At 42.4% G+C, this 72,089-nt stretch overlaps 3 protein-coding genes across 3 annotated transcripts; all 3 read left to right on the top strand.

The window, feature by feature from the left end:
• Positions 1 to 23,607: 23,607 nt before the first annotated feature.
• On the top strand, positions 23,608 to 27,943 carry LOC119822355 (interferon-induced protein with tetratricopeptide repeats 1-like). The gene is made up of 2 exons (XM_038341530.1): positions 23,608 to 23,614; positions 25,970 to 27,943. The coding sequence occupies exons 1-2, from the start codon at positions 23,610 to 23,612 to the stop codon at positions 27,339 to 27,341; spliced, it is 1,377 nt and encodes a 458-aa protein (XP_038197458.1). The 5' UTR covers positions 23,608 to 23,609; the 3' UTR covers positions 27,342 to 27,943.
• A 6,272-nt stretch (positions 27,944 to 34,215) lies between these two features.
• Positions 34,216 to 45,390, top strand: LOC119806240 (interferon-induced protein with tetratricopeptide repeats 1-like). The gene is made up of 4 exons (XM_042054468.1): positions 34,216 to 34,335; positions 36,177 to 36,447; positions 40,970 to 41,063; positions 44,004 to 45,390. The coding sequence occupies exons 1-4, from the start codon at positions 34,216 to 34,218 to the stop codon at positions 45,388 to 45,390; spliced, it is 1,872 nt and encodes a 623-aa protein (XP_041910402.1).
• A 383-nt stretch (positions 45,391 to 45,773) lies between these two features.
• On the top strand, positions 45,774 to 60,609 carry LOC119806233 (interferon-induced protein with tetratricopeptide repeats 1-like). The gene is made up of 4 exons (XM_042054467.1): positions 45,774 to 45,860; positions 50,552 to 50,839; positions 52,072 to 52,187; positions 59,223 to 60,609. Exons 1-4 carry the CDS (start codon positions 45,774 to 45,776, stop codon positions 60,607 to 60,609), a joined length of 1,878 nt encoding a protein of 625 aa, XP_041910401.1.
• Positions 60,610 to 72,089: the final 11,480 nt, after the last annotated feature.

Raw genomic sequence — 72,089 nt, 5'->3', positions numbered from 1 at the left:
ATTGGCAGAGCCCTCATGACGGTTTCATCCACTCACGGATTAATCGGTTGTGAGTTAAAAAGGAATGGGCTATTTATCAGGAAAACGAGCCCATTGCAAAAGCCAGGTACACCACCTCACCATGCCATGCTATGCACTGCCAGTAACCCCAGCACTGGAGAGGGAAAGACAGGCAGATCATGGAAGCTGCTGACTCAGCAATCTAGCTGAACAAGTGACCTTGACAGTTCAGTGAGACTTTGTCTTAAAATAATAAGGTGGATAGCCAGTAGGATGGATTGGTGGGTAAAGCAGCCTGCCAAGCAAGGAGAAAACACACTACGCAAAGTTGTCCTCCCATATTCTGAAAGGCACTATAGTTCTGCCCACAGCATACACAATGTGCATACAGCACACACACACACACACACACACACACACACACACGCACACATAAACACACATGATGGTGATGGTGATGATGATGAGGAATTTTTTATTTTTGACTTTCTTTTTATTTTATTTTATTGAACTCTTCATTTTTCTCATTTTTCTCTGCTTCCCTCCCTGCCTCTCTCCTCCCCTCTCCTTCAACCCTCTCCCATGGTCCCCATGTTCCCAATTTACTCAGGAGATCTTGTCTTTTTCTACTTCCCATGTAGACTAGATCAATGTATGTCTCTCTTAGGGTCATCATTGTTGTCTAGGTTCTCTGGAATTATGATTTGTAGGTTGGTTTTCTTTGCTTTATGTTTAAAAACCACTTATGAGTGAGTAATATGATAATTGTCTTTCAGGGTCTGGGTTACCTCACTCAACATGTTGTTTTTTCTAGCTCCATCCATTTGCCTGCAAATTTCAAGATGTTATTTTTTTTCTGCTGTGTAGTACTCCATTGTGTAAATGCACCACATTTTCCTTATTCATTCTTCAGTTGAGGGGCATTTAGGTTGTTTTCAGGTTCTGGCTATGACAAACAATGTTGCTATGAACATAGTTGAGGACATGTCCTTGTGGCACAATTGAGCATTCTTTGGGTATATACCCAAAAGTGGTATTGCTGGGTCTTGAGGAGGGTTGTTTCCTAATTTTCTGATGCCACACTGACATCCAAAGGGGTTGTACCAGTGTGCATTCCCACCAGCAGTGCAGAGTGTTCCCTTTACCCCACAATCTCTACAGCATAAGTTGTCATCAGTGTTTTTGATCTTGGCCATTCTTTACAGGTGTAACATGGAATCTCAGAGTTGTTTTGATTGAATTTCTCCAATGACTAAGGATGTTGAACATTTCCTTAAGTTGCTTTCAGCCATTTGAGATTCCTCTATTGAGAGTTTTTTGTTTAGGTCTATACTCCATTTTAAATTGGATTATTTGTTCTTTGGATAACCAATTTCTTGAGTTCTTTGTGTATTTTGGAGATCAGACTTCTGTCTGATGTGGGGTTGGTAAGATCTTTTCCCATTCTGTAGGCTGTCATTTTGTCTTGTTGACTATGTCCTTTGCTTTACAGAAGCTTTTCAGTTTTAGGAAGTCCCAATTGTTAATTGTTTCTCTCAGTATCTGTGCTTCTGGAGTTATATTTAGGAAGTGGTCTCCTGTGCCAATGCATTCAAGCATCTGAGGAGGAAGTTTTTGAGGAAGTCACCTGACATTTGTCAGTGGCCTCCACACACATGAATATACACCCCCAGAGAAATGTTTGGGAAAATCAGGGAGGTATATGAAAACTTGCCACGCACCGCACCCCCGTGTCTGCGTTCGATGCGCTTGAACCCAGTTCACAAGATTCAGGCAAGGGGCTGGAGGTTAAAATACACAGACAGAAAGACAGCGACACGGGTCATCCTTGAATTCCCCAAGAATGCCCCTTTATTGTGTTCAGGGGCAGATTATATAGAGATAGCCACGCCCCAGCCAAACCCACCAGAAACCACTCTCCTGCCATCAGGAACTCCTGAAGGTCTCGTGCTCAGAGCAGCTGTAGGCACTCAGATCAGGAGATTACAAGAAATTCAAGATCTGAGGTCTCATTGTTCCCAACAAAAACTCCTTAGTCTCCATGTATCATGAACTGGCCAAATCATAAAGCTAAACAACTAAGAGTGCTTTTCACTAGGGAGAATAAATTAAAGTAAAAAACTATTTTATCTTTACCAGGAGGCATTCATAGGCAACTGACATAGGCAAGGAGTTGGAGAATCAGATCAGAATAATATGAGAAACAGTTGGAATTTTCCAGTTTTCTAACCACAGGTATCTGCTGTGGAATAATCCTTCTGTACATTGTGAATATGTATTATTTCATTGGTTAATAAAAAGCTGACAGGCCAGTAGCCAGACAGGAAGTATAGGAGGGATAGGCAGAGACAGAGAATGATGGGATAAAGAGGAACAGAGTCAGGAGAGAGGGCAGCCATCCACCAAGTAAACTAGACAGGTAGAAAATGAGGCATGTGACCAAATATAGAAATAAGGGTTATTTTAAATCTAAAAAATCTAAAGCTAGCAATAAATCTGAGCTGTTGGTTGAACATTTATGAATAATACTAAGTCTCAGTGTGTTTATTTGGGAGTTGTTGGTGGGACATAAAGTTCTGCCTACATATGGCACCCAATATAAGGTATGAATTTACACATAAAGCCTGAGAAAGCTTAAAAGAAAAAAATTCTAAACACACAAAAATGGAGTTAAACTTGGCTTCTTGATAACTACTTTTTTCCTTGTGGGCTCTGTTTGTTGGAGGTGAGCAGAGGCATGGCACTTTTAAGAGACAGCTTTCTGGCTTAGTGCTAAGAACAAAAACTGTCTCTTTTAAGAGGCCCTGCTATCAAATGCTTAAATGGGGTTCATGAGCCTCAAGTGGTTATACTATTTTGTAGCTGCAAGAACCCAAAAACTTTCCAGAATTGGGCTGCTGAGAGCACTGAATCCTAACCCCTAGACCACCAAGGAAAGCATAAGAGTTGGGGGTGATGAATGTGGCACTCATGCTGGTACCTCTGTTATGAAGCTAGGTGCTTGGGGAATAAAGAACCTGGGCAGAGTCAGCCACCAAAGCCACCACTTTGGTCCTAGCCATACTGCTCAGCAGTTAAAGACTCATGTGGTCAGAAAAATATAAAGATATGCGAAAAGAATGATTCAGACAAAAAATTAAAAAAACTCTAAAAGATTTACAGTGTATTCGAAAATATACATAGGCTTGGGAGAGAGAAGAAAAAGAACATACACAGTCTTAGATTAAAAATATAGTTTTAGAATAAAGTCTTTAAAAGAGAGTAATAAAAATATGAAAACATATGTAAAGATAAGAAATACATGGAGAGTTTGGATCCCATATGCTATATTGTCTTTAGATTTTTGACTGTTAATGAACAAATGATAACTGGTAAAAAGACACTGGATTATGAAAACTGGTAGGTTAAATGAACCCACATATTTTAAATGTGTCTTGACCTCAAAATTTAAGTTGAAAGGTGTGTTACTTTGGGATAGAAGTTATGCTTTTGTTTCCATAGGAAATGAGAGGCCGTGGATTCATTCCTGGTTAAGAAAAATCAAGTTTGATCAATCTGAAAAATCTTTGATGGGAGTGGGTGGCCCAGATGATCCAACATCTCAGAGTGCCTCTGTTGCAGTTGCCTCTGAGTTCTACATTCAGAACAGCTTCAAGGCAACTACCTCACATGAGCCAGTCTCCCAGAATATGCTGGTCAGGACATGACCATAATCCTAAATTTTCTCAGGATCCCCCAAAGATTATCAGTGCCCCCAATTAACAGGAAGTAGTCTAGAGAACTTCACCTATATTCCCCCAAATGAATTATGGATGTTTATTATCACGTAATGGAAGGTTGGATGCAAGTTGTTATTAGTAATGGTCAGGAAACATGCTTATAAGGGAGATTAGATTCAAGGATCTCTTTCTAAAAAGAAAAAGGGGGATAATAGAAATGATAGAATAAAGGGGTAGATTATTAAATCTACTTTAATCCAAAAACAGTTATTAATCTTAAATATTTTACATTGGTATGAATTTTAGTTTATTGATACAAATTTAATGTTATTTCAGCTATGCTGTATGTGTGTTTCTACTTTTGTTTGGGATATTATGCTTATACAACTCATTTAAAATATAATGTATAATTTAAAAATGCAGGTTTTAGTTAGTCATCTGTTAGGGGCTGCAGACCCCTGGCCCCTTGACTTTCTTTGCCTGCCTCAGACCCTTTGCCTGCTAGAGTGAACTGAGCAAAAAACACTTATGCCTACAGTTCCTCTGAGCATGAAACCTTGATGACAGGGGAGTGGGTTCTGATGAGGTCTGCAGCTGAAAGATCCCAAGAGCTGGATGTGGTTATCAGTTAAGGATTCCTATATAAGCTTTCCTGGAGCACAATAAACTTGGCACTCTTTTATCAAGGATGACCCGTGTCTCTGTGTCTTTGTCTGTCTCTCTATGCATATGTTTTTTAAACTTCCAGCTTAGTTCCTGGCTTGCATACCCTCCTGTAGTGCAGGCGCCACAGTCATCTATAATAGTCAAACTTAAAGTTACATTAAGTGTATTTTAAGGTCATACACAGATATATTTAGATAGATAGTCTTCAAAATTTTCAAAAAACTACAGAATGTGACATTTAATACAGTTAGTAACCTAAAACTTTCCATGACAGTGAGACAGATACATCTGTACTTGGCAGCACAAATCTACTACAGAAAAAAATAATGGACATTAAAAAAAACTCCATAGGGAGTCTGTTTTTATTTTATGGCAAAAGCTATTCATGGGTGGCAAAGAAACTACTCTTGCCTTAATTGCTGACACTATAAAATGGAGCATCAAGATACAGAAAACTACCAAATTCTGCCAAGAGAAAGTAGGATAGTCCTTCAAAAGTTTTTGCTTCTGAGAAAAGTCTGTCAGATGTACTAGGCCTATGGGCCAATGAATGCTCCAACATTACAGAATAACTTTGGATGACTGTCCAGGCAACCTGATGTCCTTGTCATTAGTTAACATTCCATTCTTTTGGGTCTTTGGTGAAGTTAAAGAAAAGATAGGTATAGTTTTCCTTAGTGATGATAAAAGGTAAGTTAAGTATAAAACTTTAGAGTCACAAAGATAAGATAAACAGTAAAATACCTTCTCTAATTTTGTCAAATAGACTGAATATTCTAACTAATTCTTATTTAATAATTATTCTGTTATATATAGTTTTACTATGTTAAAAACATTCTTTTTCAATTAGACAAAAAGGAGGAAATGTTGTGGAGTAATCTTTCTGTACATGGTGAATATGTATTATTCTTATTGGTTAATAAAACCTTATAGGCCGAATCCAGACAGAAAGTATAGGTGGGACAGGCAGAGACAGAGAGAATGCTGGGATGAAGAGGGGTGGAGAGATGCCAGCCAGCTTCCAAGCAATCAGGATATGCAGAAAATGAGATAGCAAGCCATGACCTACATGGCCAAACATGGATAGAAATATGAGTTAATTTAAGTATAAGAATTAGCTAGTAATAAGTCTGAGCTATTGGACAAGCATTTATAAGTAATATTAAGTTTCTGGGTGTTTATTTGGGAGTTGCTGGTGGGACAGAAACTTCCACATATAGGCATTAGTGAGCCAGGTGCTGTGTCCTGTGGCCGTGTCCAAACTGGTATGAGTAACCTGTGTCTATAAATCCCACTACTTCCTCTAATGAAGAGAAACTAAGAAATTGGAAAGGAAAAACAGGTTTATTTATTTACAGTTTGGCTAAATCAGGAAGAGAAAGGCTTCTACATTCTCCGCCCCTTCCCAGGAGCAAAGTTATGAATTTATAGAAAAAAAGAAACAAAAGCCTGGACATATGCTTGTGTAAATTTAAGTGGGAACTAAACTGCGAGAATTGTGGGAAATCTTTTCCTCAGAGGTAAATGCCTCTTCTGATGTTACAGTACTGAGGCTCTTTAATCTTTCTCTCCTTCAACCAATGAGTTTTTGCATCTATTGTTTTAGGATTTTTATATCAATAGTATAGTAACCAAAAAGGGACTTAATGGTCTCCCCTCTGGCCAGGGTGTAGTATAATGTTCTGCTGGCCTGGCAACAGATGCAAGTAACCTCCACTAGTCATGAAACCCTGCTGGGTTAGATTGGACTGGCTCTGGAGTTTTCATACAGTCCCTAGTCCTTCTTTTGTGTTATAAATACCTTGTGCTGTCCTATGTGAATTTTGACTGAGAGTTTCCCATGGATACAAAACCTATGCAAAACTTGGTTTAGAGGAAACCTGGAAAACCTTGGTACCTCATGAATCAGGTATTTGTACCTGGCATTGTATTATAAGAAGCTTCAATCAGTTTGCTTTGAGATATGGAAATCTCCTAGCTAAAGTGTAAGTATAGAAAAAAATAAAAATGACAAGAAGCAAAGGGTAAGGCTTCAGTTTACCAAGACTGAGCTCCCTGCAGGCACAGATACTAAGTTCATTCTCATTGTGTTTCTGAGTCTTCATTTCATAAACTCATGTGAACCCATACACCCATGTCAAGTTACACACAACATCAGAGTATTACTACTCTGATATCTGCTTAAACATTCAATTTGCCTTTCATTGTAAGTATTAAGGTTAGTGTGTTTGGGATGGACAGATGGCTCAGTGATTAAGAGTCTTCCTGCTTTTGCAGAGAACCTGGCTCAGTTCCTAGCACCCATATGACAGCTCACAACCATCTATATCACTAGTATAATGGCCTGCCCTGTCTCTTTAGGAGATAAGCCATGCCCACTGCCTTCCCCATCCACGGAGGCAGGTAGATCTTCCTTCCTGCTTACAGTCTGAGTCTTTTATGTTTCCCTCTGTAAGAGGCACCTTCTGCATATCCCCACTTCTTTCCTTCCCCTGTCTGTCTGTTTGTCTGTCTGTCTCTCTCTCTCTCTCTCTCTCTCTCTCTCTCTCTCTCTCTCCCCTCTCTTTTTCCCTTCTCCCTTTCGCATCCATAACCCACTAAATAAATATCCAACCTCACCCTGCATGGTGTGCCTATCCATGTCTCTGTCTCTTGCCTGCCACCCAGGACCATCCGCCTTCAGAGACCTGCGGCATGGTCTTGTGCACCATCCCTGCCTGGGATTGGCTGCTCTGAAGCCTGCTGCCTGCTCCCACTCAGGGACTTGTGACATGGTCTCATGGCCAGCTGCCCACTGTAGCCACTAGAAATCCACAGCATTTTTTTTTATTTAATTCATTACATTGGTGCCATGAGAATTATGAGGCTCTCCCACCCTGAGCCCCTCTTCCGGGGTCAGGATCTGGAACCAGGTATTTTTTTCCACAACAACCACGTGTTCCATATGTGTAAGCATGATTTCTACAGCATGATTTCTATGCACATCACCAGCTTCAATTGGCGATTTCCCCCTATTCTGGTCAGCTTAACCATTTCTTTAAAACAAGGAATTGACTGGTGAGCTCCCGGCCATCTTCTGCTGTTCCAAGAAATGGGGAGGCAACCCCCAATCATGAATGGTTGAGTCCTCCACTGACATTCATCCCTGGATTGCTTCCCTTAGCTAAAATTGTGTTTGGAACAGCCCTGGGGCCAATCCACCCACAACTGGGGGGCCAGGGTCCCTCAGATTCTTCTTTCTCTTTTTTCCTTTTCTTTCTTTTCTTTTCCCCCCTCACTGTAAAAGGCCACTCAGAGTGGCCTCTGGCCTCTCTGTCTTCCGAGTCGCTCTGATTTGATCCAACCAGGCCATAACATCCCACTCACGGGTGGGTATGATCTCCCACAGGCCCTGTAATGTTCACATGCAGATTCACACCCCACCCACAGCAGAGAGACGTCTCGCTGTGCACCTTGTGGTGGTGCCATTTTTTATTGGTTTTCGCAGTTTCAGCTATAGATAGAAAGCCGTCCATGTCCATTCCTTCTGGGATGAAATACCCTACTTCTTCAGCTCCTACCCTCACTCAGCCAGTGTCCCGCTGGCTCCACTTTTATGGGCACTTTCTAACTACTGTCAGTGGGAGCTTTCTAACTACTGTCAGAGCACAGGCAAATGGAAAGAGTTTCCTCAAACTGTCTCTGCCAGTGCTACTGCTGCCAACAAGACTGGTTGATCCACAAAGCAGCTTTTTTCAATTCCTGCCTTTTGTTCCCTGCTGCGGCTTGTAGCCTGGCAGCTCAGACACAGAGTGGATCATGCCTCTAGGTCTCTCATATTATTAAGCATAAAAATCTCTGCAGCTCAAAAATTGTGACTTATCCATACAACATGTGACCACTGCCAGTTTGACTGAGGTCAGGTGACCTTACCGCCATCTTAACTGATAGCCAGGTCAGATAACCAAGACCCTCCATCTTTATTGAATTATATCCTGCCCAGTTTACTTATGTTTTTGTCTCTAAATTCCTCTTGCTGACTCTGGTGCATGTGTGTTTTGCACAGTGGCATGCCTTTGGTAGGGTCCACCAAGAGCATCCACTTCACCCAATTACTGTTCTTTCTGTATGTATGTTCATACATGTAACTTAAATGCACCTATGTTTACTGTTAAATGTTATAATTGTTAATTGGTCTAATAAAGAGCTGAATGGCCAATTGCTATGCAAGAGAGAGGGATGGGTGGAACTGTCAGGCAGAGAGAATAAATAAAAGAAGGGGAGGAGCAAAAAAAGAGAAGGAAAGATGGATGCCAGGGGCTTACAGAAACAAAAGGAAGCAGTTTCTTGTGAAGTAATGGGAAGAATCTACACTGCCTGTCACTCATTTCCAGTGCTGGTCTACTGTTATACAACTTTTCTGTGTTCATAGAAAGACTTATCTATTTACCCCACATGAAGACACTGACAGACAGTAGAAATTCCATGTAAGTACAGCGTGGTGAGTCAATCAATTTATTGGAGCTACTTACAGAAATGCAAGTGAACTGGGGCAGCTGCATCACCAAAAAAGCCCAACCTACAGCTCAAAGGGGGGCAGCCTTAAAGCAAAGGAAAAGCCAGTTTTGAGTTAAATGCCTTAATAAGTGGGTCCCACTCAATTACACTTCAAAAAATTCATTTTTAGTGTTAATTCCACCAGGTGAGAATAAGACCACTACCAAAATGTGAGCCAAATTTGGAGTAAGTTTGATTTCATTGGGGGTGCACCCAAGAGCTGGATAATGGCTCCCTTCTGAATTGTGTTAAACAGAGCAGTACTGAATCCATTTATAGGCCCCCTTTAAGGACTAAAATCAGTAGCTTGCAAAGTAGGTTTACAGAAGAGAGACAACGGACAATAAGGAAATCCAGAAAAATCTCAAGAAACATTGTGATTACCACGTGATTAGGGAAGATGACTAAGGCGAGTCCAGGAGGGCAAAAGGATTCTCGAAAACAAGTCGAGGTCATGGGTTAAGGCACGTCAGGATCCAGAAAAGAAACTTAAAAACAGTGACTCAGCTTTTATAGTAAATGGAAACTGATTTTTAACAATACAGCATGCTGGGTCCTGTCTTCAAAATCGAGTTGGGCATGTTCCTCATTTCCTCCTTGACTTATGTTTCCCTGTCAAATCTTTGATGGGAGGCATCTTTGCTGGTGGCCATGTCAGAGGAGCAACAGAAGGCAATTGAAGTTCAAAGTGTCAACCCAACCAGGAGGAAACTCTCTGACAGGTCAATCTCTGACAGATTAGACCCAGAGACCACAGACCCTGGAACGTCTTTGGCTTCTGCTGTGCCCTCACATGATTGCTGCTGCTATGGTTCTCTGGTATCTGACATGATGTGATTGTGTGTGGGGACTTTCCCACTGCCTGTAATGCAGCGTGTTTCTCTCATGGAAACATCCCATTCTACTGGGCATTTTTACCTACAGATTATTATGAAGATGATTTCTTCCTAAGCTATACTGTCTAAATAATAATAATAATAATAATAATAATAATAATAATGAATAATAATGTCAATTTATATAGAATTTTTGTGGTTAAAAATATAAACAAGGAAGTGTCACACTGTTAAAACATATAAGTTTCTATTGGGGAGCCATATAGACTGTGACTTCATGATTAAGAAAAAGTTTTAATTTTTGAGTCCCAGTTAGTCCAATGAGCTCAATTTCTTTTAAGCTTAATATTGAGATATGTGGTCATAGGTTTCAGTGTGCCCCACAGCTGAAACAGAACATTGAAAAGAACTTACAGTTAGACTAAGATGTTTTTGTCAAATATCTTTGAGATGAAAAACCCAAGAAGACATTCTAAAGTTTTAGAAAGGCATGTAGTTGAATAAGAAACTCTTTGAGGTCCAGGAATAAGAACAAAGCAGCCCATTTTTTACTAGCTGAGGCATTTTTCTTGCTAGGAGTGTTTGATGACAAAAAGTGATGACTGTATCCATTTTGGCCCTCAATCTCCTGATATAAAAAACTATTGAGTAGTTATGTACTCTAAAGATTTAAAGTAGAGCTGGCTGATTCTTTTTCATATGTAAAGCTTTAGATATGTGATTCCTTTAAGATTCATTATAAGCTTACCTTTCAAGATAAGTAAAAAAGTAATTGGCCCTGTTAACATCAATTTCAAGAGTATATTTAGTTGAAATCTCTTTTACAGTTCTATTCATCCTCTCTATCTTCCTGAGCTCTGAGGACGATACATACAATGAAGTTTCTAATTTATGTCAAGGCAAGAGCCTTAAAGAGCAACTGGGACAGTTAGTCATGAAGGCTGGGCCATTGTTAGAACCCAGAGACATAGGAAGGCCAAATCTGGGAATAATTTCCATTATTAATTTCTTAGCTACCACTTGGGCTATTTCCACTTGGGACTGAAAGGCCTCTACCCAGACTGTGATGGTATCAGCAAAGACCAGGAAACATTTGTAGCCATGCTATCTACCTTGACTTCAGTGAAGTCCAATTCCCAAAATTCACCAGTATTGTACCTTGACTCCATTGGCCTGGGAGAACCATATCCGTCTTGGCATCTACCTGGGCACAGGTCAGCTAGCAATCAGAAATGCTCTGAAGTGTTTCTCAGTGTCCAGGTTTCCAGACATGAAGGGAGATGAGTTCTGAGATCTTCTTAGGTGACAAGTGCATGGAGCAATGCAAGGCAATTGGCAAGTTTTGGCCCAGTACCTTTAGCATGCATATTCTTCTGCCAGGTTAGATTCATCATCTGTTGTGGCTCTCCTGAGCCCCCATGTCAGAATATGGTGTAGGAAGTCCTTCTGTCTATGTGTTGCTTTCTTTGCTTAATAAAGGAACTACTTTGGGCCTATAGCAGAGCTATAGGAGAACAGAGCTTGGTGGGGAAAACTAAGGAATGCTGGGAAGAAGAGGCTGAAAGAGAAGCCATGGATCTTTCATCTGAGACAGATGCCAGTTAGAATCTTGCTGGTAAGCCACAGCTACATGGCGATACACAGGTTAATGGAGATGGGTTAAATTAAGATATAAGAATTAGCCAATAATAAGTTAGAGCTAATGGGTCAAGCAGTGTTTTAATGAACATGGTTTCTATGTGATTATTTCAGTTCTGGACAGCTGGGACAAACAAGCAGCCATCCTGTTACAAGAATATGACTTGATATCTCCTGAACTGATTCAGGAAGATCTTTATCAAAGCACAGTCACGGCTCAGGGACAACAGATAGTTCCAGAACAGTCTGGGGTTCGGATTCTTGGGGATCATCCTCTTTAGCAACTTAATTTACCTGGTTGTTACCCTGAGTTTGGGGGCTTTGTACTTTTGGTGTCCTGGTCAGTGAATTATAGGCAATTCACTTGGCACCTCATGGCCTCTAGCAACTGGACATTTTATACTTATTTTTAATAATCTTTCCCTTTGAGGTGACTAAGTCCCTCTGTTTATATATCTGTTTATGAACATGAACCATGGCAAAAGCATATTGGCTGTCTGTGTCGATGTTCACTGTTTTTCTTTAGCCCGTTTTTGTTGTTGTTGTTCTGGTTTTTTGAGACAGAGTTTCTCTGTAGCTTTGGAGCCTGTCCTAAAACTAGTTCTTGTAGACCAGGCTGGCCTCGAACTCACAGAGATCCACCTGCCTCTGCCTCCTAAGTGTTGGGATTAAAGGCTTGTGCCACCACTGCCTGGCCATTCAGCCCATCTTAAAGCCTGTTTCAGGACAGTTAAGTTTGTTCTCTGGACCTTTCTGGCCTGTGACCAATCGTGCCTCCACATACCTGGTTACTTCCTGAACAAAATTGCTGCCAATCATGTGGAAATCTGCATCTCTGGTGGTTGGGGGCATCTATCAGGTCAGGTTGCCTACCTTGAATGATGTCCAGCATCTCCAGGCAGTCTTGTTTGGACTCCTCAGGGTTACTGTCAGGCATTAGACCAAGGATTGATCAAAGGTCAGTCTGTGCTTATCTAAAAGAAGGCCTCAATACTGAGTCAGACGGCATTAGACACACACTGGCTGGAGGTATCACTCAGCTGGGCTTCCACAGCATGGAACTGTGACCATTAGAGCCCATCCCAAAGAGAGCTTGTCAGTTTCTTTTTTCAAGAATGGTAGTGGCTACGATGGCTCTTACACAAGAGGGCTGTCTTAGGGTTTCTCTTGCTGCGATGAAATACCATGAAGAAAAAGCAAGTTGGGGAGGAAAGAGTTTATTTGGCTTGTACTGGAGCATTGCTGTTTACCACTGAAAGAAGTAAGGACAGGAACTCAAATAGGACAGGTTCCCAGAGAAGGAGCTGATGTAGAAGCCATGGAGGCAGTTATTTATTGACTTGCTTCCCATGATTGCTCAACCCAAATTCTTATAAAACCTAGGACCAGCACCCCAGGGATGGCACCACTCACAATGGGCTGGGCCCTCCTCCACTGATCACTAAATGAGAAAAATGACTTACAGCTGAATCTCAAGGAGACCTTTCATTAGCTGATTTCCCCTAATGATTCCAGCTTGTATCAAGTTGCACACAAAACCAGTCAGTACAACTGACTCCTTATCAACTTCTGTTAAGCCACAACACTTCCTTTCTTATTGATCCTCAAGATCTTAAACACTTTAAAAGTTTCACAGTTTTTACAAATTCAAACACATTAAAATATCAGTTCTTTTAAAATAGCCAATTTCTTTGCAAATACAGTTTTTTAAAAGTCAAGTCTCTCAACTGTGGGCTCCAGTAAAATACTTTCTTACATAAAGAGGGAAATATCTGGGCACAGGCACAATCAAGTCAAAGCAATATAAAATTTCAACCATCCAATTATCTGGGATCCACTCACAATATTCTGGAATCCTGCAAAGGGCTTAGGTCACTTTTCTCCCTTTTCCCTCTGCAGCACACACAGCTTGTTTTCTAGGCTCTAGCTGGCTCCACTCCCCAGCTGCTGCTGTTCTTGGTGGCCATCCTGTGGTACTGGAATCTTCAAAATGCTGGGGTCCTTTTCTGCAACTGGGTTCTACTTTCACAGCCTCTCATGCTATTTTCAAAGTGACAAGCCTCAACTTCTTTGCATGACCCCTTCTGTTTTGAGCCGTCAACTGCCTCTGAAGCTGCACCTTCACCAAATGGCCTTTCTTGGCTTCTCATAGTACCAAACCTTAGCTGCTCTCCATGACCTCTTCATGCCTTCAAAACCTGTCTATAAAAGACTGTATCATTTCTCAAATTTCCCATTCTTGACTGTGTTATCAAACCACTTCTTTAAGGACATAAAAATGAAGAACAAAATCAATCGCCACTGTGACCACAGAAATATATGTACCAGGTAGGTAATATAGCTCTTGCAGAAATGCATCCATAGTAGAAACAAAAAGGTTGTTAAATTTTGGATGGTGATTTTGTCTGCAATTATCTTGGGGTTGGTTTACAATTTTCAAATTTATTTATTTATTTATTAACCAATCAATCTAATATTTAGCTAGCAAATTAACTTACCTCCATTATAGTTTTCAGAAAATTGTTGTAGCTATAATAATTCTTGGCTCTGTTATTAGACTATTTTCTCAGGGATATAATATGAAAAACAAAGCTAAGTCCCAATATCAAATGAATTAATGTGTCTGTAAAAACATATAAGCCTTGCCAAATACCATCCATAGTATAAGCAAAAAGGTTATTAAATTCCTGGATGGTGATATTCTCTGCAATTATATAACTTTCAAATCTATTTATTTATTAATCAAATAAAGTTACCTCCATTATGAGAGTCCAGTAAATTGTTGTAGGTGTAATAATCTTTATTGGCCAGCAGGTGTCATGGTTACAGCCACGTAGTGGAGAGACATGACCAGTGGTGGCATGACAGTCCTGCTCCGTTCTGCATTGGTGTCTATTTAAATGCTGACAAATATGGTTTGCTTGACTGTAGTAGGAGGCTGCTTGTTCATTCCCTGGCCACCCAGACCCCTGAAATAACCACACAGAAACTCATTAATTAAACAACTGCTTGACCAATGACTGTAGCATATTCCTAGCAAGACCTTACATAATAAATTAACCCATTTGTATTATTTCATATTTTATCATGAGGCTCGTGGCCTACTGGAAAGTTTCCAGATGGCGGCTCACATCTTTCCCCTCTGGCACCTACGTGGCATCTCTAAACTCTGCCTTTCTTCTCCCAAAATTCAGTTTAGTTTTCCTTGCCTAGCTCTCCTCTTTTGCCCTATAAGAGGGCAAGACAGTTCCTTTATTAACCAATGGTATTCATAACATACAGTGGGGAATCCCACATCACTTGACAAATTAAGAGCAATTAAATTAATTCTGTACACAGAGTTTTTTTGTGTTCAGACTATCTAGGAATCCATAGCTCATGACCCAAGAACCCAAACTGGAAGCTGTGCAAGTCACTGCATGTCAGAGAAAACAGTAGGGGGGAAGTGTTCATGAGCTTTGGAAATCGCCAAATCACTGTGTCAGGCCTACCAAAGGGGTAGCTCTGTTTCTGTAAGGTTTTGGCAAAACAAAACTGCATAGTAGGTGAAATTCATCCAGGCAGGTGAGGGTGAGAAAACTTCTGAGCCACAGACATTAGGACCTTTTGGTGTTGTTCCTGGTAGGCATTGAATTGGAATTGATGTGGGGTGTCACATGTAGATGGACACTATGAATTCATCCCACACTAGCTCAGAATTGAGTATAATAATGGGTTCTTTATTTAGTGGTAGACTCACAGATTACAGTCTTCTGCATGAGTGGGGAACAGGAACTGAATTCAGATTGAGAGAGAGATAGAGAGAGAGAAAGAGAGACAGAGAGAGAAAGCGTGCACAAGCTTCACTTCAGGATTTATAGTATAAGACACTGCACCCAAGTGGGCTGGTATCTTAAAGGTTGTTGGCTTAAGGAGTTCCCACAGTACTGAAGTTTCTCAGACAAGTCATTGCTCAGCATAAAGAGGTGCCACTACTGGTCACTTGACTGTGGACTGGAACCAGCTGCCAGCATCATCTGCCTGTTCCATTTGCTAAGTTGAGCCATGCCAGTACCTGGCATGGCAGTTTAAGATTTGTCTCACATGGTCAGAGAATGCTGCAGTTTCTTAGAAAAGTCAGGTTCAGAAAGATAAAACCTCTAAAAAGGCAAAATATGCTTTAAAATGTGTATAGGTAAAAAATAAAATAAAATAGTTTATAAATAATAAGATAAATTTTGTGATAAAGGTATTCAAGAAATTAGGGATACAAAGATCGTATCTAAATATAATAAAAGTAATATGCACCAAGCCGACAGCTAACATCAAATTTAATGGAGAGAAACTCAAAGCTATTCCACTAAAATCAGGAACAAGACAAGGCTGTCCACTCTCTCAATATCTCTTCAATATAGTGCTTGAAGTTCTAGCAATAGCAATAAGACAACATAAGGAGATCAAGGGAATTTGAATTGGAAAGAAATAAGATAAATTCTTTAAAGAGAGAATATAGTAATATAAAAAGGATAAGCCATGTTGATAAAGGAGAGTCATCTGTCTATGTGTTACTTTCATTGGTTAATAAAGAAACTGCCTTGGCCCTTTAATAGGACAGAAAATTAGGTAGGCGGAGTAGACAGAACAGAATTCTGGGAGAGAGAAGGCAGACGCTTCAGGCAGTCGCCATAGTCAGTCGCCATGCCTCTCCTCTTTGAGTAGGATGCAGGTTAAGATCTCTTCTGGTAAGCAACCACTTCGTGGTGCTACACAGATTACTAAATATGGGTTAGTCAAGATGTGAAAATTAGCCAATAAGAGGCTAAAACTAATGGGCCAGGCAGTGTTTAAAAGAATACAATTTCCGTGTAATTATTTTGGGTGTAAAGCTAGCCAGGTGGCGGGATGCAGCCCCGCTGCTCCATCTACACCATGTAAAGATAGAAAATACACAGATAGTGTAGATTCTATATGTTGTCTTAATTGACATTGAATTTTTAGATTACTGATGAACAATGGCAGGTGCTGGGAGACATGGGATTATAAGAGAGGCTGCTGAATTAAATCAGCCTAGATACTCTAGGAATGCCTTAACTTTAAAATGGAAGTCATAAAATGCATTGCTTTGGGGAAGAGGTTATGCTTTTGTTTCCACATAAAATGAATGCTGTGGATTCTTTCAAGACTGAGAGTGATCCTGTTTGATAATGGATGAACCCCTGAAAATCCTGGCTACAGACATGAAAAAACCCAGAGAATCTACAAGAGAGGTGACGTGTATTTCACCTGATCAAACTAAAACAGAAAAAAAACAACCATCTTTGGCTGGTTTGTGTACAATGCACAGTTCATACTTGTGTTAATGCAGAAAGAGGGATGGAGAAGAATGCATCTTTTAAGCCGAACACAGTGTAATCTTTTTGATCTGGTGGTAATAAACTGAACAATCTCTAGGCATTTGGAACAGCTGGATAAATAGATTATATCCTTTTGTTCACTTTCCTCAAGTCAAACACCTTCTGGGCTATTTCTCATAGTTCAGGTGGCTGGGCTTACTGAGGTTGTCATTTATCACTGCACAGGCTAACTGAGAATCGAGAGTACCCTGAGAGGGCCAGTCAGCATAAGTATGGGCTATTCAGTTTCACAGAATTTTTGGAGGTGACCCTTGGTGATAGGATAATCATAATCCTCCTTAATGATAGGGGATAAAATGTGTCAAATATCTTTACAACACAAGTGAGAGAGCTGTTCATTCAGCTGCCCCAATGCTGGGAAACCTCCTTCAGCTAATGGCCTTTGAAAGGTTGGACTAGGTTTAGCGTGGACTTTTGTATCAAAAAGGTGTAAGCACACACCTCTCTCTTTCTCCTCTCTTGCCTGGATGCTGGATTCAGTTCCTGTTTCCTGTTTGTGCAGAGGACTGTGATATGTGAATTCCCCCTTAAATAAAGAACGTTTTATTATATTTACTTCTGAGTTAGTATGGGATTAGTCTCCTCACATTCTCCTACATCCCTAACATGGATACCACCAGCCTGCACTTACCAGAACTAATTTCCTGTAACTGCCTCCTACCCACAGCACACTGCTGCACCCTCTTCAGCTTCCTGAGTTTTTTTCACTCTGATGTCATATTGAGAATCTGTGATGTCATATTGGTCGGCTGGATACAACCCATTTGCAGCTTGTGACTGAGAGCAAGTTTTGGATTTCTTGATATTCTGGCCACGAAAAAACTCTCTCTGTATACAGAATTGCTTTAATTGCCATTAATAACTGCTCTTAACATGTCAAGAAAAGCATATTTATCAGTATTTAAGCAGGAACCAAAGTAGGACTATTCATGCCACAGCTGGTCACACACATCTCTCTACCGCAGGTCACATCTCTTTACCATGCAGCTACAACTGTGACACCTGCTGGCTAATAAAGATTATTATTACCACAATTTACTGAAATTTCCTAACAGAGCTAAGTAAATTTGAAAGTTAGACAATGGCTAAAAGTATTACCATTCAAGAATTCAATAACTACTTTGCTTATACTATTGATGGTATTCTGAAAGGCTTATTTGATTTTTGCTTATACATCCATTTATTTGATCTTGGGAAGTAGCTTTATTTTTTTCATATTATATCCTTAATGCTTTGAGAACAAAGCCAAGAATGAGGCACTTTTATAGATGATACAGTCGTTACAGAATAGTAATCAACAGCTAGTTGAAAAATTAATATTATTAAAAAGGATAACATTAATTTGACAGACCAAATTCAATCCATGTCAAACAGTGCTGAGAAATTATCTGGAAGAATTTATACTGCTCAATTTAACAATCGCAGTCTGTTAAAAAGTTATGATAGGTTAACAGACAGGGTATTTCTCCAGGAAGGCAATCTGCACACCATCCAAATAATGTTTAAGAATGAGACATTAGCTTTACCGGAAAAAATTTTATACTTTGGAATCATATGTACAGAATAAGGAGCAGAGGCTAGGTGCCTCAGTCAAAGCACTAGAACTATATGCAGGTTAAAAAACTCAGACTTTACAAAAGTTAGTGCTAAAAAGATTTGAAACAATTGAGGAAAATATCAGCACTGATGATCAGGGAGAGAAGGTACAAACACAGGATTTAGTCTCACTAGTACATGTCAGAGTCAGGGATGACTTACCCAGGGTTTTAGTTACATCCCTGTAATCTCTGATGAGTCACTCAATACTAAACACCCCAAAGGATTCAAAGAATGTAAATGGCAATCTATAAGTATGAACGATCTAAAGGAAATTAAGCAAGCAATAGTATCTTGTGTCTTGTACCCACCATTTGTTAGGGAAATGGTAAAAACTTGGGCTTCCAGCAATAAGGCTATCCTACACAAATGACTTCAATTAGTTCCAATAGTTATTTAAGATGAACCCATAATTCTATACTGATGCAAATAAATTGGGAAAAGCAGGTTACAAATCAGAAGATTTAAGTAAGGTGGAACAAAGCCCTTATAATTCTGACCAAAAACCAGAATTATATGCTATTCTCATGGTACTAAGGAATTTTAAAGAACCTCTCAATAATTATTGATTCCCAAAATGTAGAAATATGCACTGACAAAGTGCATGATACCTGGACTTGACAAGCAGGATACAAGAAAAAAGACTGCCAAACCTTGCACATACAGGCTAAGATGGTTTTGAAAATTTTTGTGCCTCTGAAAATGATCTGTCCGTTACTATAGGCCTTATCCAAAGTTGGTTACTACAATGTTGCAAACGAGACTTTGGGTGATTACCTAGGTAGCCAGTTGTCTCTGTCATTTATTGCACATTTTGGAAGCTGCTTGATTGTAATTCCTGCCTACTTCAATAATATTTTCTTCCTTGTCATGTCTTCGATTGGGTAAGACTAGATAACCATTGTTACTTTCTTCTTATGATTTAGACAAGCCATTTCTAATACAAGACAGACTCCTTAGGATAGAATGATTATTGAAACATTTAGCATATATTCCTTGCTTAATATTGTTTATGCTGGTTGTAATTCTAATTTTTATACTTGATTTCTGTTCTTATTGCATATAGTTTTGTGTTGAGTTTGGAACTCTCTTATTTAGACAAAAGGGGGAGGTGCTGGGAAACATCCTTCAGCCAATGGCCTTTGAGAGGCTGAACCAGATTGGGCATGGCCTTGGATACCAAAAAGGTGAGTGCTCATATACCCTCTCTCTTTCCTCTCTTGCCTGGATGCTGTATTCAGTTCCTGTCCCCTGTTCACATAGAGGATTGTGATCTGTGAGTTTCCCTTAAATAAAGAACCCCTTATTATACTTAATTCTGAGTTAATGTGGAATTCATTTATTCACACTCTCCTACACCCCAAGTTCAAGATGAACCAATTGACACAAAAAGTACAAAAGACTGAAAGAGAAGAGTAAATGAAACCAAAGACATAAAAAGTCAAACAAACAGGATATAAAGCCAGACAAAGAACCTCAGACAGGGAGCATAAAATCTTACATTTTTCCCTGGAATGGAGAATACTGGCACCCTGATGAGACCCCCTAGATGTCCCAGATAGGGATCCCATGAAGCAGAACTAGACTGACTCACCAGAAGGCCTCCTTAGACACTTGCTGCTTTTCTCAGCATAGGGGTTTGGTGTGGGAGGTCTTTCTGTGTATGTGTTGCTTTTATTGGTTAATGAATAAAGCTGTTTTAGCTATTGGCTTAGCAGAATAGAGCTAGGTAGAAAAACTAAACTGAATGCTGGGAGAAAAAAATTCGGAGTGAGGGAGAAGATATGTAGTTGTTGTCATAGAAGACAGATGCCAGAACTTTGCTGGTAGGCCACAACCTCATGATGATGAATAGATTAATAGAAATGGGTTGATTTAAGATGTAAGGGCTAGTTAGAAATATGCTTAAGCTATTGGCAAAACAGTATTGCAACTTGATGTGGGAGAATCTTCTGTTTGAGTTGATTTCATTGGTTGATAAATAAACTGCCTGGCCCATTTAATGGGCCAGCCCTTAGGTAGGCTGAAGAAGGAAGTGAGGTGGATGGCTCAGTCAGATGCCACACCTCTCCTAAGTGAGACAGATGCCATGCCTCTCCTCTCTGAGTCAGACACGATGAAGCTCCGGCCCAAGATGGATGTACGCTAGAATCTTCCCGGTATGGCACCACTTTGTGGTGCTACACAGATTATTAGATATGGGTTAGTCAAGATGTGAGTAAGAGGCTGAAACTAATGGGCCAGGCAGTGTTTAAATGAATGCAGTTTGTGTGTTGTTATTTCGGGGCATAAGCTAGCCAGGTATCCAGGAGCTGGGTGGGACGAAAAGCAGGCCTGCCCACAGCTCCTCACTACAGCAACTAATACAGATTTCTGTGTGATTATTTCAGGAGTCTAGGCAGCTTGGAAACAAATGAACAGCCTCTGGCAACAAGTTGGTACCCAATGTAGTAGTTCACTCTGATAGCCTGACAAACCATGGGCTACCTCATAACCTTAGACTGTCTTAAATCAGGTGCCTCCTGAAGCAGCCTAGAGTTCCAGAGCAAATGTCCAGGTTGAGAATTTGGGTGAGTGGTCTAAATCTCACTGGTGACCCCAGAAAATGATAAACCTACATGTGAGAATAAGACCATCACTACAATTTGAGCCAAATTGAAGCAAGCTTGATTTTATTAAAGTGTACCCAAGAGCTGGCTAGTTACTACCTCCTAAGTCATGCTAAAGAGAGCAGTCCCGAATTCATTTCTTGAGGCCCTTTTAAGGAATAAAATCATCAGTAGTTGCAAGGTAGGTCTGCTTTTTAAAAAAAGACAAAAAAACCAAAAAGGCAAAACACCAACCATGGGGAAATAAGGAAACGAAGAAACATCTCAGAACACATCTTGTGGTCACCAAGTGATTAGAGAGGGTGGTTTGAGGAGGTTAGAAATAGTAAAGGGATTGTCAAAAACAAACCAAGGTCATGCATTGGGGCAGGTAGGGCTCCACAAAACAGACTTTAAAACTGTGACTCAACACTTACAGTATAGTAATTCAAGCTATTTTTCTGTTAACTAAACATCAGTTTTTAATTCAGCATTTTGTAGATATTCATTTAAATAAACATTTTACAAAATAAAATAACAAGAGAATAAACTATATTAATGTATTTATAAATGTAAACACTAATATTACACAACTTTAGGGCTAATTCTTTACATGTAAGTTTTCATGGGAAAAATCCATTCATTAATATGTGTTACTATATGAGAAATATACTTACTGTATTTTATGCGATTGTTTTCTTATCATGACGGCTATCATATTTAATGTATCCTTTCTTCATATTTTTTCTTATACACATAATCTCATTTTTTGACTCATATTACTTTTTAGAAGCTACTAATTCATCATTTTTTGTTATTGTTTTAGTTTTGTGGGAGTTGTTGGTATTGTTATTGTTGCTATTGTTTTGCTAAGACAAAATCATGCTTTGTAGTCCTTACTGGCCTCAATTTCATTGTGTAGCTACAGTTGCCTCAAATTCCTGGCATTCCTTGTCTCCAGCCTCACATGTGCAGAGACTGTAAGTTTTTCAAACACATTTCACTAAATGTTACGTTCATGTCAGCTCATGTTATATATACCATATTAAATGCAAATTCAGAAATGAATGGGATTGTTAAACATCACCTAAATAAAGTTGAAATATCTAAAAATAAACCACTTACAATAACTGGAAACTTATTATATTCCATAACAATAGAACATTATGGGTACACTTCTCAAAATAGAGTTAGGCAAGTTCCTCATTAGCTCTGTGGGTGAGTGTTTATTTTGGCAAACAAACATGTCAAGGCATTTGTATGAAGGTCACAGTTCAACTTCCACCCGCCCCGGATTTAGTTCTATTTTGGTTATGGATTCTAGGGACTAAAACCAGGCGGAGGCAGGATTGATAGCAATCATTTTAACTCTGTGACATATACCTAGCCAGCTCACTGACTCACACCTCCAGGTTCTTCAAAATTAAACTTCATTGGGGGAAAATGTTCAAAGAGCCCCTTCTCCTTTTGTTGTCGGCTGACTGAAGTTTAGGAATGAAACTCTCTGGTCAGGGAAAACTTTCAGGAGAGGATACAATGTTATCAAGGGAGAGGAAGGTAGATATTTAAGTTCCTTTCGATGATTTTATTATGTTTGGAGGTGTGAAGGGTGAGTTCTATTTGAGGAGACAGGGAACAATGTCCAGGCTAAGGAAGTAGATAGACCCCAGTAGGGCTGAAAAAGCAGATTAACCAAGGAAACCAAGATGATAGACCATTATACTTGACCTAGACCTGAACGAGTCTGAGCCCCACCTTCTACAGTTTCTTAGACTGTTCTTCTTAGCCTTTAGGACAGGATAGCATCAAGGCTGTGAATACAACACTCTAAAGAGTATTTATTTTTGTTTATGGGGCTGTGACTAGTGGCAAGAACCCTTTACAAACAAACATCTCAGAACAATTAACACAAAGCAAAACTCCATGGCTCCAAGCTCTGGAATATTGACCTGGTTAATGAGGGTTAACTCCTAAAGCCTTAGGTGAACTGAGAAGTTCTGCAGAGGGAAGTAAGCATAAATGATGGCGCCTCCAGAAGTTCATAAGGAAAGCCACACAGCAAAGCAAGTGGTATGGACCACTTCCAGACTGCTGGGGAACCGACCTGGAGATGAACTCTGCTATCCCTAAACTTCCCTTTGTCAACCCATCAAATCCACATGACTATGGGCTCACTTCCAAAGACAAAGTGCAGAACTTCAGTTCTTTTGACTAAGGAACAATTGTATTGGGAAGATGCCAGTCTGGTCCTTTATGTTCACATGCCTCCATCAACCCCTTTGTAACAGCATCTCCTGGTGCCAGGGATGTCTCTCTCTGGACAGACAGTGGAACTGGAACTGACATGTCTGTCTATTCCAGAGTTTCTCCCCATCAGATCAGAGGAGAGAGCAAGAAGGAAAATCCCTGGCTGTCCAGTTTCACTGAGGAGAATCCGGAAGGCTTTACTTTCACTTTCCAGTTTCAGTTTCCTCCTGGTGTGCGCCACGCCTCACCTCCCTTCAGAGCTGTTTCCCAGCTTATTCTGAGAGGCCAGTTGGTGCGAAAGTCCAGAAGAGAGCAGAGCATCAAGGAAGTATCCTGAGGAGTCCTGTCCTGGTGAAAGTCCAGAGAACTGCAGCCACCTTCACAGCCACCATGGGGTAAGGATTTCCCTGCTCTGCAGTTTGAATGAACCCATTGCTTGTGGCCAGTTCTGACTAAGTCTGCTTACATTCTTTTGTTCTCTCTTGTGGCTTCTCTTTCTACTACTCAGAAAGGAATAAGGAGGCGAATTGTACTGAGGGACCAGGAAATTGGTTCAATGATTGTAATATTTGCATGGGGCTGGATGGGTGAACAGATGCTTGCTTCAGTTTTTAAGGCTGTCTCACACATGTAGTTCAAAATCCCTGGGTGATACATTAGCATGCTCACCCATACAGAGAGTCGATTACCAACGTCTCTCTTCAGGAGTGGAATAAGGTACCACTCTATGTAATTAGAGCCCTAAACGAGAGCAGCTGCTGAGAGTGTTCTCCTTGCCATATCCTGACCCCACACATTCACTCCCCTTGAAATGAACCCAAGAGACCCCCAGAGGATCTTTTGAGATGCTGCTCAAGGTTACTGGTCCAACTGCTTTCTGCCCACCCCTGGCTGGGTTAAACTAAGAGAGAACGCATTTTTTCTGTCCCTCAGTAAGAGACAAAAATGTGGAAATTATAATATATTTGATGAGAAATATTTAAATATTTCCGGCAAGAAACTAAATATGCCCAGGAATGTATGTACGTATGTGTGTATATAAACATATACATATGTTTATTAACATTCATATATATATATCATATATACATATTATAAAGAAATGCTAGGCACCTGGAGTCTTTTTGTTTTCTGTTTGTTTTTGGTTTTCGAGACAGGGTTTCTCTGTAGTTTTAAAGCCTGTCCGGGAACTAGCTCATTGTGAACTCACAGAGATTCCCCTGCCTGTGACTCCCAAGGGCTGGGATTAAAGGAGTGAGGCACCACCACTGGGCTCCAGCTCCATGTGAAGTCTTTTTATGTAAATGTCTCTGACCTTTATGTTTGAAATTGCCCTCTGGGTCTAAAGTGTCAGGCAGCAGAGTGTTTTCTCTCAAATCTAGGGGTACAGATTCTCTTTCATAGGCAACTATTGTATGTTCTTGCACACAAAACCATCTATAGTACGTGAGTATGGAGGAGGCTGAGAGCTTCTGCTGTGTGATGAGAGAGACTACAGACACCACAGAGGTATAAAATTGCGAAATGCAATAATCAAGAGGGCAGAAGACACTAAGGGCTCTCAGGTGACAGTCATGGTCATAGGGTGAATGACTAAGCTGTGCCTGGGTCTAGAGTTCCCATGACTCTAGCAGGTGGCTAGGACTGTGGTTTGCAAATGAGTGCCTGCAGTGTGTAAAAGGCTGGAGATCTCCAAGTGCACAGGGGAGGCTGGATGCTGAGATCTCCAAGTGCACAGGGGAGGCTGGATGCTGGAGATCGCCAAGTGCACAGGGGAGGCTGGATGCTGAGATCTCCAAGTGCACAGGGGAGGCTGGATGCTGAGATCTCCAACTGCACATGGGCACTGGGATCCTGATTGCTCTCTGTCCCAGTTGCCCACACAAATGGCGGCTGCCTCTGTGCTGCTCAGCTTTCCTGCTGCAAGTGCTTATGCACTAGTACATGTACCTCCCCCTTGGTGCACAGTTCCCCAAAAGGATCCTTGTATGCCTCCCAGTCGAGGCAGATCTCCATAGACAGATGGTGTCCAGATTTCAGAGTGTTCTTAGTTACCATGCCAATGTCTTTTTTTCCCATAATGTATGGACACAATCTCTAATTCCAACTGTGGGTTGCTTTAGGCAGGTAAATCAAAGAAAAGCAGTCCTGATGTCCCTGGCCCATAATTAATCTTCCTATAGAAAAATGCCCATCGTTTCTATGAGCCCAGGAAAAGAAGAGGCAGAAACCATGTCCATTTATTCTGAGTCGCCTTCTTCTGACAGGACACCAGCTGTTTGTGTCTGAGATGAAAACGAAAGGACCTACAATGACCAATACTTGGTGTTGAACCCATGGACAGTTCCTATTTAGGTCAGCTCAGGTGGCAGGCACTTGTACACATTGTCCTCACAGACAGTGGAGAAAAGGTAATAGTTTTATTGAGTTCCACATCTCAGGGCAGGAGTCTGACCAGAATGTGGGTGGGCCTGTATCTCTGTGACCGTGTCGAGTCTTGAATAAATGGATGAACTCAAAAGCTAAGATTGTAAGTACACGTACATGGACGTGCATGTTCAAGGAGACTCTGGCAGTTCTAGTAAGTGGAGCTGAGAAATCAATGTAAAAAACAGATATCAAGAAATTCTAAATGGACAAAATGTTAGATTTCCAGAAAATAAGCAAGAATGTTGTAAAATGTGTTTTGCATGGTGTCAGATTCAGTCCAGGTTGTACATGAAAAAAATCATTCTGCTTCCTTCTGGCAGAGAGAATGCTGGTACTGATCATGTCAAGGAGAATCTGGGTCAGCTGAGCTGTCACTTCACGTGGACACTGCTGTTTGAAGACGTTGACATACCTGATTTGGAAATGAGAATCTTGGAGCAGGTCGAGTTTCTAGACGTCAAGAGCCCAGTGGGGATGCACAACATCCTGGCCTACGTGAGACACCTGAAAGGCCAGCATGAGGAAGCCCTGCAGAGCCTGAAAGAAGCAGAAGCCTTGGGCCAGAGAGAGCAGTTGGGCAAGAGAAGCCTGGTGACCTGGGGCAACTGTGCCTGGGTGCATTACCACATGGGCAGCTTGGCAGAAGCCCAGAGCTACCTGGACAAGGTGGAGAATACTTGCAAGGAATTTGCAAGTCCCTTCCGCTACAGGATGGAGTGTGCCGAGATGCACTGTGAGGAAGGCTGGGCCTTGCTGAAGTGTGGAGGACAGAATTATAGACGAGCCATGGCCTGCTTTGCAAAAGCTCTGGAAGCTGAGCCTGAAAACCCCGAATACAACACTGGCTATGCCGTCGCTGCCTATCGTGAAGACTTCGATGACAATAATATTTCTCTGGAACCCCTGAGGAAGGCTGTCAGGTTAAATCCAGAAGATCCGTATATTAAAGTTTATCTTGCCCTGAAACTTCAGGATGTAGGAGAAACAGATGAAGCAGAAAGACACATTGAAGAAGCCCTCAGCAGTGCATCCTGTCAAACCTATGTCTTTCGTTATGCAGCCAAGTATTACCGAAGGAAAGACTGCATAGACAAAGCTCTCGAACTTCTATATATGGCCTTGCAGACATCACCTGAGTCTGCCTACCTGCATTTCCAAATAGGGCTCTGTTACAGGCAACAAATGATCCAACTGAAGACATCCAGAAGGCAGGGCAGCATGCAGGAAATGGCACAACGGGCCATTTCTGAGTTTCAGAAGACAGTGGAACTGAGGCCCAAGTTTGATGTAGCTTATGTTTGCTTGGCTGAAGTGCAGGCAGAAATTCGCCAATATGAAGAAGCTGAGGCAAATTTCCAGATAGTGCTGGACATGCAGAACCTTACAAGTCACAGAAAACAAGACATCCATCTACGCTATGGCCGTTATCAGCAATTTCATCAAAAATCAGAAGACAAGGCGATCACCCACTACTTAAAAGGTCTAAAAATAGAAGAAACGTCCTATGCCCGGAGGAAACTACTCATAGCTTTGGAGAAAGTGGCTAGCAGATGGGTTCAGCAGAATGTTCGACCTGTGGAGAGCACCAGCCTCCTTGGGTTAGTACACAAGCTGAAAGGGAACACGCACGAGGCCCTGCTATACTACGAGAGGGCTCTGAGGCTTACTGGGGAGATGAACCCTGAGTTCTGAATGCAGCTCACCTCTGTGAGCTGAGATTCCATCCCTCCTAAGTGACTGCTTTCCCCAGACCTGCATACTTGCTGGAATCCAATCCTAAATGCATTGGCTCCTGCAACCTCTTTCCCACCCTCATTGTCCTCTCTAGGAGGAACTTCTGTCCCCACTACACCTGCTCACTTAATGGTGGCCAGGACTGACTCCTGCTGTTCTCAATGCTTCGAGTCCTGTCACAAACCTTTTTTCTTATATCTATGCTGTTAGAAGAAAGTCTTCATCCTCTTGCTGCCAGTGTCCTGGACAAAAAGCTCGTTTCCAATCAGAATTGAAATTTGATCATCAGAAACTCTTACTTTAGTACAACCACTGAGCAAAAGAAATGATCAAAGGAGAGTTTGAAAGCAGGAGAGGTCTCACAGTCCTGGCCATCCATTCACAGCTAATGAGAGACTTAAGTGTGGGCACAGTAATGCAAGGAAAGCTTGCTGGGACCTTACAGACTGAAGATGACATGAGAAGTTTGCCTGATTTTTTTCTGTCCTATTGATAGCGTGTTATGTATAACAATTTTCCCTCCACTAAAATAAATATATTAAAATTTATGGGAATCACAACCTCTTTCAGTGTAATTTGTTGATAGTACTCCAAAGATTAGACTTTCAGGGTACTCAGGAGGGCATGGAACAGCTGAACCAACTCCAAGGAGTCTAGGGGGCAAGCAGGAGAGAAAACTGCGCACATGAAAGCAGCACATGGGATGTGAAAACATGAAGAAGGTTATTTCATTCTACACAACACCGGATAGTAAGCATGCCTAATGCTACCCAGTACCTGAGAGCTGCTACTTCTCAGTAGGAAGATGATGCTTGGGATGGGCTTAGAGTTCATTTGCCTGACCCTTGGCAATTTACAAGTGATACTTTCTACAGATTTATCCATGTTAAGCCAATAAAATGTTTATTCAATTCAAGCAATGGAAAACATTAGTGTCAGCTCTCAGGATTCATAAAGATGCTCCCCGGTAGCCCACATCAATAGAGATGAAGAGTTACTGAGATGGGAGAAGAAAAGGGAACGGGAGAAAGAAAAATTTGAAGCAGCAAGAGGATATACAGTTTGATTGACAAGCTGGAATTTGGGTATTTGGCAGATTCTTCTCTTCCAGGAAACCATTTCCATTCTTGCCTCAGGGGAGACACTTTTCCAAGACTTTTTAGGGAATGGTATGTGTGTCAGATACTGGATGCTTCAGCTATCTGGCGTGTCCTATAATCACTAAGCCCTGTCTCCTTTACTGCAGTCCATGAGAGTTATAGGTCAAAACCAGAGAACTGAAATGCTTAAGGTTCTTGCATTGATTGACATGTCTTGAGTTCCTAGATCCCAGACTCACTGGGCCAGGATGCACCTTTGTGCTCTATGTCTGCTGATCTATACCGCCAATGCTCAGGAGCTCTTCTCTGCCCCTGCTCCTCCTCTCCCTCTCTTCCTGCTGTTTAACTGTACTGTCACCTCCTTTGGGTTTATTTTGCTCTTCTTCTCCCTTCACAGTGTTGTCTCTCCCATTGTCCTGACTCTTCCCATTAACACAACTGCATGGATGAAACTTCAATGAGTTGTGGCCTGCCCTGCACAGCTACGCAAGGGACAATCATGGGTGATACAGTGTGCATGTGCACAAGCACATACACAAGCACACAACACTAAAGAAGTATGAAAATATTTAAATTAATAACAAGTAAAACTACTGTGCTTTATGGTTTGAGCATCAGGCTGTAGCTAATTGTGTCACTATTGTTTACTAAATGTAGACTATGTGTACTTAGTTACGAGTACAGTTTCCAATATTCCATGATGAAGTGTAGTTCAAAAGAGGAGTCAGAATGATCCCACATGAGAAAGAGCCATACATGAGTAGGAGGCCAGGAGGGGCTGCTGGTACTGATTGCTGGTGTTGCTGTCAGTGTCAGGCCAAGAACGATGCTGAGGAATCCAGCCAGGAGTCAAAAGGCCTAACCAGGTCAAGGGCAAGAGCTGCAAGTTGGGTCCAGGTCTAGATGGGTGATCAGGGGAAAGGGTTTTCAATAGAGCAGACTGCATCAAGGGAGGGGACTAAGGTTTGTCAAACTGTCCCTTGACACAAACATCAGGTATCAGATGATAGGTTAGTGTGGGGCTGTGATATCCCAGTGTCTGCTAACTGTCACTCTATGGATGATATCCAAGGGTGGAAGCAACACCCCTTCTTTTTCAGGGTCCGATGTGCCAACATTAACTATTTTTCCCTCTTGGACCTGCAGGGAGGCTCAGGAATAATTGAGACACAGTTCACACAGCAATATGGGAAGGGAGTCTCAGGCTTTATTCAAATCCTGAAGATCACCAGTGTTTACTAACCAAACACATTTTATCCCCCAAGGTAAACTAAGGTGCAAGTTCATACATTCTGTTTCCTAGGTGGCAGAATTGTAGTCCTGTCCACAGCTTGGTCACTAGCTTGGACTAACAACTCTTTTCAGGCAATCTACATAATTACAGAAGAAAAGGAACAGCATATCCTGAGCTTTTGTTAGGGCAGTGACAGCCTGTCTGGAAGGGTGCCTGATTGATCCTAACTATGGCCTGAGAACTTGGCTGTCACATCGTGTAGAAATATGGGCCTACACTTCTTCAATCTGATTTGTCAGGTAAGTCCTTGGGCCTGGTTAACTTGAAATGCCCCTTAATTCACAACATTTTTAATACATATGGTAATCTTTTTTCCCACATGCCATCTTTTATTGATTATCTGGGAGCTTTACATCACATTTACCCTGATCTTGACAGTCCTTCCATGTCCACTCCTTCTTGTAAACTTACTCACAAAAGAAGTAAACAAACAAACAAGAAAAACACAAATTTCACTTTGTGTTATCTATATAGTATTTGGAGCATCGTCAAATTCTTAGTGCCCAGCCCCTGAAATACAACTGAGTCCTTTCTCTCCCACACATCCACCAGAAGCTCAGAGGCTATGAATTGCGGAGAGCTAGTGTTATAAATTTTGTCGCTCGTCCCAGATAGCTTGTGGCAGGTCCATAAACCAAGGTGGCTGGCCCCAGCCATGCCTTGGCGGGCTGGTCCTGCAGACTGTGAGTCCCCCAGAAAGTGCAAGTTTCTGGCGAAGGTGCAAGTTCCTGGCAGAGAGTGGTGTAGGCACATGGACAGACACATCGTACAGAATAGAATTGGATATTTTTTAGTTGAATTATGGAGAGGAAGGGAAAAGAGTAAAGGGGAGAGAGAGAGAAAAAGAGAGAGAAAGAAAGAGAGAGAGAGACAGAGAGAGAGACAGAGATAGAGAGAGACAGAGAGAGACAGAGAGAGACAGAGACAGAGACAGAGACAGAGAAAAGAAGGAAAAGAGGACAGAGCAAGAGAGAAAAGGGGGCCGGGCGGTGGTGGCGCACGCCTTTAATCCCAGCACTCGGCAGGCAGAGGCAGGCAGATCTCTGAGTTCGAGACCAGCCTGGTCTACAAGAGCTAGATCCAGGACAGGCTCTAGAAACTACAGGGAAACCCTGTCTCGAAAAACCAAAATAAAAAAAAAGAGAGAGAGAGAGAGAGAGAGAGAGAGAGAGAGAGAGAGAGAGAGAGAGAGAGAGAGAGAAAAGGGGGCAGAGGGAAAGGGAACTGAGAGAGAAGCCAAGATAGCGATGGAAGGAGGGGCTGCAAGGAGTGGGTATGGCTGGTCTCTTAAAGTGACAAACTATCATAACAGCTAGTCTTCAGCTCTTTCACAAGTTTTCTCATATTTATTTATTTGGTCACTGCTTCATTCATTTTGGTTTTTGGAGACTGAATTTCTACGTGTAGCTCTGACTGTTCTGGAAATCACTCTGTAGACCAGGTTGGTCTTGAACTCAGATATCCACCAGTTTCTGCCTGTGGAGTTCTGGTTTTAAAGGTGAGAAAAAAGAGCTGATGTAGGGTAGTTGATATTACAGATGATTGCCATCACACTTTGTCACACTTTTTAAGAGTTTTCTTTGGTGGCTCTCTGTCTAGGCTGTTATGTGTTTTAGGGGAAGACAGTTTGGGAGAACCAATGTCTGCCACAAAAGCCTTCCATGTCTTCCGCTCTCAACCCTGCCTCTACAGCCATTGATATCACTTTCATCACAAAAGTCATCTCTGTGCTCTTTCCATTCAGTGGAGACATGGGTCGTGATGCCCCACTCAAATTCTGGGGACACTATAAATGACAAACATAGCCCTATCCTTCAGTAAGACCACTACCGAGACCCAGAAGTCATAGGCTGACCTGTCAGAGGACATCAAGATGGCCACCCACAACAATGTGGTACCCTACAGCAGCACAACCTACAGATATTGATGGCTTCATGCATTGGCAGAGACCAAGGATATCCCCATGGCCTTTGATGGAAGTTCAGGTCACAGAATGAGTTAGAACACAGGCTACATTTGCCCCATGGAACCAGACAGGGCCCTTTGCCACCCTGACCGCAAATGTCACTATGGCTTTAGGTGACAGCACAGACCCCAGACATCCACATTTCCTTTGGTTATAACTCAGCCCTTGGACAGCAACACAGATCACTGGTGTAGCAAGGCTTAGGACTTGAACATAGTCCCTGACTAGGGTATGGCACAGACTTCTTCACAATGATCTTGTAGGAAAGCCTCCCTTCCTCTCCCAGGTGTAAACCATTTGTCAGCCTGGGTTGGATGTGTCCTGGGCGCAGCTGGTGTACTTTCTGGCTCTATCCAGTGGCTAAAGTGTTTGTGACTGTAAGCCCAGTTCTTTGGTCTCCATTTTTGGAGGCCCGGTCTCTGTACCTGCCAAGCCCTGACCATTCACTGAATCAGGATCAAGACAGCCTGACAAAATTTTGACCACTGCTGAAGTCTATTTAAACGTCTTCCCTGGAAAGATCCCTTGTGGTCTCTTTCCTCCTCTTCCCTAACATCCCGTAATTAAGTTACCGGTATCCCAGTTCCCCCTCGGGGCCACTCAAGAGCACAGGAGTCCCATTAAATTTGGATATTTGTAAATTTGACTTGTAATTTGGCTTGATTGGTTTTTTTGCACCAGCAGAAAAGTCGCGTTAGGAAAATTCCTTACATCTTGGAGGTTCCACCAGGTAGGGTGGCCACATGTTGAAAGCCCCCTAGTCCACAATCTGAGCTCTCCATGCCACCCTCAAATCGGCTCCCAGGCTACAGAGCTGTGTCTTGGTGAGTCCCTTTTTGTTGTCTATGCTATAGGGGTTTGGCTTGTACTTACTTTTATTGATTATCGGACTCTTGTGGAAGCTGCGGGCCTGCACCTTTAGGTCTGACCTCAGAGGCTAGAACAGCAAGACCAGGTCTAGCTGAGATGGACTTTGTTTGCTTTAGGGACACCTAGTATTCAATTTCCCTGACCCAGTTAGACCGAAGAGCTATTTTAGTGGATACACAGTAATAGACTTAGGCCACACAGTTGGGCATAGACTTTAAAATGGGCACTTGCAGTTCAAAGCCAGATCTGCTGTCACCTCTGGAATGCCTCTTACAGAATCTTTATAAATTGGGGCTGTCTGATACAATATGTCCTGAATGGCTCATTTCCCTATGCACTAAGCAATACTATCTTGACAATGGGAGGCATTGGATACCAGAAGGAAGCCTTGAGCTTACCGTCCTTTGGAACCTAGAAAATGTTTATTGCCTTAAGGACAAATGCACAGAGCTTACATATGTCCATGGTTTTTCGTCTCTGTGCTCTTTCCCTTCCCTTAGTAACCAGTGTCTCATAGCACTGGTCTTGGTAGCTAAGGCCACATCACCTCCAAATTTCCAGTCATCTGGGAATCAGGACCCCAATAATTCCAGCTGGACCATGCAGCCAGAGGCACCGGCCCCTCCCCTACTCCCGCAAGCCCACACTCCCCAACCCCCTCCTATGAAGCAACATTTTTTACATTTCTCCCCTTCCCTGTCTGCCCCCTTCCTTCCCAATCTGGAAGTTCAAGGTCAACTTCCACCTTACCCACCTTCCTCTCCTTCTTGCCCTCCCCCTCCTACCTTAACTTCTCACCAATAAATACCCTCTGAACACTGGGCTAGCACATCCCAATTCTCCCCAGTCTCCTCCCATACCGGATACCAACATAGCTCTGCCGTCTTTTGCCCTCTCTGGGAAGTGGCAGGAATCAATGGCATTATAGAAGTTCATGTTCCCTTTTCTCTTCCAGATCTCTCTCAGATAGAAAAGAGGCTAGGTTCCTTTTGATTAAGCCTTCTGCTTATATTAAAGAGTTTTGTTATTTGTCCCAGACCTACGATTTAACTACTAAAGCCTCAGGTACACTGAGAAATTCTGCAGAGGGAGGTGGACATGCATGATGGCATCTGCAGAAGCTGATAAGGAAAGCCACACAGCAAACCAAGTGGTTTGGACCACTTCCGGACTGTAGAGAAAACAACTTGCAGATGAACTCTGCTATCCTTAAACTTCCCTTTTGCCATCCCATTAAATCAACATGACTATGGTCTCACTTACAAAGAGTAAGTGCAGAATATCAGTTCTTTTGATGAAGAAATAATTGTACTGGGAAGATGCAAGTCTTTATGTTCACATCACCTCCATCAACCCCTTTGTAACAGCATCTCCTGGTGCCAGGGATGTCTCTCTCTAGACAGACAGTGGAACTGACATGTCAGTCTATTCCAGAGCCTTCTCCCCATCAGTTCAGAGGAGAGAGAAAGAAGGTCAATACCTGGTTGTCCACAGTTTTGCTGACAAGAAAACAGAAGGCTTTTGTTTCAGTTTCCTGTTTCATTTTCCTACTGGTGTATGCCACACCACACCTCATTTTATAGCACTCTTCCCAGCTTATATATGAGAAGTCCAGTTGGTGCAAAAGTCCAGAAGAGAGCAGAGCATCAAGGAAGGATCCTGAGGAGTCCTCTCCTTAGTGAAAACACAGAGAACTGCAGCCACCTTCACAGCCACCATGGGGTAAGTATTTCCCTGCTCTGCAGTTTAAGTGAACCCAGGACACAGATATTTGCTTGTGGCCAGGTCTGATAAATCTGCTTACATTCATTTGTTATGTCTTATGGGTTCTCTTTTTACTACTGAAAAAGGAACAGAGATGCTAATTGTACTGACGGCCCAGAGAATTTGTTCAATAATTATAATGTGGGCATGATTCTGAATGAGTGAAAGAATACTTGCTAGAGTTTTTAAGGCTGTCTCAGACATGTAGTTCAAATCCCTGGGTGATACATTAGCATGCTCATCCCATAGAGAGAGACAATTACCAACGAGAAATTCAAGAGTGGAATAATGATGTGGGATTCCCTTCTATATACTGTGAATACCATTGGTTAAAGCTGTTTGGGGCCTGTGATAGGGTAGATCAGAGCTAGGTGAGGAAAACCAAACTTAATGCTGGGAGAAAGAAAGCAGAGTCAGAGAGAAGCCATGTAACTTTGCCAGAGACAGACTCTGTTCAGAATCTTGTCGCTAAGCCACAGCCACATTATGATACACAGATTACTAGAAATGGGTTAAATTAAGATGTAAGGGCCGGGCGGTGGTGGTGCACGCCTTTAATCCCAGCACTCGGGAGGCAGAGGCAGGCAGATCTCTGTGAGTTCGAGGCCAGCCTGGTCTACAAGAGCTAGTTCCAGGCCAGGCTCTAAAAAAGCTGCAGAGAAACCCTGTCTCGAAAAACAAAAAAACAAAACAAAAAAAAAAAAAACCAAAAAAAAAAAAAAAAAAAAAATTAAGATGTAAGAGTTGGCCAATAAGAACTTAGAGCTAATGGGCTAAGCAGTGATTTAATCAATACATTGTCTGTGTGGTCAATTTGGTTCTGGGTAGTTGAGACAAACTTGCGGCCTCCTACAACACAATAAGTTACCACTCTATGTATTTAGAGTCCTAAAAGAGAGCAACTGTTTAGAGTGTCTTCCTTCCCATCTCCTAACCCCACACCTTCATTGCTCTTGGGATGGACCCTAGAGACACCCAGAGGATCTTTTGAGATGCTGTTCAAAGTTACTAGTTCAAGTGCTTTTGGCCCATCCCTGGCTGGGTAAACCCAAGAGAGGACACATTTTTTCTGTCCCTTAATAAGAGTCAAAATGTGGAAATTCTATTATATTTGATGAAAGATATTTAAATCTTTTCCCGCAAGAAACTAAATACTCCCAGGAATTTATGCATATATGTATGTATATTCACATCCATACACACACACACACAAACACACACACAAACACACACACACACATATCATAAAGAAGTTCTAGGCACCATGGAGTCTTTATTTTTTATTTTTTTGGTTTCTAGGTATATTTGGTTTTGTTTTTCAAGTCAGAGTTTCTCTGTAGTTTTGGTGCAATTCTGCATCTAGCTCTTGTAGACTAGTCTCATCATGAACCCACAGAGATCTGCCTACCTCTGCCTCTGAATGCTGGGATTAAAGGCATGCACACCACTAGTTGGTTCCATGTAAAGTCTTTTTATGTAAATGGCTCTTGCTTTTATGTTTGATACTGCCTTTTGGGTTGAAAGTGTCAGTCAATAGAGTTTTTTTTTTTCTCTTGAATCTAGGGCTTCAGTGATCATCTTTTTAATAGGCAACTATTTTATGTTCTTGCACATAGAAGCATCTATAGTATGTGAGTATGGAGGAGGCTGTGAGCTTCATTTGTATGATGAGACAAAATACAGAAAACACAGAGGTATAAAATTGTGGAATAAAATAAACAAGAGGGCAGAAGCCACTAAGGGCTCTCAGGTGACAGTCATGGTCATAGGGTCAATGACTAAGCTATGCCTGGGTCTAGAGTTCCCATGACTCTAGTGGCTGGTGGCTAGGACTGCGGTTTGCAAATGAGTGCCTGCAGTGTGTAAAAGGCTGGAGATCTCCAAGTGCACAGGGGAGGCTGGATGCTGAGAGCTCCAACTGCACATGGGCACTGGGATCCAGGTTGCTTTCTGTCCCCATTGCCCACACAAATGGCGGCTGCCTCTGTGCTGCTCAGCTTTCCCTCTGCAAGTGCTTATGCACTAGTGTATGTGACTCCCTCTTAGGGCACAGTTCCCCAAAAGGATCCTGTGAGCCTCCCAGTCAAGGCAGATATCCACGTATAAATGGTATGCAGATTTCAGAGTGTTCTTTGCTACCATACCAATATCTTTTTTTCCCCTAATGTATGGGCACAATCTCTAATTCCAACTGTGGGTTGCTTTAGGCCGGGAAATCAAGAGAAAAGCAGGATTGCTTCTGATGTCCCTGGACCATAATTAATGTTCCTGTAGAAAAATGCCCATCATTTCTACGTGCCCAGGAAAAGAAGGAGTAAACATACATTTAGTACTTTAAGAGACAGAGACAAAGAGAATCAGAGAAGAAGAAATGCTGGGCTCTCGGCAAATGCCATGGCCAGCAGAGTAATGGTCTGCATGAGGCAAGAAAGAAATATGGTTGAACACACCTTAGTCAGCCAGTGTTGTTCACACTTCTAGATGCTGGGTCCAATGGGGTCATGCAAAGGTGGGGATAAACCACCAAAGTCTAATAAACCAGAAACAACCTTTATTATAGAAACAAGAATCCAATAAAAAAATAAAATAAAAAATCTCCACGGGGCACAAAAAGCTTGTCAGGTAGCTGAGACCACAGCCAGAGATGGATTTTTTTAGTCTGAGTTAAAAGGCCATTTTCTTTCTTGCTGCGACTGCTGAGTCAGAAAAATCTCTCTTAAAGGAGCTATGAAACACCACCAGCAAACTGCAAAAAGCTGTGTTAAACTTTATATGTATGTATATTTTCTTCTAGAATACCCTTTTCAAGCCCTCTCAGGTTTTATGTAGATTTAGTGACCATGTTGGAGTGCCAGTTGTTTTAGAGAGAGGCTGCTTGTTTGTCCCCATTAGCTTAGCCCTGAAATAACCACACAGAAGTTGTATTAATTAAAACACTGCTTGGCCCATTTGCTCTAGCCTCTTATTGGCTAACTCTCACATCTTGATTTAACCCATTTCTTTTCATCTGTATATTGCCACATGGCAGTGGCTTGATGTAGGTGTGTCTTCTATCTATCTGATGATTTCATTGGATAATTAATAAAGAAACTGCCTGGCCCATCTGATAGACTGGCCCTTAGGTGGGTGGAGTAGACAGAACAGGAAGAAGGAAGTGAGGTAGATGGCTCAGTCAGATGCTACACCTCTCCTAAGTGAGACAGACCACCGTGCCTCTCCTGAGAGAGATGCCAGATGCAATGAAGCTCCAGCCCAAGAAGGATGTTCGCTAGAAACTTCCTGGTAAGGCACCACTTTGTGGTGCTACACAGATTATTAGATATGGGTTAGTCAAGATGTGAGTAAGAGGCTGAAACTAATGGGTCAGGCAGTGTTTAAATGAATACAATTTGTGTGTTGTTATTTCGGGGCATAAACTAGCCAGTGGCCGGGAGCCGGGCAGCAGGAATGCAGCCCGCAGCTCATCACTACAGAATGGCGCCCAACGTGGATAACCGAATCCGCAGAAAGCTTGAGAAAGCTTGGGAAAGAATAGAGTAAAGCTCTATTTTTTGGGTCTGGCAAGCAAGCACTCTCATCTAAGAGAGGCTTCCTGACTCAGCTTCAGCTGCAAAACATTGCAGCTCTTTTAAGAGGTTCGGCTACAAAACACTTAAATGCTGTTGATGAAAATTAACTGCATGTTTTTCGTTTTTTAGCCGTAGCAGGAAAAAAGCTGTGCCGTTTTAAAATGCCAGCTTTCTGGGCCATCCTACCAGGGCAAACTCTGACTCTTTCAAGCAGGCGGTACTGACTATGGAGCTTTTGATTGTTGTTTAACACTGTTGCAGCTTGCTTGCTGGCAGGGACCTTGAACCGCCACAGAGTTGTGATGATAAACAGGGCTACAGCCGGTGCCTCTCCCATGAGGCTGGAAAGCTAAGGAATGGGCTGGATCCAGCCACCAAAGTCATGGCTTTAATCCTACCTATATTGCTTGGTAAATTAAAGACTCGTGTGGTCAGAAAAAGAGAGATATACAGGAAAGAGAGATTCAAAGACAAAGAAACCTCTAAATGGTTTATAGTGTGTTAAAAATACATGCAGGCTAAAAGTTAAAGTTCTTAAAGTAAAAAAGGAAGAAAGAAAGTAGTTGGGTATGATAGTACACACCTTTGATCCCAACACTTGGGAGGCAGAGATTGACCTCTGTGACTTCAAGGTGTGGTAGCACATGCCTTTAATCCCAATGCCTGGGAGGCAGAGACAGACAGATTTCTGAGAGTTCAAGGACAGCCTGATCTACAGAGTTATTACAGGACAAAGATATACAGACAACCTGTCTCAAAAAATAAAAGTAAAAATAAATGAAATAGAGATTAAAATAAAGCTGGACAAAGATGGAAAATACGCAGAGAATCTTGATACTGTATACTATTATGCTCTCTTTGAATTATCTGAATGCTGAGGAAGGAGCAACAGCTGTTAAAAGATATTTGTTTATAAATGCTGCTGAACTAATCCAAGATAGATATTTTGAAAATACCTTGACTTCAGAATTTGGATCTAAGGATATGATACTTTGGAAAAGAGATTCTTCTTTTGTTTTTACAGAAAATGAGACTCTGTGGATTGCTTCTATCCCAATATGGTATGATAGACCACGCCCTCCTGAAAGGTTGCTGTGAACACCTTCATAAAATTACTTCACCCAACTGATGACTGAGTTCATGTATCTATTTCCTAAAAGTTGACTCAGCTCATATCCATAGGATAGCTCTCAGTTTGCAGAGAGATGCTTTGGCCTTGTAAATAGAGCTATGGGTTGTAAAGCAAAATAACCCATTGTTAATAGTTCATCCTCAAGCTGCTGAGAGAGCTGCTAACAGTCTGTTCTCATTTTACTAGACTTACAACATTAATTTTTTATTTCTACATTTATATTTCTGGAATGTACATTTTTATATCCTTATTTGTGAACTCTTCACTAGAGTCTGACCCCGAGCAGTTTGTCGTGAGAATATTAAATTAAGCCCAGTTGAATTTGAAAAAAGTTCTTTGGTATAATACAATGCTCTCCATAAGGAGGCATAATTGCACTGGACCTCAACTCCAAGTACTTCTAATAAGATGGGTTGTAGAGGTACCTTTTATGTGTTGCCTTAAGGGTCCAGGGAAGGATCTTGAGGTGTCAGTCATAGAGATAGCATAGAGGTTATTTTTGGGCATTAGCCACCTCCCTCCCAGATTTGGGAGCTTGAGAAGACTTTGTCCATACAGATAAAGCAAAGGTCACCTAGCTATTAGTCACTTCTGGTCCTGCTGTGGGAGCATTGTATATCTGACTTCACAGAGAGCAAAATTACCAGGCTATTAATGATCTCTTTCCCCAGCCTTCAGGGTGGAAAAACAAGCTATCCATTTTTCTTATTGAAGAAACAATCCTACGTGTCTATTATTTCTGGTTTCCTTCATGCCCATCTGAAGGGACAAGGACTTTGTGCTGCTGACCAGACAGATTCAGAGCAAGAAGAGAGAAACAGTGAGACAGAGAGGGACAGAGAAACTGACAGACAGACAGACACAGAGACTACAAACACTTCTGCTTTTTATCTCTTTCTAACCTGGCTTACCAAATGTTATCGGTAAATTCTTGAATACAGGGACAACTGCCAACCATCCCAGGGGCACTTTTCAAAATCCAAATAATTGTGTCTAGCCAGCATCAATTGAACTCTACCAGGGGAATATTTTATTATGAAACAGTGCTCTGGAAATTAGATTAAATGAGCAAGATGACGGATAAGCTCAAAGAGCACTGTGTCATGAAGCTCATGATCCTTTATAGGGCATGTAAAAAGAGCCCTGTCTATTCTGCTGGTTGCTACATCAGGGACATTTTGAGCATCCTCTTTCCATTGCTTGAAGCCAAAGGAAGAAGGGGCTGTCAGTGTTTCTACTCAATAGACTTTTTTCAGATTCACTGATGCCGCTGTCTCTGGGGACCAATCTCACACAACTCTCTGTAAGATCTGAAATACCACGTGACAGGAGAAGGAAGCATCACAGTTGTTTCCCTTGGAGATTTAGACTGGCTCTGGAGAGATGGCTCAGTGGGTAAAGGGCTTGCCAAGCAAGCCTGAGAATGGCAGTCTCAGTGCTATGACTGAGAGAAGAGCTGCAGACCACTGTCTTTCCTTCTCAGAAAACAAGCAGGTGAAACCCAGCACCTAATGCTGTCCACCAGCCTTCATAGGTGGGCCTTGGCATTTGCACACCCTCCACAAACACAGTTTAAATGCCATGGGAAAAGGAGGAGCATGGAGAGAACAAGGCTTAGAAGAAGCCCTTAAAAAAGTTATTTTCTGATCATTATGACTGCTTTAAAATATGTTTTTACTTTTCCCTAATTTACTTTAATGTATTCTTCCACAGGTTTTTGTTTATATTTGAGATTAATAGATAATTTCATTTCTCCCTTTTTTTTACTTTCCTATTTCAATCCCCGCACATTTACCCTTCCTACTCTGCTCCAAATTCATTTCCTCCTTAGTTCATTCATTGTTAATGTATATGTGTACATAAACGTATATGTATGTGTGCACCTGTCCAGTCCTTATAATGTTTCTTGTTGTGTATGATATCAGGGATGAACATCTGGTGCTGAACAACCTAGCCTGGGGGATATCTCCTCTCCAGTCCCCACTGTACTGGTTCTTCATTGTTCTTTGTGTATCATTGAGGCTTCACTGACTTTACCTATCTGATCTGTATGTTTCCTGTCCATTGTTGTCATCCTTGGTCAGCTCACCTTTGGTCAATCACACTAATGAAATTTTCAAAAAGTTTGGAGGTGAATTCTATCTCTGGTCTTATGGAGAGAAATGGCATTCAAAACTAATAAAAGATTGTCAGATTCCCAAATTGGAGGGGCATCTCTCCATCTAGTCCTTTATTGAGATGTGTGCTTCTCTAAACCCAAAGCCCCTGTCTCAGAGTTGTTGCTTCCAGATTGTCACTTCTAACCCTCTAATTTGCTGGGCAAGTATTGCTTTTTCTTTTCCTTTTTCTATCTCCCTTTTTCATAACCCTGCCAGAATGCCTTGAGATAAGGTTAAAATCTATTTTTCTGATAGTATCTCTAACCTTCAAAGAGACTGAACTTTTTTTTTTTTTTTTTTTTTTTGTTTTTTGAGACAGGGTTTCCCTGTAGTTTCTAGAGCCTGTCCTGGAACTAGCTCTTGTAGACCAGGCTGGCCTTGAACTCAGAGATCCGCCTGCCTCTGCCTCCCTAGTGCTGGGATTAAAGGCGTGCTCCACCACCACCCTGCAAAGAGACTGAACTTTTGCCAGACTTGAAACCAAGTTAATAATCAGTCCTGAGCACATAAGGTTTTACACACAATCACACAGACAGCAGGGACAGACAGCTCAAACATACACAACAGACAGATCACAGACAACATTCTATAGGAATTTGGAAACACAGTGAGAAAACTAAGGAATACACCCTGGGGCGCTGTACCCTGCCCTTGACTCCAGGACAAATGCCATGATTTAAACCTTTCTTGCAACATTTTTTCGTGGGTGCTTTTTCCATCTTAAAGGGTGACTAAACTATACTAGTATATTCTTCCTATTCTATTTTTGCATTCATTCATAGAGAGACGTAAAATCTGTCCAAAAGAACCTCTGTCTTCAAATTTACAACTTAGAGATGCTAAATCAAGAAGTCAAAAATCATTTGGCTCTACTAATGTCCAAATTGTGTCCCTGTCCAAATCAGCCTCAAGAATAGTAGTTATCTATGGATAAAGGTAGAGGAAGGTGAATAAAGTTAGCTGAAGACAAGAGGGTGGGCTCTTCTGCTACAGGACCGGGATGTTGTCACACAAAAAGAGGAAGAAAAGAGAATAATTCTCAGAGTTCATTGCACAGAAAGGAAAGTCTACATGAGGATCAAGCAGGGATGTGACCTTCTACATGTTAGGAAGAAACACCTACAAGGTGAGGTGGTATACAGGCAGGCTATTTGATGTCATGAAAATTAGGGTACTAATCTGATAAAGGGGAATGTCTGTTCAGATGCCCTCTAAATTATTGCTAGGAGTAGTAGGTGCAATTATCCTTGTGGACTCCTGACAATTTCTCTAGCAGTAGGTTTTTCTCCAACACAATTATGGCCCCCTCTATCAACATATGTCATACATTGCTCTCCCCCTCTGTGTCATGCCTAACTCGACCATGTTCCAGCTTACCCAGTATCACGTAATTATTTTCCCTTCCTGGAACCCTGATTTGTGTGTCTCTTAGCACCCTCATTCTACATAGCTTCTCTGGGGTTGTGGGTTGCAGCCTGAATATTACATCTAATATCTACTATGAGTGAGTACATACTGTGTTTGTCTTTCTGGGTCTGGGTCCCTTCAGTCCGGATGCTTTTTCTAGTTCCATTCTTTTGCCTGCAAATTTCAAGATGTCATTGCTTTATAGTGCTGAGGAATTAGTGACTACCCTACTTGTCATCACAGAACTACATCTAGTAACAGATGGAAGCAGTTGTTCCTTTATGGGAAAGACATAACAGGGTATGGTACCTCCTGCTACGATTCTTGGCCTCTGATCAGATCAAAGCCAAAGACAGCTGATTTAAGCACTATGGCATATCTGGCCTCTGGCAGACAACTACCAACAGGACCAAGGGCCGTTTTCCGTTCCAGCCATGTACCGACTCAAAGCTGCTACTGTGAGTGCCTACAAAACCCGAGTCACACATTTCTACCTCCTGCTCTCAACACTGATAGAAAATCAGGAAACTCCTGTGGAGTTTATAACATATCCATGTGTTCACCTCACTAATCTCCGCAAAGACCAGAAACAGGAAACACTAATGTCATTCCCAATACACAGATGGGCACAGGTGTGATCCCGAGGCATGGGTGATACACTCTAGAAAAGAGCTTGTCCTGCTCCATAGGGAGACAAGAAAGCACATGAAGTGTAGATGCATGTTTCAAATGCAGGGATTCTTTGTAACCCTAGGACAGGAGAGCTAGGTTGAGTCACGCCACCCCCAAATATGTTGCCCAGACAAAAAAGAACCAGAGAAAATCATATCGCTAGAGTCCCAAGGCTGTCCCAAGACAGAGATCATGACCATTTTTTTCTGACTCAGCCTTTGTCTGACAGGACACCAGCTGTTTGTGTCCGAGATGAAAAGGGAAGGACCTGCAATGACAAATAGTTCCTATTTAGGTCAGCTCAGGTGGCAGGCACTTGTACACATTGTCCTCACAGACAGTGGGGAAGGGGTAATAGTTTTATCAAGTTCACGTCTCAAGGCAGGAGTCTGACAAGAATGTGAGTGGGCCTGTATCTCTGTGACCGTGTCGAGTCTTGAATAAATGGATGAACTCAAAAGCTAAGATTGTAAGTACACGTACATGGATGTGCATGTACAAGGAGACTCCGGCAGTTCTAGAAAGTGGAGCTGAGAAATCAATGTAAAAAACAGATATCAAGAAATTCTAAATGGGCAAAATGTTAGATTTCCAGAAAATAAGCAAGAATGTTGTAAAATGTGTTTTGCATGGTGTCAGATTCAGGCCAGGTTGTACATGAAAATTTTTCCTGCTTCCTTCTGGCAGAGAGAATGCTGGTGCTGATCGGGTCAGGGAGAATCTGGGTCAGCTGAGCTGTCACTTCACGTGGACGCTGCTATTTGAAGACATTGACATACCTGATTTGGAAAGGAGAATCTTAGAGCAGGTCGAGTTCCTAGACGTCATGAGCACAGTGGGGATGCACAACCTCCTGGCCTATGTGAGACACCTGAAAGGCCAGGATGAGGAAGCCCTGCAGAGCCTGAAAGAAGCAGAAGCCTTAGCCCAGAGAGAGCAGTTGGGCAAGAGAAGCCTGGTGACCTGGGGCAACTGTGCCTGGGTGCATTACCACATGGGCAGCTTGGCAGAAGCCCAGAGCTACCTGGACAAGGTGGAGAATACTTGCAAGGAATTTGCAAGTCTCTTCCGCTACAGGATGGAGTGTGCCGAGATGCACTGTGAGGAAGGCTGGGCCTTGCTGAAGTGTGGAGGACAGAATTATAGACGAGCCATGGCCTGCTTTGCAAAAGCTCTGGAAACTGAGCCTGAAAACCCCGAATACAACACTGGCTATGCCGTCGCTGCCTATCGTGAAGACTTCGATGACAATTATATTTCTCTGGAACCCCTGAGGAAGGCTGTCAGGTTAAATCCAGCAGATCCATATATTAAAGTTTATCTTGCCCTGAAACTTCAGGGCGTAGGAGAAACAGATGAAGCAGAAAGACATATTGAAGAAGCCCTCAGCAGCACATCCTGTCAAACCTATGTCTTTCGACATGCTGCCAAGTATTACTTAAAGAAAGACTGCATAGACAAAGCTCTCGAACTTCTATATATGGCCTTGCAGACATCACCTGAGTCTTCCTACCTGCATTTCCAAATAGGGCTCTGTTACAGGCAAAAAATGATCCAAATGAAGATGTCCAGAAGCAGACAGACCCAAAGGCAGGGCAGCATGCAGGAAATGGCACAACGGGCCATTTCTGAATTTCAGAAGACTGTGGAACTGAAGCCCACGTATGATGCAGCTTACGTTTGCATGGCTGAAGCGCAGGCAGAAATTGGCCAATGTGAAGAAGCTGAGGCAAATTTCCAGATAGCGCTGAACATGAAGAACCTTAGGGGGCACATAGAGCAGGACATTCATTTTCACTATGGCCGTTACCAGCTATTTCATCAAAAATCAGAGGACAAGGCGATCACCCACTACTTAAAAGGTCTAAAAATAGAAGAAATGTCCTATGCCCGGAGGAAACTACTCATAGCTTTGGAGAAAGTGGCTGAAAGACGGGTTCAGCAGAATGTTCAGCCTGTGGAGAGCAACAGCCTCCTTGGGTTAGTCCACAAGCTGAAAGGGAACATGCATGAAGCCCTGCTGTACTACGAGAGGGCTCTGAGGCTCACTGGGGAGATTAACCCTGAATTCTGAATGCAGCTTACCTCTGTGAAGATAATGTACCCATCACTGAGATTCCATCCTTCCTAAGTGACTGCTTTCCCCAGACCTGCATACTTGCTGGAATCCAATCCTAAATGCATTGGCTCCTGCAACCTCTTTCCCACCCTCATTGTCCTCTCTAGGAGGAACTTCTGTCCCCACTACACCTGCTCACTTAATGGTGGCCAGGACTGACTCCTGCTGTTCTCAATGCTTCGAGTCCTATCACAAACCTTTTTTCTTATATCTATGCTGTTAGAAGAAAGTCTTCATCCTCTCGCTGCCAGTGTCCTGGACAAAAAGCTCGTTTCCAATCAGAATTGAATTTTGATCATCAGAAACTCTTACTTTAGTACAACCACTGAGCAAAAGAAATGATCAAAGGAGAGTTTGAAAGCAGGAGAGGTCTCACAGTCCTGGCCATCCATTCACAGCTAATGAGAGACTTAAGTGTGGGCACAGTAATGCAAGGAAAGCTTGCTTGGACCTTACAGACTGAAGATGACATGAGAAGTTTGCCTGATTTTTTTCTGTCCTATTGATAGTGTGTTATGTGTGATGATTTTTCCTCCACTAAAATAAATCTATTAAAATTTATGGGAATCACAAGCTCTTTCAGTGTAGTTTATTGATAGTACTCCAAAGGTTAGTCTTTCACGGTACTCAGGAGGGCATGGGACAGCTGAACCAACTCCCAGGAGTCTAGGGGGCAAGCAGGAGAGAAAACTGCGCACATGAAAGCAGCACATGGGATGTGAAAACATGAAGAAGATTATTTCATTCTACACAACACCGGATAGTAAGCATGCCTGATGCTACCCAGTACCTGAGAGCTGCTTCTTCTCAGTAGGAAGATGATGCTTGGGATGGGCTTAGAGTTCTTTTGCCTGACCCTTGGGAAAGTACAACTGATACTTTCTACAGATTTATCCATGTTAAGCCAATAAAATGTTTATTCAATTCAAGCAATGGAAAACATTAGTGTCAGCTCTCAGGATTCATAAAGATGCTCCCCGGTAGCCCACATCAATAGAGATGAAGAGTTACTGAGATGGGAGAAGAAAAGGGAACGGGAGAAAGAAAAATTTGAAGCAGCAAGAGGATATACAGTTTGATTGACAAGCTGGAATTTGGGTATTTGGCAGACTCTTCTCTTCCAGGAAACCATTTCCATTCTTGCCTCAGGGGAGATACTATTCCAAGACTTTTTAGGGAATGGTATGTGTGTCAGATACTGGATGCTTCAGCTATCTGGCGTGTCCTATAATCACTAAGCCCTGTCTCCTTTACTGCAGTCCATGAGAGTTATAGGTCAAAACCAGAGAACTGAAATGCTTAAGGTTCTTGCATTGATTGACATGCCTTGAGTTCCCAGATCCCAGACTCACTGGGCCAGGATGCACCTTTGTGCTCTATGTCTGCTGACCTACACAGTCAATGCTCAGGAGCTCTTCTCTGCCCCTGCTCCTCCTCTCCCTCTCTTCCTGCTGTTTAACTGTCCTGTCAGCTCCTTTGTGTTTTCTTTGCTCTTCTTTCTCCCGTCACAGTGTTGTCTCTCCCATTGTCCTGACTCTTCTCATTGACACAACTGCATGGATGAAACTTCAGTGAGTTGTGGCCTGCCCTGCACAGCTGTGCAAGGGACAATCATGGGTAATTTCATGTGAATGCGATCAGGCACACACACACACACACACACACACCACTGAATAAATGTGAAACATAAATTAATAATGATAATAAAACAACTGTGCTTTATGGTTTGAGCATCAGGCTGTAGCTAATAGTGTCACTATTGTTGACTAAATGTAGATTATGTGTACTTAGTGTCTAGTTCTGTTCTCAGTGTTCCTTGATGAAGTATAGTTCAAAAGAGGATTGAGAATGATCCCACGCGAGAAAGAGCCATAGATGAGTGGGACACCAGGAGGGGCTGCTGGTACTGATTGCTGGTGGTGTTGTCAGCGTCAGGCCAAGAAAGATGCTGAGGATTCAAGCTAGGAGTCAAAAGGCCTAACCAGGTCAAGGGCAAGAGCTGCAAGTCAGGTCAAGGTCTAGATGGGTGATCAGGGGAAAGGGACTTCAGTAGAGCAGACTGCATCAAGGGAGGGGACTAAGGTTGGTCACATGGTCCTCAGCCCTTGACACAAACATCAGGTATCAGTGACAGGTTACTGTGGGGCTGTGCCACCCCACCCCAGTGTCGGCAAACTGTCACTCTATGGATGATATCTAAGGATGGAAGCCACAACTCTACTTTGATCTGATTTGTCAGGTAAGTCCTTGGGCCTGGTCTCCTTGAAATGCACCTTAATTCACCTCATTTTTGATCAGTATAATAATCTTTTTTTCCACATGCCATCTTCTTTGATTATCTGGGATTTTAACATCAAGCATACAGATCTTCACAGTCATTCCATGTCCACTTCCCCTTGTAAACTTATTCACAAAAAAGTAAAATAAACAAACAAGAAAAACACAAAGTTCACTTTATATATAGTATTTGGGGCATGGTCAAATTCTTAGTGGCCGGCTCCTGAAATACAACTGAATCTTTCCTCTCCCACACATTCACCAGAAGCTCATAAATTATGGATTGTGGAGCTCTAGTCTTCAGCTCCTTCACAGTTTTTTATACTGATTTATTTAATCATTCCTACATTTATTTTGGTTTTTTGAGACTGAATTCTATGTGTGGCTCTACCTGTTTGGGAACTCACTCTGTAGACCAGGTTGGTCTTGAACTCAGATATCCACTAGTCTCTGTCTCCGGAGTTCTGGTTTCAAAGATGGGGAAAAAAGTTGACGTAAGGTATCTGACATTACAATGATTGACACTTCTATCACACTTTGTGACACTTTCTAAGAGTTCTTTTGGTGGCTACCTGTCTAGGGCTGTTATGTGTTTTAGAGGAAGACAGGTTGAAAGGTCCAATGTCTGTCACAAAAGCCTTCCATGTCTTCCCCTCTCAACTCTACCTGTGATGCCATTGATATCACTTTTACCACAAAAGTTGTCTCTGTGCTCTTTCCATTCAGGGGGAACATGGGTCATGAAAACCCACTCAAATTCTGGGGACACTATAGGCCACAAACAGAGACCTATGCTTCAGTAAGACCACTGACAGAGACCCAGTTGTCATAGGCTGACTTGTCAGAAGACATCAACATGGCTACCCACAACAATCTGGTACCCTACAGCAGCACAACCTGCAAATATTGATGGTGTCATACAACAGAGGAGACCAAGGATATCCCCATGGCCTTTGATGGAAGTTAGGTAACAGAATGAGTTAAAACACAGGCTACATTAGCCCCATGGAACCAGACAGGGCCCTTTGCCACCCTGACCGCAAATGTCACTATGGCTTTAGGTGACAGCACAGACCCCAGACATCCACATTTCCTTTGGTTATAACCCAGCCATGGACAGCAACACAGATCACTGGTGTAGCAGGGCTTGGGACTTAGACATAGTCCCTGACTGAGGTATGGCACAGACTTCTCCACAATGATCTTGTAGGGAAGCCTTCCTTCCCCTCCCAGGTGTAAACCATTTGTCAGTCTTGGCTAGATGAGTGATTAGTGAAGTTGGTGCTCTTTCTGGCTCTATCCAGTGGATAAAATGCGTGTGATATCTCCCTCAAAATGGACTCTAGAATTGCTTATAAAATGGAGTCTCCTTCAGCAATGGACAACCTGAAAAACCTACAACATGGAGTAGCTTAGAATAAGTAGAGCACGATCTGAGCTCCACATGCTGCCTGCTAGACAGAGGCTGGATTGACTCCCATATTACCCCAGGGTACTTGAAGGTCAGTCTCAAATAACCAAATGCCAGGCAGTGATGGTGCTTGTTCCGAGGAGTTCTATGTGGGCTCTCTGGGTTTCTCTCAATTGTCCCAAACCTGGCTGAGCAGGCAGTTGTCACAGGATGAGCATAGCAGTGTTTGGCTCAGCTAAGGCTCAAAGAGAGCTGACAGTGCAAGGAAGAAGCCACTTTTAGCTCAGAGCCTTATAATTCTTGGTACTTTCAACCCTGCCTTTTCTAAACATATTATTGGTATCTGTTATTGTCATATGTAAAACCTGTGTGAGTGTTTGTGTGTGTGTGTGTGCTTACCAATGTGTCATGACATATGTGTGGACATCACAGTACCACCCTCTGGATTTGATTCTCTCCTCCACCATGGATTATGGCGAATGATCCTAGAAGAAGGCAGGATTGATTGCAAGAATTTTAACTCTATGACATATACCTAGCCAGCTCACACCTCTAGGTTCTTCACAGTTAAACTTCAATGGTGAGAATTCCAAAGAATCCTTTCTCCTATTGGTGTCAGTTGACTGAGGTTTAGGGCTGAACCTCCCTGTTAAGGAAAAACTTTCAGAAGAAGATACAATTATGTCAAAGGGAGAGAAAGGTAGATACTTAAGTCCCCTTCAGTCATTTTTTAATGTTTGGAGGTGTGTAGGATGAGTTGTGTTTGAGGAGACAGGGATCAATGACCAGGCTAAGGAAGTAGACATCAGTAGGGCTCAGAAAGCAGATTAACCAAGGCAACTAAGATGATAGACTAACATACTTGACCTAGACCTGAAACAGTCTGAGCCCCACCTTCTGCAGTTTCCAAGACTGCTCTCCTTAGCCTTTAGGACAGGATAGCATCAAGGCTGTGAATAAAGCACTCTACAGAGTGTTTATTTTTGTTTATGGGGCTTTGACTAGTGGCAAGAACCCTTTACAAACAAACATCTCAGAACAATTAACACAAAGCAAGATTCCATGGCTCTATGCTCTGGAATATTGACCTGGTTAATGAAGGGTTAACTCCTGAAGCCTCAGGTAGACTGAGAAGCTTTGAGGAATGAGGTGGAATTAAATGATGGCGCCTCCAGAAGTTCATAAGGAAAGCCACACAGCAAAGCAAGTGGTATGGACCACTTCCAGACTGCAGGGGAACCGACCTGGAGATGAACTCTGCTATCCCTAAACTTCCCTTTGCCAACCCATCAAATCCACATGACTATGGGCTCACTTCCAAGGACAAAGTGCAGAACTTCAGTTCTTTTGACTAAGGAACAATTGTATTGGGAAGATGCCAGTCTGGTCCTTTATGTTCACATGCCTCCATCAACCCCTTTGTAACAGCATCTCCTGGTGCCAGGGATGTCTCTCTCTGGACAGACAGTGGAACTGGAACTGACATGTCTGTCTATTCCAGAGCCTTCTCCCCATCAGATCAGAGGAGAGAGCAAGAAGGAAAATCCCTGGCTGTCCAGTTTCACTGAGGAGAAGCCTGAAGGCTTTACTTTCACTTTCCAGTTTCAGTTTCCTCCTGGTGTGCGCCACGCCTCACCTCCCTTCAGAGCTGTTTCCCAGCTTATTCTGAGAGGCCAGTTGGTGCGAAAGTCCAGAAGAGAGCAGAGCATCAAGGAAGTATCCTGAGGAGTCCTGTCCTGGTGAAAGTCCAGAGAACTGCAGCCACCTTCACAGCCACCATGGGGTAAGGATTTCCCTGCTCTGCAGTTTGAATGAACCCATTGCTTGTGGCCAGTTCTGACTAAGTCTGCTTACATTCTTTTGTTCTCTCTTGTGGCTTCTCTTTCTACTACTCAGAAAGGAATAAGGAGGCGAATTGTACTGAGGGACCAGGAAATTGGTTCAATGATTGTAATATTTGCATGGGACTGGATGGGTGAACAGATGCTTGCTTCAGTTTTTAAGGCTGTCTCACACATGTAGTTCAAAATCCCTGGGTGATACATTAGCATGCTCATCCCATACAGAGAGTCGATTACCAACGAGAGCTTCAGGAGTGGAATAAGGTACCACTCTATGTAATTAGAGCCCTAAACGAGAGCAGCTGCTGAGAATGTTCTCCTTGCCGTATCCTGACCCCACACATTCACTCCCCTTGAAATGAACCCAAGAGACCCACAGAGGATATTTTGAGATGCTGCTCAAGGTTACTGGTCCAAGTGCTTTCTGCCCACCCCTGGCTGGGTTAAACTAAGAGAGAACGCATTTTTTTCTGTCCCTCAGTAAGAGACAAAAATGTGAAAATTCTAATACCTTTGATGAGAGATATTTAAATATTTCCCCGCAAGAAACTAAATATGCCCAGGAATGTATGTACGTATGTGTGTATATAAACATAAACATATGTTTATTCACATATATGCTAGGCACCTGAAGTCTTTTTGTTTTCTGTTGTTTTTGGTTTTCGAGACAGGGTTTCTCTGTAGTTTTAGAGCCTGTCCTGGATCTATCTCTTGTAGACCAGGCTCGCAAGGGCTGGGATTAAAGGCGTGAGGCACCACCACTGGGCTCCAGCTCCATGTGAATTCTTTTTATGTAAATGTCTCTGACCTTTATGTTTGAAATTGCCCTCTGGGTCTAAAGTGTCAGTCAGCAGAGTGTTTTCTCTCAAATCTAGGGGTACAGATTCTCTTTCATAGGCAACTATTGTATGTTCTTGCACACAAAACCATCTATAGTAGGTGAGTATTGAGGAGGCTGAGAGCTTCTGCTGTATGATGAGAGAGATTACAGACACCACAGAGGTATAAAATTGCGAAATGTAATAATCAAGAGGGCAGAAGACACTAAGGGCTCTCAGGTGACAGTCATGGTCATAGGGTGAATGACTAAGCTATGCCTGGGTCAAGAGTTCCCATGACTCTAGCAGGTGGCTAGGACTGTGGTTTGCAAATGAGTGCCTGCAGTGTGAGAAAGGCTGGAGATCTCCAAGTGCACAGGGGAGGCTGGATGCTGAGATCTCCAAGTGCACAGGGGAGGCTGGATGCTGAGATCTCCAAGTGCACATGGGCAGTGGGATTCAGGTTGCTCTCTGTCCCAGTTGCCCACACAAATGGCGGCTGCCTCTGTGCTGCTCAGCTTTCTTGCTGCAAGTTCTTATGCACTAGTGCATGTGCCTCCCCCTTAGGGCACAGCTCCTCACAAGGAACCCTGTGAGCCTCCCAGTCAAGGCAGATCTCCATGGACAGATTGTGTTCGGTTTTCAGAGTGTTCTTAGCTACCATGCTAATGTCTTTATTTCCCCTAATGTATGAAAATTTTAATTGTCTCTAATTTTAACTGTGGGTTGCTTTAGGCAGGGAAACCAAAGAAAAGCAAGATTGAATTTGATGTCCCTGGACCATGATTAATGTTCCTATTTAAAAATGCCCATGATGTCTACGTGCCCGGGAAAAGAAGGAGTAAACATGCATTTAGTGTTTTCAGAGACAGAGACAGAGAGACTCAGAGAAGAAGAAAGGCTGGGCTCTCTGCAAATTCCATGGCCAGCAGACCAATGGTCTGCACAAGGCAAGAAGGAAAAGTGGTTGAACACACCTTAGTCAGCCAGTGTTGTTCACACTTCTAGATCTTGTGTCCAGGGCGGGTCATGCAAAGGCTGGGACAGACCACCAAAGTCTATTAAACTAGAAGCAACTTTATCTCAGAAACAAGAATCCTGTAAAAAATAAAATCAAAAATCTCTATGGAGCACAAAATGCTTATCAGCTAGCTGAGACCACAGTCCGAGATAGATTTTGTTAGGCTTTGGTAAAAGGTCGGTTTCTGAACCCACCTTTTTATATTAGGGGCACTGAGCATTAGATCTGAACAAAGGAATTTTTAAAATATCAAGGTAAAACTCAGATACAGATTGCCTTATTTTACCATCTCCATTAACAGAGATTTTTAGTTAAACCAGTGTTTGTAATTAATCTATTGCCTTCCTTGGAACTTACAGGTGGTGTTTACTGAATTCCTGTGGTCGCCCCTTTGATGCTGCCAATTTCACACAACAGGGATAAGGCATAACCCAGAGGTCATATATATATATTTCCTAAAAGTTCACTCAGCTCAAATCCATAGGGTAGCTCTCAGTTTGCAGAGAGATGCTTTGGCCTTGTAAGTAGAATTATGGGTTGTAAAGTGAAATAACCCACTGTTAATCCTCAAGCTGCTGAGAGAGCTGCTGATATACTGTTCTCATTTTCCTAGACTTATAATTTATATATTTTTTATTTCTACATTCCTGTTTCTGTAATCTACATTTTTATATTCATAGTCTTGGACTCTTCACTAGAGTCTAACCCTGAGCAGTTTGTTGTGAGTTTATTTAAGCCCAGTTGAATATGAAAAAAACTTCTTTGGTGTAATACAATCCCCTGTCCACAAAGAGGCATAATTGCATTGGAACTCAACTGCAAGTACTCCTTCGAAGAAGAAGGGTTGTAGAGATAGGTTGTATGTGTTGCCTTAAGGGCCCAGGGAAGGATCTTGTGTGGTGTCAGTCATACAGATAGGGTAGAGGACATTTGGGGCTTTAGCCAACTCCCTTCTTGATTTGGGAGCATGAGGAGATTTTGGCCATACAGATAAAGCAAATGACACCTAGCTATTGGCCACCTCTGGTCATGCTGTGGGAGCATTGTATGTCCTGGCTCTACAGATAGCACAATCACCAGGCTATTAATAATCTCTATGTCCAGGCTTCTGGCTGGAGAAACACGCTATATATTTCTCCTATTGAAGAAACAATCCTATATGTCTATCATTGCTGGTTTACTTTGTGCTCATCTTTAGGGGCAAGGACTTTGTGCTGCTGAACAGAAAAAGACAGAACAAGAGAGAAACAGAATGACAGAGTTACACACACACACACACACACACACACACAAACACACACACACAGAGAGAGACAGACAGACAGACAGAGAGACAGACAGACAGACAGAGAGACAGACAGACAGACAAACAGAGGCAAGGATACAACAACAACAACAAAAACTTTTTATGCTTTTATCTCTTTCAAGCTTTGCTTATCAAATGTTATAGTTAAAGACGAGTATAGGAACAATAACCCACCATTCCCAGAGACACTTTTCAAATATCCAAATAATTGTGTCCAACATCAATTGAACTCTGCCAGGAGCTCATGATTAGAAACAGAAATAGAAATATTTTGTTATGAAACAGTGCTCTCGAAATTAGAATGGATGAGTGAGGTGAGGGATAAGCCCAAAGAGCACTGGGACATGAAGCTCATGACCCTTTATACGGCATGAACAAAGAGCCATGGCTCCTCTGCTGGTTGGTACATCAAGGACATTTTGAGCATCCTCTGTCCATTACATGAAGCCTAGGGAAGGAAGGGCTGTCAGTGTTTCTACTCAATAGGCTTTTTTTTTTTCATGATTACTGATGTGGCTGTCTCCGGGGACCAATCTCACACAACTCTCTGTAAGATCTGAAATACCACGTGACAGGAGAAGGAAGCATCACAGTTGTTTCCCTTGGAGATTTAGACTGGCTCTGGAGAGATGGCTCAGTGGGTAAAGGGCTTGCCAAGCAAGCCTGAGAATGGCAGTCTCAGTGCTATGACTGAGAGAAGAGCTGCAGACCACTGTCTTTCCTTCTCAGAAAACAAGCAGGTGAAACCCAGCACCTAATGCTGTCCACCAGCCTTCATAGGTGGGTCTTGGCATTTGCACCCCCTCCACAAACACAGTTTAAATGCCATGGGAAAAGGAGGAGCATGGAGAGAACAAGGCTTAGAAGAAGCCCTTAAAAAAGTTATTTTCTGATCGTTATGACTGCTTTAAAATATGTTTTTACTTTTCCTTAATTTACTTTAATGTATTCTTCCACAGGTTTTTGTTTATATTTGAGATTAATAGATAATTTCATTTCTCCCTTTTTTTTACTTTCCTATTTCAATCCCCGCACATTTACCCTTCCTACTCTGCTCCAAATTCATTTCCTCCTTAGTTCATTCATTGTTAATGTATATGTGTACATAAACGTATATGTGTGTGTGCACCTGTCCAGTCCTTATAATGTTTCTTGTTGTGTATGATATCAGGGATGAACATCTGGTGCTGAACAACCTAGCCTGGGGGATATCTCCTCTCCAGTCCCCACTGTACTGGTTCTTCATTGTTCTTTGTGTATCATTGAGGCTTCACTGACTTTACCTATCTGATCTGTATGTTTCCTGTCCATTGTTGTCATCCTTGGTCAGCTCATCTTTGGTCAATCACACTAATGAAATTTTCAAAAAGTTTGGAGGTGAATTCTATCTCTGGTCTTATGGAGAGAAATGGCATTCAAAACTAATAAAAGATTGTCAGATTCCCAAATTGGAGGGGCATCTCTCCATCTAGTCCTTTATTGAGATGTGTGCTTCTCTAAACCCAAAGCCCCTGTCTCAGAGTTGTTGCTTCCAGATTGTCACTTCTAACCCTCTAATTTGCTGGGCAAGTATTGCTTTTCTTTTCCTTTTTCTATCTCCCTTTTTCATAACCCTGCCAGAATGCCTTGAGACAAGGTTAAAATCTATTTTTCTGATAGTATCTCTAACCTTCAAAGAGAATGAACTTATGCCAGACTTGAAACCAAGTTAAAAATTGGGCCTGAGCACATACAGTTTTTTACACAATCACACAGATAACAAGGACAGACAGCTCAAACACACACATACCAGATAGACCACAGACCACAAATTATAGGAAGGTGGAAACACAGGGAGAAAACTGAGGAATACACACTGGTGCTCTGTACCCAGCCCTGGGCTCCAGACAAATGCCATGATTTAAACCTTTCTTGCAACATTTTCTCTTGGGTGCTTTTTTCATCCTAAATGGTGAATAAACTATCCCAGTATATCCTTCCTACTCTATTTTTGCATTCAGTTGTATGAGAGACTTTAAAATCTGCCCAAAAGAACCTCTTTCTTCAAATCACTTAGAGATGCTAAATCAAGAAGTCAAAAATCATTTGGCTATACTAATGTCCAAACTGTGTCCCTGTCCAAATCAGCGTCAAGAATAGTACTTATCTATGGATAAAGGTAGAGGAAGGTGATTAAAGTTAGCTGAAGATACAAGGGTGCATTCTTCTGCTATAGGACTGGGAGATTTTCCTACAAGAAGAGGAAGAAAACAGAAAAGAGTTCTCAGAGTTCATTGCACAGACAAGAAAGACATGAGGATCAAGCAGGAATGTGGTCCTCTGCATTTCAGGAAGAAACACCTACCAGGTCTGGGTTGCTTCAGTCAGGATGCTTTTTCTAGTTCCATCCTTTTGCCTGCAAATTTCAAGATGCCATTGCTTTTTAGTGCTGAGGAATTAGTGACTACCCTACCTGTCATCACAGAACTACATCTAGTAACTGATGGAAGCAGGTGGAGTGACCCACATCCAAGCACTGGGCTGAACTCCTGCATTCAGTTGAAGAGAGAAAGGAGGGATCAAGGGTGGGGGATGAAGAACATGGTAGGAAAAACCACAGAGACTGCTGACCCGAGCAAGTTGGAGCTCACAGACTATAGACTGATAGTTGGGGAACCTGCATTGTGTTGAAATAGATTCTCTGAATGTGGGGTGACAGTCATGCATCTTGACCTATTGTGGGGCTTCCTGGCAGTGGGATCAGGACCTATCCCAGGTGCATGAACTGACTTTTTGGAGCCCATTCCCTGTGGTAGACTACCTTATTCAACCTTGATACAGAGGGAATAGTCTTGGTATTGCCTCAACTTGCTATGCCATACTTGGTTTAGTCCCCAAAAAAGGCCTTACCCTGTCTAAGGAGTGGATGGAGGGTGAAAAGAAGGGGATATAGGGGGCAGGATAAAAGTAGGGAGGAAGAACTGAGATTGATATGTTAAAAAAGTATTTTTTAAAAATATAAATCCCCCAAGGTTCTGTTGGCAAGCCACTCTGCCCAGTAATTTTCCTACGGCCGCCTGTATGCAGAGGGCTCAACCATGCAATCAGTGTTCTGTCTCAGGTGTTTCTCTCACGCCATCCCCGGTGCTGTATATGCCTTTTTCTCTTATAGGGATACTCATGCTGGCGCAATAATGTCTTGATTGTTTTAGCTTTATAGTGATTTCAATTCTTTGTTTTCAAAATCATTTTTATTACAGGAGCATCTTGGAGATTTTCTAGCATTTTGGCCTGGCACGCAAGCTTCCTCTGAGGCGATAGTGCTGTATTCTGGTCTTGTAGTATTTAAAACTGTTGTTCATGGATCATAGCTGGGGTTTTTCAGAAAGCAGACTTCTTTTCAGACTTAACTGAAAGAAAGAAGATGAAGTTCCTACAGTAGAAGTTGAACCCAGAAGTAGGGGGCTATCCAGAGTCATCAGGATTTTGATCATAACATTTTCAGGATAGAGGCATAGGGGATGGGTGGGCTGGTGAGTCCAACTGGTGATTCATGAGGTTTCTAAATGGCTGTCGTGTTCTATTGGTCAACACTTAAGGACTCCAAACTAGAGTGTTCCTTTATGGGACAACCTAGCAGGGTATGGCACCTCCTGCTGCTATTCTTGGCATCTGATCAGATCAAAGCCAAAGACAGCTGATTTAAGCACTATGGTATCTCTGGCCTCTGGCAGACAACTACCAACAGGACCAAGGGCCTATTGCCATCTATCCATGGACCGACTCAAAGCTGCTGCTGTGCGTGCCTACAAAACCCGAATCACACAATTCTATCTCTTGCTCTCAACACTGATAGAAAATCAGGAAACTCCTGTGGAGTTTATAACACATCCATATGTTTAGCTTCTCTAATCTCCCCAAAGACCAGAAACGGGAAACACTGATATCATTCCTATTACACAGATGGGTACAGTGTGATTCTGAGGCATTAGTGATACACTCTAGGGAAATGATTGTCCTGCTCCATAGCATTAGAAGAAAGCACATGAAGTGTAGATGCATGTTTAGAATGCAGGCATTCTTCGTAACCATAGGAGAGGACATCCTAGGCACCACTCTGTAGTAGAAGGGGGTCTTGTCACACCACCTGAGTAGGAGGAGCAGGCAGCATCCCACTACCCAGCTAGCTTATACCTGAAATAACCACACAGAAATTGTATTAATTAAATTACTGCCTGGCCCATTATATCTAGCCTCTTCTTGGCAACTCTCACATCTTAATTAACCCATTTCTATTAAATCAGTGTATTACCATGTGACTGTGGCTTACTGGCAAGATTCTAACCTACATCCGTCTCAGGCTGCAGATTCATGGCGTCTGCCTGACTCTGTTCTTCTTCCCAGCATTCTGTTCTGTTGTCCCCACCTACATGAGTTTTGCCCTGTCAACTAGGCCAAGGCAGTTTTCTTAATGACCAACGAAAGCAATGCAAATACAGAAGGACCACCTATACCACTGTTGAGTCACCCCCCCCCCCCAAATCTATGTTGCCCAGTGAAAAAAGATCCAGAGAAAATCATATCACTAGAGTCACAAGGCTGTCCCAAAGCAGAGAGCATGTCCATTTATTCTGAGTCAGCCTACTTATGACAGAACACCAGCAGTTTGTGTTTGAGATGCAAAGGAAAAGACCTGCAATGACTAATACTTGGTGTTGAACACATGGCCAGGTCCTATTTAGGTCAGCTCAGGTGGCAGGCACTTGTGCACATTGTCCTCACAGACAGTGGGGAAGGAGTAATAGTTTTATTGAGTTCCACGTCTCAAGGCAGGAGTCTGACAAGATTGCGGGTGGGCCTGTATCTCTGTGACCGTGTCGAGTCTTGAATAACTGGATGAACTCAAACCTAAGATTGTAAGTACAGGTACATGAATGTGCATGTTCAAGGAGACTCTGGCAGTTCTAGTAAGTGGAGCTGAGGGATCGATGTAAAAAACAGATATCAAGAAATTCTAAATGAGAAAAATGTTAGATTTCCAGGAAATAAGTAAGAATGTTGTAAAATGTGTTTTGCATGGTGTCAGTTTCTGTCCGTGTCTCACATAACCAATCATCTTGATTCCTTCTGGCAGAGAGAATGCTGGTGCTGATCAGGTCAAGGAGAATCTGGGTCAGCTGAGCTGTCACTTCACGTGGAGCTTGCAGTTTGAAGACGTTGACATACCTGATTTGGAAATGAGAATCTCAGAGGAAGTTGAGTTCCTAGACATCATGAGCACAGTGGGGATGCACAACCTCCTGGCCTATGTGAGACACCTGAAAGGCCAGGATGAGGGAGCCCTGCAGAGCCTGAAAGAAGCAGAAGCCTTGGCCCAGAGAGAGCAGTTGGGCAAGAGAAGCCTGGTGACCTGGGGCAACTGTGCCTGGTTGTATTACCACATGGGCAGCTTGGCAGAAGCCCAGAGCTACCTGGACAAGGTAGAGAATACTTGCAAGGAATTTGCAAGTCCCTTCCGCTACAGGATGGAGTGTGCCGAGATGCACTGTGAGGAAGGCTGGGCCTTGCTGAAGTGTGGAGGACAGAATTATAGACGAGCCATGGAATGCTTTGCAAAAGCCCTGGAAGCTGAGCCTGAAAACCCCGAATACAACACTGGCTATGCTGTCGCTACCTATCGAGAAGACTTCGATGACAATAATATTTCTCTGGAACCCCTGAGGAAGGCTGTCAGGTTAAATCCAGCAGATCCATATATTAAAGTTTATCTTGCCCTGAAACTTCAGGACGTAGGAGAAACAGATGAAGCAGAAAGACACATCAAAGAAGCCCTCAGAAGCACATCCTGTCAAACCTATGTCTTTCGTTATGCAGCCAAGTATTACCGAAGGAAAGGCTGCACAGACAAAGCTCTCCACCTCCTACACAAGGCCTTGCAGACATCACCTGACTCTGGCTACCTGCATTTCCAAATAGGGCTCTGTTACAGAAAACAAATGATCCAACTTAAGATATCGAGAAACACAACGTCCAGAAGGCAGGGCAGCATGCAGGAAATGGCACAACGGGCCATTTCTGAATTTCAGAAGACAGTGGAACTGAGGCCCACGTTTGATGCAGCGTATGTTTGCTTGGCTGAAGTGCAGGCAGAAATTCGCCAATATGAAGAAGCTGAGGCAAATTTCCAGATAGCGCTGAACATGAAGAACCTTACAGGTCACAGAGAACAAGACATTCATCTATGCTATGGCCGTTACCAGCTATTTCATCAAAAATCAGAAGACAAGGCGATCACCCACTACTTAAAAGGTCTAAAAATAGAAGAAATGTCCTATGTCCGGAGGAAACTACTCATAGCTTTGGAGAAAGTGGCTGATAGACGGGTTCAGCAGAATATTCGACCTGTGGAGAGCACCAGCCTCCTTGGGTTAGTCCACAAGCTGAAAGGGAACATGTACGAGGCCCTGCTGTACTACGAGAGGGCTCTGAGGCTCACTGGGGAGATGAACCCTGAGTTCTGAATGCTGCTTACCTCTGTGAAGATAATGTACCCATCACTGAGATTCCATCCCTCCTAAGTGACTGCTTTCCCCAGACCTGCATACTTGCTGGAATCCAATCCTAAATGCATTGGCTCCTGCCCCCTTTTCCCACCCTCATTGTCCTCTCTAGAAGGAACTTCTGTCCCCACTACATCTGCTCACTTAATGGTGGCCAGGACTGACTCCTGCTGTTCTCAATGCTTCCAGGCCTGTCACAAACCTTATCCGTAATTCTGTGTTGTGAGAAAGAAAATCTTCATCCTCTGCCTGCCAGTGTCCTGGAAAAAGAAGTCTTCTCCAATTAGTATTCATTTTAGGTCATCAGAAACTCTTACAATAGTTTAACCTCAGAGCAAAAGAAATGATCAAAGGAGAGTTTGAAAGCAGGAGAGGTCTCACAGTCCTGGACACCCATTCACAGCTAATGAGAGACTTAAGTGTGGGCACAGTAATGCAAGGAAAGCTTGCTTGGACCTTACAGACTGAAGATGACATGAGAAGTTTGCCTGATTTTTTTCTGTCCTATTGATAGTGTGTTATGTATAACAATTTTCCCTCCACTAAAGTAAATCTATTAAAATTTATGGGAATCACAAGCTCTTTCAGTGTAATTTGTTGATAGTACTCCAAAGGTTAGTCTTTCACGGTACTCAGGAGGGCATGGGACAGGAGAACCAACTCCCAGGAATCTAGGGGGCAAGCAGGAGAGAAAACTGCGCACATGAAAGCAGCACGTGGGATGTGAAAACACGAAGAAGATTATTTCATTCTACACAACACGTGTTAGTAAGTATTCTTGACGCTACCCAGGTACCTGAGAGCTGCTATTTCTCAGTAGGAAGATGATGCTTGGGATGGGCTTAGACTTCATTTGCCTGACCCTTGGGAAACTACAAGTGATACTTTCTACAGATTTATCCATGTTAAGCCAATAGCATGTTTATTAAATTCAAGCAAAATAAAACTGTAGTGTCAGCTCTCAGGATTCATAAACATGCTCCCTGGAGAGGAATAGTAACTGAGATGGGAGAAGAAAAGGAAATGGGAGAAAGAAATATTGGGAAGAAGCAAGAGGATATACAGTTTGATTGACAAGCTGGAATTGGGTATTTGGCAGATTCTTCTCTTCCAGGAAACCATTTCCATTCTTGCCTCAGGGGAGACACTTTTCCAAGACTTTTTAGGGAATGGTATGTGTGTGAGATACTGGATGCTTCAGCTATCTGGCATGTCCTATAATCACTAAGCCCTGTCTCCTTTACTGCAGTCCATGAGAGTTATAGGTCAAAACCAGAGAACTGAAATGCTTAAGGTTCTTGCATTGATTGACATGCCTTGAGTTCCTAGATCCCAGACTCACTGGGCCAGGATGCACCTTTGCGCTCTATGTCTGCTGACCTACACAGTCAATGCTCAGGAGCTCTTCTCTGCCCCTGCTCCTCCTCTCCATCTCTTCCTGCTGTTAAACTGTCCTGTCAGCTCCTTTGGGATTGGTTTTTTTTTTGCTCTTCTTTCTCCCGTCACAGTGTTGTCTCTCCCATTGTCCTGACTCTTCCCATTAACACAACTGCATGGATGAAACTTCAATGAGTTGTGGCCTGCCCTGCACAGCTGTGCAAGGGACAATCGTGGGTGATATAGTGCGCATGTGCACAAGCACATACACAAGCACACAACACTAAAGAAGTATGAAAGTATTTAAATTAATAACAAGTAAAACTACTGTGCTTTATGGTTTGAGCATCAGGCTGTAGCTAATAGTGTCACTATTGTTTACTAAATGTGTAGTTATGTGTACTATGTGTACTTAGTTATGAGTACAGTTTCCAATATTCCGTGATGAAGTGTAGTTCAAAAGAGGAGTCAGAATGATCCCACATGAGCAAGAGCCATAGAGGAGTAGGAGGCCAGGAGGGGCTGCTGGTACTGATTGCTGGTGTTGCTGTCAGTGTCAGGCCAAGAACGATGCTGAGGAATCCAGCCAGGAGTCAAAAGGCCTAACCAGGTCAAGGGCAAGAGCTGCAAGTCGGGTCCAGGTCTAGATGGGTGATCAGGGGAAAGGGACTTCAGTAGAGCAGACTGCATCAAGGGAGGGGACTAAGGTTCGTCAAACTGTCCCTTGACACAAACAGCAGGTATCAGATGATCGGTTAGTGTGGGGCTGTGACATCCCAGTGTTGGCTAACTGTCACTCTATGGATGATATCCAAGGGTGGAAGCAACACCCCTTCTTTTTCAGGGTCCGATGTGCCAACATTAACTATTTTTCCCTCTTGGACCTGCAGGGAGGCTCAGGAATAATTGAGACACAGTTCACACAGCAACATGGGAAGGGAGTCTCAGGCTTTATTCAAATCCTGAAGATCACCAGTGTTTACTAACCAAACACATTTTATCCCCCAAGGTAAACTAAGGTGCAAGTTCATACATTCTGTTTCCTAGGTGGCAGAATTGTAGTCCTGTCCACAGCTTGGTCACTAGCTTGGACTTAACAACTCTTTTCAGGCGATCTACATAATTACAAAAGAAAAGGAACAGCATATCCTGAGCTTTTGTTAGGGCAGTGATAGCCTGTCTGGAAGGGTGCCTGATTGATCCTAACCATGGCCTGAGAACTTGGCTGTCACATCGTGTAGAAATATGGGCCTACACTTCTTCAATTTGATTTGTCAGGTAAGTCCTTGGGCCTGGTTAACTTGAAATGCCCCTTAATTCACAACATTTTTAATACATATGGTAATCTTTTTTCCCACATGCCATCTTTTATTGATTATCTGGGAGCTTTACATCACATTTACCCTGATCTTGACAGTCCTTCCATGTCCACTCCTTCTTGTAAACTTACTCACAAAAGAAGTAAACAAACAAACAAGAAAAACACAAATTTCACTTTGTGTTATCTATATAGTATTTGGAGCATCGTCAAATTCTTAGTGCCCAGCCCCTGAAATACAACTGAGTCCTTTCTCTCCCACACATCCACCAGAAGCTCAGAGGCTATGAATTGCGGAGAGCTAGTGTTATAAATTTTGTCGCTGGTCCCAGATAGCTTGTGGCAGGTCCATAAACCAAGGTGGCTGGCCCCAGCCATGCCTTGGCGGGCTGGTCCTGCAGACTGTGAGTCCCCAGAAAGTGCAAGTTTCTGGCGAAGGTGCAAGTTCCTGGCAGAGAGTGGTGTAGGCACATGGACAGACACATCGTACAGAATAGAATTGGATGTTTTTTAGTTGAATTATGGAGGGGAAGGGAAAAGGGTAAAGGGGGAGAGAGAGAAAAAGAGAGAGAGAGAGAGAGAGAGAGAGAGAGAGAGAGAGACAGAGAGAGACAGAGAGAGAGACAGAGATAGAGACAGTGATAGAGAGAGACAGAGAGAGACAGAGACAGAGACAGAGAAAAGAAGGAAAAGAGGACAGAGCAAGAGAGAAAAGGGGGCAAAGGGAAAGGGAACTGAGAGAGAAGCCAAGATAGCGATGGAAGGAGGGGCTGCAAGGAGTGGGTATGGCTGGTCTCTTAAAGTGACAAACTATCATAACAGCTAGTCTTCAGCTCTTTCACAAGTTTTCTTATATTTATTTATTTGGTCACTGTTTCATTCATTTTGGTTTTTGGAGACTGAATTTCTACTCTGACTGTTTTAGCTCTGACTGTTCTGGAAATCACTCTGTAGACCAGATTGGTCTTGAACTCAGATATCTAGCAGTTTCTGCCTGTGGAGTTCTGGTTTTAAAGGTGAGAAAAAAGAGCTGATGTAAGGTAGTTGATATTACAGATGATTGCCATCACACTTTGTCACACTTTTTAAGAGTTTTCTTTGGTGGCTCTCTGTCTAGGCTGTCATGTGTTTTAGAGGAAGACAGGTTGAAAGGTCCAATGTCTGTCACAAAAGCCTTCCATGTCTTCCCCTCTCAACTCTACCTGTGATGCCATTGATATCACTTTTACCACAAAAGTTGTCTCTGTGCTCTTTCCATTCAGTGGGGACATGGGTCGTGAAAACCCACTCAAATTCTGGGGACACTATAGGCCACAAACAGAGACCTATGCTTCAGTAAGACCACTGACAGAGACCCAGTTGTCATAGGCTGACTTGTCAGAAGACATCAACATGGCTACCCACAACAATCTGGTACCCTACAGCAGCACAACCTGCAAATATTGATGGTGTCATACAACAGAGGAGACCAAGGATATCCCCATGGCCTTTGATGGAAGTTAGGTAACAGAATGAGCTAAAACACAGGCTACATTAGCCCCATGGAACCAGACAGGGCCCTTTGCCACCCTGACCACAAATGTCACTATGGCTTTAGGTGACAGCACAGACCCCAGACATCCACATTTCCTTTGGTTATAACCCAGCCATGGACAGCAACACAGATCACTGGTGTAGCAGGGCTTGGGACTTAGGCATAGTCCTGACTGGGGTATGGCACAGACTTCTCCACAATGATCTTGTAGGGAAGCCTCCCTTCCTCTCCCAATGTAAACCATTTGTCAGTCTGGGCTAGATGAGTGATTAGTGAAGTTGGTGCTCTTTCTGGCTCTATCCAGTGGATAAAATGCGTGTGATATCTCCCTCAAAATGGACTCTAGAATTGCTTATAAAATGGAGTCTCCTTCAGCAATGGACAACCTGAAAAACCTATAACATGGAGTAGCTTAGAATAAGTAGAGCATGATCTGAGCTCCACATGCTGCCTGCTAGACAGAGGCTGGATTGACTCCCATGTTACCCGAGGGTACTTGAAGGTCAGTCTCAAATAACCAAATGCCAGGCAGTGATGGTGCTTGTTCCGAGGAGTTCTGTGTGGGCTCTCTGGGTTTCTCTCAATTGTCCCAAACCTGGCTGAGCAGGCAGTTGTCAAAGGATGAGCATAGCAGTGTTCGGTTCAGCTAAGGCTCAAAGAGAGCTGACAGTGCAAGGAAGAAGTCACTTTTAGCTCAGAGCCTTATAATTCTTGGTACTTTTAATCTGCCTTTTCTAAACATATTATTGGTATCTGTTAATGTCATATGTAAAACATGTGTGAGTGTTTGTGTGTGTGTGTGAGTGTTTGTGTGTGTGTGTGTGTGTGTGTGTGTGTGTGTGTGTGTGTGTGCTTACCAATGTGTCATGACATATGTGGGGACATCACAGTACCACCCTCTGGATTTGATTCTCTCCTCCACCATGGATTATGGCGACTGATCCCAGAAGGAGGCAGAATTGATAGCAAGTATTTTAACTCTGTGATGTATAACTAGCCAGCTCACACCTCTAGGTTCTTCGCAGTTAAACTTCATTGGGTAAAATATCCAAAGTATCCTTTCTCCTATTGGTGTCAGTTGACTGAGGTTTAGGGCTGAACCTCCCTATTAAGGAAAAACTTTCAGGAGAGGATACAATTATGTCAAAGGGAGAGAAAGGTAGATACTTGAGTCCCCTTCAGTCATTTTTTAATGTTTGGAGGTGTGTAGGATGAGTTGTGTTTGAGGAGACAGGGATCAATGACCAGGCTAAGGAAGTAGACATCAGTAGGGCTGAGAAAGCAGATTAACCAAGGAAACCAAGATGATAAACTAACATACTTGACCTAGACATAAAACAGTTTGAGTCCCACCTTCTGCAGTTTCTTAGACTGTTCTTCTTAGCATTTAGGACAGGATAGCATCAAGGTTGTGAAAACAGCACTATTTAGAGACTTTTTAATGGGGCTGTGACTTGTGGCAAGAACCCTTTACAAACAGACACCTCAGGACAAGTTAACACCTAACAAGACTCCATGACTCTAGGCTCTGAAACATTGGCCTGGTTAATGAAGGGTTAACTCCTAAAGCCTTAGGTGAACTGAGAAGTTCTGCAGAGGGATGTGGGCATAAATAATGGCACCTCCAGAAGTTGATAAGGAAAGGCACACAGCAAACCGAGTGGTATGGACCACTTCCGGACTGCAAGGGAACCGACCTGCAAATGGACTCTGCTATCCCTAATCTTCCATTTGCCATCCCATCAAATCCACACGATTATGGGCTCACTTCCAAGGAGACAGTGCAGCACTTCAGTTCTTTTAACTAAGAAGCAATTGTGCCGTGAAGATGCCGCCAGTCTTAGTAGTTTATGGCCACAGCACTTCCATCAGTGCCCCTCTAACAGCATCTCCTGGTGCCAGGGATGTCTCTCTCTGGACAGAACCTTGGGACTGACAAGTCAGTCTGTTTCAGAGCCTTCTCCCCATTGGTTCAGTGGAGAGAGCAGGAACATCAACCCCTGTCTGCTTTCCGTTTCCCCATGGAAAATAAATGCAGGCTTTAGTTTTCTTTTCTAGTTTCATTTTCCTGCTGCTGGCTCCGAAGAGGCACTTCAGTCCACAGAGCTTTGTCCCGGACCCTGTCTGAAGAGTCCAAGAATAGGAATTTAGAAATGTGGATTCCAGAAACAAGAATAGAGAACTAAAGAAAGAAAGCTGTAAGCCTAGGAGAATGAGAGAAGGCTGTCAGCAGTTTAAGGATTAACTATTAACACAGGATTCTTTGGCTTTGCAACCCACAGCTCTGTCTGCAAGGTGTAGTGGCCCTCTGCAAACTGAGTGTCATCTTATAGATACCCACCCCCCACTGCCTCAAGACCAGCAATGAATGCGAACTGAGTTAACTTTTTTTAATGATGTGATCTATCTGACTTTTTGGTTATGCATTTTCCCAAACTCTTCCCTGCTACAGTATCAGGGGAGTGTAGAGCTTTGGTAAACACCATCAGAAAGTTTCAGAAGAAGACAATGGGCTAAATTCAAACAATAGTTAACTACAAAACTCTGCTAATGGAAATTGTAAAAAAAAAAAAAAAAAACAATTTGTATCTGAATTTTCTCTCGAAATTGTAAAAATTCCTTTGTTACTGCCTAATGCTTGTTGCTTCTTGTTATGAAAAGGGGAAGGTCAGAAACCATGTTTTTGCCACAGCCTTACAAGTCCATCTCTGGCTGTGGTCTCAGCTAGCTGATAAGATTTTTGTGCCACATGGAGATTTATTTACTTTTATTTTTTTTTTCCTGGAATGAAGTTTGCTTCTGGTTTAATAAACTTTGGTGGTTTATTATGACCCCTGTGGACCCAACAGTCTGAGATTCTGTTTGGTGAAAGTCCACAAGACAGCAGAGAGACAAGACAGGATTCTGAGGAGTCCTGTCCTGGTGAACTGCAGCTACCTTCACAACAATTATGGGGTAAGGATTTGCCTGCTCTGTACTTGGAGTGAACCCAGGGCACAGGCATTTGCTTGTGGCCAAGTCTGCCTAAGTCTGCTTATATTCCTTTGCTCTGTCCTCTGGCTTCTCTTTCTACTCTGGGAAGGGAACAAGGATGTTCTCTGTCCCCGTTGCCCACACAAATGGTGGCTACCTCTGTGCTGCTCAGCTTTCCTGCTGCAAGTGCTTATGTACAAGTGCATGTGCCTCCCCCTTGGGGCACAGCTCCCCAAAAGGATCCTTGTGAGCCTCCCAGTCAGAGCAGATCTCCCTGGACAGCTGGTGTCCAGTTTTCAGAGTGTTCTTAGCTGCCCTGCCAGTGTTTTTATTTCCCATAATGTGAGGACACAATCTCTAATTTCTGCTGTGGGCTGCTGTAGGCAGGAAAAGCAAATTAAAGCAGGATTCAATCTGATGCCCTCGGGCCATGACTAATTAACCCACAGAAATCTGTCCATCATTCCTAAGTGCTCAGGAAAAGAAAGAACAACTATGGTCACTGATGCTGCTCTCTCTGGGGCTCCCAATTTCATGCCACTCTCCAGAAGATCTGAAATATCACGTGACAGGAGAAGGAAGCATCACAGTTGTTTCCCTTGGAGACTGAGACTGCTGCTGGAGAAATGGTTGAGTGGGTAAAGGGCTTGCCAAGGAAGCGTGAGAATGGCAGTCTCAGTGCTATGACTGAGAGAAGAGCTGCAGATCACTGTCTTTCTCAGAAAACAAGCAGGTGAAGACCAGTGCCTAATGCTGTCCTCTGACCTTCATATGCATGCTTTGGCATTAGCATCACACACACACACACACACACACACACACACACACACCTATGTTTTCACGCACACATGCACACACAATTTTTAAGCACCACCTGAAAAGGAGGACTGAGAAAAGAAGAGAGTTTAGAAGAGGTCAGTTTTACATAATTAATTATTGATAAACATGACTTCTTTTTCTGTTTGTTTTTCTGTAATATTCTTTAATATGTTCTTCAAAATATTCTTATTTTTGAGATTAGGATTTAAATACATTTCTTCATATCCTCCCCCTTTTTCTTTGTCCTCCTTGAAATACTCACTTATTACCCTCCCTGTTCTGTTTAAAATCTATGTCCTCTTTCTTCATTCATTATCATTGCAATTGTGTACACACACACACACACACACACACACAGGCACAAACAGGAAAGACTACCTGATGATGGAGCAGAAATATGGCCTTTGCAAGTCAGGAAGAAACACCTACAAGGTGAGGTGCTATATAAGCAGGCAATTCAATCTGAGATTTATAATTTTCTAAGTTACAAAAAACAAAGTTCTGTTGTGTAAGCCACTGGGCCCATAAGATTTTCCTATTGCAGCCTAGACAGGACTCAGTCATGCAATCTGTGTTTTCTATTGGGTCTTTTGTAACCCCCCCCCCATTATGTATACTTTTTTTGTTTACAGGGCTGCTTATGCTAGAACCACAATGTGTTGGTTATTTAGGTTATACTAAGTCCAACTCTATGTTTTCAAATTTGACTTTATTATTGGAAGGTCTTAGGGATATCATAGAATTTGGAGGTTATAAACTTCATTTCAAATCTGTCTTGTGCCTACGAATAAAGATTGCGTTGGATCTGTGGTTCTTTAGGTAGTTGTACCATCTTACTGAGATGTTGAAAACAAGGGACATTCAGGGTACTTAGTCCCATTTTAACAAATTTAGGAATGGACTGAAAACAGAACCCCAGGATAATTTATTGCAATTTAATTGGAAAGCTTTGGGGTAGGGAAGCTGTCAATCTCAGTAGTTGCTCAGAAAAGGAGAATGGGAACTAAAAGGAGGATGGGATATGCAGGCGCATTGCCTTGAGTCTTCATGAAGGACAGCCACGTGGTATACGTGCAGCCATATGGCTGGGAGGGGAGCTTTAGATGATTAAGAAAACAAAGGTATGGCGGGGGTGGGTGAAGTAGTTACAGGTTTCCTGGTCCAGCCTGAACTCACGGCAACTGCTAGGAATTGTACCACAAGGAGAAGAAATTCTGGGAAAGAAAGCTTTGTCAGCTCACGAAAGGGATAAGTATTCCTCTTATCTCTTCAGCAAGACTGAAGGTAAACTTGCCTTTCCAGTTCAGATTATTGGCTTCATCTGTGACCTCCCCAACTGCAATAGCTCTCAACGGAGGGTACACGGGTAGGTCTCCACCTAGTGGTAGATCTTCTAACATGGGCTAGGAGGGATCAGCTTTCCATTCATGGGCCTTTAATGAGCCACACGAATGCTGCCCCACCTCATTAGTATGGGTTTTCATTCCATTGCTTTCCATTTTGATGTCTCTTAGAGATGCTATGAGAAGGCCCTGAGACTCACTGAAGCATTGAACTCCGGGTTTTGAAGCATAGCTCACAAAGTGACATATTAAGTGTTCTCAAGGCTCATCATTCTCCTCTTCTTTGTAGCTGTTGCCTTAAATATGCAGAACCTGATGCAAATAATCAGGAAGGACAGGTTACAGATCAGAAGATTTAAGTAAAGTGGAACAAAACCCTTATAATTCTGTCCAAAAGTCAGAATTATATGCTATTCTCATGATACTAAGGGATTTTAAAAAATTTTTCAACATAGTTACTGATTTGTAATATGCAGAAAGAGTTGTTTTGCACATTGAAACCACTGAATTTATACCAGATGACACAGAATTGACTTTGTTATTTATTCAGGTTCAAGATATAATCAAGAATTGGCTTCATCTTAAATACATAACACATACCTGATTCCATAAGGGTCTGTCAGGACTTCTAGCACAAGTTAACGCAGAAATTGATCGATTATTGATTGGAGATGTGCTGAAGACCTCAGAATTTCATAAAAATATTATGTCAATATCAAGGTTTTTAAAAAAGGACTTTTCTATTACATGGCAAAATTATAAGGAAATGTCCTACTTGTCCTTTATACAACCAAGGACTATTGCCTGCAGGAAGTAATCCAAAGAGTTTTCAAAAGGAATGAAATCTGGCAAATGGATGTTCCATTTTGTAGAATTTGTAAAATCTGTAAAAATATGTACATCACATCATTGATATCTATTTATGTTTTCAATGGAAAACTGCTTTGAGTTCAGAGAAAGCTGATTCAGTAATCACACATTTACTAGAAGTTATGGCCATCATGGGTACACCTGCACAAATAAAAACAGACAATGCTCCAGCATATGTTTCTAAGAAAAAGAAACAGTTTTTTACTTACTATAGTACAAAGCGTATTACAGTATGCCACACAATCCTACAGGTCAGCAGTTATAGAAAGATCAAATTGAACTATAAAGGCTAAGTTAAAGAAACTGAAAGGGATGAAAACTACCCCCAGAAATGATTGCATAATGCTTTATTAACCATGAATTTTCTTAATGCTAATGAGAAAGGAACAACAGCTGCAGAGAGACACTGGATAATTAAAAAAAATTTTCTGAATTAAATATGCCAGTATATGTCAAGGATGTGTTGACCCTAGAACGGAAACCAGGAGATGTGCTATGTTGGCGAAGGGGTTTTGCTCTTGTTTCCACAGGAGAAGAAAAGCTCTGAAACCATCAAAATTAATCAAGATTTGGTTTGAAAAAGAGAAACCTCATGATAAAGAGAAATGACAGTTCATCCACAGAGATGAAATCCACAGGTTGTAAGGAAACCTTATAAGGCTTTGAGCAGGGTTCTGTCCTTGTCTTTGCAGGAAAACACCCATCCTTGAAAAGTCAAGAAACCTTTGGCTACCTAAATGCTTAAAGAAGAAAGATACCTACCAAGAAAGAATCACAAGCAAAGAGAATCGGACTTATTATATCCTCCACAGGGTAAGATCTCACTACCTAAATGTGTATATATATGATAGTAGTCGCAGACCATTAAAAGTCAAAGCAGGCTTTGAGGTTAGGCAGTGGCTCCCCTTCTCTAAATCCAAGCATGCTGTTAAAAAAAAAATCCTGAGTTTCTGTCTCGTATCAGGAGCCACTTGGTATAGGAGAGAAGGAAGATAAAATCTAGGGACTATCAAAAAATCTACTTTCAAAAACTTTACTTCTCCCCATACCGATTTTTTTCTCTATGATAACTTTCATTGAATATATATCTACAGAAATTCAAACTTTCTGCTTTGATATGAATAAAGTTTAAGTTTTCCACAATGAACAATAAATTTTCCTGCAGTAATCTTTGCAGTCTCCAGGAAGAAAATGGGGCCGCACAACA

The sequence above is a fragment of the Arvicola amphibius genome, chromosome 1 (genome assembly GCF_903992535.2).
Source record: "Arvicola amphibius chromosome 1, mArvAmp1.2, whole genome shotgun sequence".
Classification (NCBI taxonomy): domain Eukaryota; kingdom Metazoa; phylum Chordata; class Mammalia; order Rodentia; family Cricetidae; genus Arvicola; species Arvicola amphibius.
Note: the sequence above shows the minus strand (reverse complement) of the source record. Positions and strands in the feature narration are given on the sequence as shown.

Coding starts and splice junctions, on each gene's coding strand:
- LOC119806233 (XM_042054467.1), top strand. CDS start 45,774: ATGATCAAAGGAGAGTTTGAAAGCAGGAGAGGTCTCACAGTCCTGGCC. Junction 45,861..50,551: donor GAGACTTAAGTGTGGGCACA/GTAATGCAAGGA, acceptor CCTTTGTAACAG/CATCTCCTGGTGCCAGGGAT. Junction 50,840..52,071: donor GAGAGCAGAGCATCAAGGAA/GTATCCTGAGGA, acceptor GCCTGGGTCAAG/AGTTCCCATGACTCTAGCAG.
- LOC119806240 (XM_042054468.1), top strand. CDS start 34,216: ATGAGAAGTCCAGTTGGTGCAAAAGTCCAGAAGAGAGCAGAGCATCAA. Junction 34,336..36,176: donor ACCTTCACAGCCACCATGGG/GTAAGTATTTCC, acceptor GCCTGGGTCTAG/AGTTCCCATGACTCTAGTGG. Junction 41,064..44,003: donor TCTCCTCTCCAGTCCCCACT/GTACTGGTTCTT, acceptor TCCTTCTGGCAG/AGAGAATGCTGGTGCTGATC.